Source organism: Strongylocentrotus purpuratus, unplaced genomic scaffold (assembly GCF_000002235.5).
Source record: "Strongylocentrotus purpuratus isolate Spur 01 unplaced genomic scaffold, Spur_5.0 spur5_scaffold_7, whole genome shotgun sequence".
NCBI lineage: Eukaryota > Metazoa > Echinodermata > Echinoidea > Camarodonta > Strongylocentrotidae > Strongylocentrotus > Strongylocentrotus purpuratus.
The window spans coordinates 11,751,610-11,823,698 of record NW_022145613.1 but is presented as its reverse complement, the minus strand read 5'-3'; the positions used below and the strand labels follow the sequence as shown (position 1 = coordinate 11,823,698).

General features: G+C 37.3%; 2 protein-coding genes across 5 annotated transcripts; both read left to right on the top strand.

Moving 5' to 3' along the window:
• The first annotated feature begins 30,821 nt into the window (after positions 1-30,821).
• Positions 30,822-60,303, top strand: LOC100894061 (probable threonine protease PRSS50). 3 transcript variants are annotated; one of them, XM_011663728.2, is made up of 14 exons: positions 30,822-31,832; positions 43,370-43,721; positions 44,649-44,928; positions 46,417-46,721; positions 48,463-48,647; positions 49,492-49,660; positions 50,352-50,450; positions 51,202-51,309; positions 51,670-51,765; positions 52,792-52,902; positions 53,583-53,687; positions 54,885-54,968; positions 55,707-55,830; positions 57,461-60,303. In XM_011663728.2, exons 2-14 carry the CDS (start codon positions 43,478-43,480, stop codon positions 57,471-57,473), a joined length of 1,923 nt encoding a protein of 640 aa, XP_011662030.2. In that variant the 5' UTR covers positions 30,822-31,832; positions 43,370-43,477; the 3' UTR covers positions 57,474-60,303. The 3 variants fall into 3 exon arrangements, with proteins under 3 accessions (XP_011662030.2, XP_030830645.1, XP_030830644.1); XM_030974785.1 differs by having other exon boundaries at positions 30,825-31,832; positions 44,652-44,928; XM_030974784.1 differs by lacking the exon at positions 30,822-31,832 and adding an exon at positions 32,363-32,719.
• A 5,522-nt stretch (positions 60,304-65,825) lies between these two features.
• Positions 65,826-69,501, top strand: LOC115917985. 2 transcript variants are annotated; one of them, XR_004062094.1, is made up of 4 exons: positions 65,826-66,043; positions 66,798-67,023; positions 68,615-68,627; positions 69,068-69,501. XR_004062094.1 is itself a non-coding variant. In XM_030974742.1 (3 exons), the coding sequence occupies exons 2-3, from the start codon at positions 66,960-66,962 to the stop codon at positions 69,460-69,462; spliced, it is 459 nt and encodes a 152-aa protein (XP_030830602.1). In that variant the 5' UTR covers positions 65,826-66,043; positions 66,798-66,959; the 3' UTR covers positions 69,463-69,501. The 2 variants fall into 2 exon arrangements, 1 of the variants encoding a protein (XP_030830602.1); XM_030974742.1 differs by lacking the exon at positions 68,615-68,627.
• Positions 69,502-72,089: the final 2,588 nt, after the last annotated feature.

The window sequence follows — 72,089 nt, the reverse complement described above, 5'->3', positions numbered from 1 at the left end:
AAAGGCAGCTATTAGCGCCAATCCAGGCTTTGAACCCATGACCTTTGCACTCTCGTGTTCTACCAAAATCCGAGACGTACGGGAAAACCTCTGAAATATAAATTCAATTCATTTGTCGATTTAATTGATATTCCATGCATGTGATGAATAATACAAATACGAATGGATCGAATAATGGCATAAGGAAGAGAATAGATGGAAGTATGCATTTTCACTTTAATATGAAATGGCATAAGTCCTCCACCCATCTCCGATCGAACGAGGTAGTAAGTCGGATGCGATTTTGTTTGGATAAATCGTTCGCTTCCTTCGCCAACTCACATTGATTAAACATCCTTTTCTCTTCGTGTTTCGAATGTTCTCTTCGTAATCCAACCGACCAGAAAAAAACATGTCAAAACAATGAGCGCTTGCTGTTTCATAACCATCACCACAATCAGCCAGAAGGGATGACATCTGGGGATAAAAAGCGCCGTAATCCAATACCGCAAAAGAGATCAAAATTATTATAGTCACCCCAAGCGTTCAGTGTGATAAGATTCATTTGGAATATATATATTTGGGTGCATGCGAAAATTGTTTTTGTAAACAGACATAAGACATGGATTAGGTAGCTAAAGACGGGATTTACATTATAAGCGCTTGATAATCATGAAATAAGTCAACCATCACGTGACATTCTTGTTTGCATACCTGCATGTATTTTTTTAACATTTTGTATGTCAACAAAAGAATACGGCATGTACTTTCTTTTTTAATGTGAATGCAAGAGAATTAAGCAATATTTAAGACAAAGTCGTCATAAAATGTCAATTTATAATTGAATAACAGAGTTTGCAATAGGTTTATATGTAGGCGCACCATTTCCAAAAGAGCCCTTTTAGGCGACGCCCCCGTTTCGGGAAAGGTCCACTGCCCCTGTTTTCGTTCGGAGTCATTATTCGTTTCTTACGTTATCATTCCTTCGGGGATGCTACAAAAGATTAAAATGATTGATTCAACCGTTCTATGAATCGAACATAATATATAATTGTTGTATCGTGACTGGCTCCACGTGGAATCTGCGAAATATAACCCACGTACATGTCAGCACTATACATGCAGTTTAATTTCAAACATGTTCATGGTTTCATAATTATAGGAGACCACTAGACCTAATTGAATTAAAGCTATATATCATCAACATTAATTTTGAGCGACATTCAGACTTTGGAGAGTACTTTGAATGTATGTTCGTGTCTTCATCCTTATCTATAATTATATCTCTCGTATTCTTTATTCTTTCCTCCTTCATTCTCTGCTCATGATGCGGTTCTCCTCATTACTAAATAATCTCTTTTCTTCATAGAAATGAACCGTGATTATGTTATGGAAACAATAATTATGATTCAACATTGAAAGAGAGAGAGAGAGAGAGAGAGAGAGAGAGAGAGAGAGAGAGAGGGGGGGGGGGGGGGGGGGGGAGAGAGAGAGGGGGTGAATTTAAAGAAACATGATTATATCCTTGCTTTTGGCTTCGTGTACAATACAGACCTTGTTCCTTGTCTCTAGAATCTTACGAATGTGAGCGTCTTTCATCGCGCAAGCACGTTCTACCAGGGCAGACAAAATGGAATGAAAAGTACATTAGCACAAGTTTACATCGTGCATGTCATGGTAGTTTTTTTGTTTTTGTTAACCCTTCTCATTACATAGACAGAGTACAAGGTCAAAGTCTTTCGAGGGGGGTCACGAGGGAGTTGTGTTAAAACACCAGTCTTTATTAGAGACGATCTAAACGTACTATACGGAGTTGCAAAATTCGTTACTGTTTCGAATGATGTTAGAATTAAATGCTGAATCTCTCTCTGTTTATGTCGTCGAAATCTATATCAGAGCTTTGCATTTGAGTGTTGGGATTGGGTTGGGTGGGTGAGGGGGAGGGGGGGGGGGGCACGTAAAGTTTATGTGAAGTGCCCCTCGGTATGTAATGTGTATGCTCATTTCATGTAAGATGAACAAAAAAGACATATGTTCCCATTTTACCCCACCAAAAACAAACCTCTCCCCCTACAAATCTTAACACGACACATTAAGAGGGACCACTGCACGGACGTAAGACTGTGTCAGACTAGCATTGTAGTTGACTCACTATATGATCGTGACATCATTAAAAAAAAAAAGCTAAATGAAAGAGGAAATTATGTTGAATCATTGGTGAATGAGTTCATTGCCTTCATTTAGGTTAATATCGTAGTTAAATATTGCAATGTCCATTACACACGAGGTGTAGTTTACTTGCGTCATAATAGGGACTTTTAGATTTGCGTGGGCTAATACGTGTGACGTCCATTCAAGACAGCGCATTAAAAGGACGTCGATCGTACCAAACCACGTTGTTGTTCGGCAAATCTAAAAGTCCCTAATACCTGCGTTATCAGCCCATGCGCCAGAAATAAAACGCAATGCAAGCAGTGACTTTTTTGGCGCGTGAAAGACTGCGTCAGTCACTGACGCACGCTACGTGTAACACGGTAACGGTAGTTATTCAAGGGCTTTAACGCGTATAGGTAAGGGGTTCAATCGACAGTTCCTCTTCACGCACTTGGCCCGAATTCACAAAGGAGGTTTGTAGACAAAACAAGGTTTATTATGTACGTCATATGACGCGAATTGACGCGTTTTAGACTAAGGTTTGTCTGAACCTTGGTCTGAAACGCATCGAAACGCGTCATAATTATGACGTACATAAACCTAGGTTTGTCTACAAACCTACTTTGTGAATTCGGGCCAATATGTCTAAAAAATATTATCCAGGTACTTAGTCTATTCAGACTGAATGGCGTAGGTGTTGTTCGATATGACGGTTGTAATGTGACGTCGTTACAACTATGCTGGCTATGCTCAACATCGTATTTTACTGCTTCTGCTACTGGTCTGATGGGGCGATGAATGACGTATCAGGAATTGAGTGAGTGACACGAAGAATGAGAAAGAGAAAAGGAGACAGAAACAGCTAGAGGGATGGAGAGTGAGAGATAGAGAGAGAGAGAGAGAGAGAGAGAGAGAGAGAGAGAGAGAGAGAGATGGAGATTGAAACGGGGAGGGGGATCGAGAGTAAGGGAGAGAGCGAGAGAGATTGGTATCGAAGGGGAGAGGATGTGAATAAAGGATATACGCTACTCTTCGATAATCTATACCTTTATATGCCAACCTACTGAGATAATGAAAGAAAGAAAGAGAGAGAGAGAGAGAGAGAGAGAGACAGATACAGAGACAGAGAGACACAGAGAGAGAGAGAGACAGAGGCAGGGTGAAAATGCGGAGAAATGGGAGAACGTAAGAAAAACGTGGATATGAATGATTTTGAAAGGATATAATAGATGCGTTGGATAAATAGATCTAAACTCGCAGCACGTCACAACTTCATTGCCATAATCACAATATTTCTTACTTTATGTTTTCATAATCGTGTGCTTTCGTCCATTTTTTCAATAAAAATAAGGAAAAAACCTTCATGTGAATGCCATCTTTTACGCATTATGGACAACCACCTGCCAGTATAAAAGCTCGAATGATGTAGATGACGTCATAACATCGCAACATCGGTAGAGAGTCGCCCTAAAATTAAATGTCAGCTCGGAAAGTCACTTCTTGATTCTATGCAAGAAAATACTTAGTTCAGCAACTGTGAAATACTTTAAAGGTTGTACGACCCATTTATGCAAAATACCATTAACCTTTTGGCTCTTTGGTAGAGAGAATACCACATTTAAAAGTAGATTAAACCCCTTTAAAAAAATCTTTGTATTTCATGGTTATTAACAATGTCATAACCTTTTCGGGAAGGCTTTTAATTTTTATACAGGTCAACCCCTCTTTAAAAAAAATCTCCGTATTTCGTGGTTATTAACAAAATGTCACAGCCTTTCCAGGAAGGCTTTTGAAGAAAAAAAAATCAAAATCGTATTTCACCCATTTTCGTATAAGTTCTTGATCAAGCCTTAAATCGATTTTCGAATCGATCGTATGGAGTGCGGTCTCAGAGATTTCCAATATTGATCGACAATCGGTCAGCTGCCCGCAAGAGGGTCGTAACTACCATCGACAAGTATATATCTCTTACGACCTTTTTGCGGGCAGCAGACGGGTTAGCCAATTACCTTCTGCACCCAGGGAAAAGTACTTTTAAATTCACAGGTTAGGAACAAGATTCTGTTTTAAATCGATTTTAAATTATTTCCTAAAACACTCCTCCGGGATTTATTAATTGTCATACTGCAGACAGCAAAGTGTAAGATTCGTATTCGTAGTGCGGTTTAAAGGGAGTGTAGCTTGGCAAATACTGGTTACTTGAGGAGGAGGGGTTAACAAGCCTGAAATCTGACCAAAATAAAAATCATAACAAACTTTTTCCAGGTGCCCTTTTCGTCTAAATATCACAAACAAAACAAAATAAAACAAGATTAAAAAAAATATAAAAAAATAGACATACATTAGATTGTAGATGTTAATTTATTCTACACATTCTAATTCTAACAAGCACAAGAATGAAAGAGCCTGAGAAAGGAAAATTAATCACATTTGCAGGTGACCTTTTGGTCTGAAAATAACACCCCCTGATCCACCTCTGAGAACATTCCACGAATTTGATATTAACGATAATGTGTCCGGCTGATTGCTTTAAAATGAATATGTCATGGATTAAATTGCTTCTGAGCATACAATTCCCAAGCAAGACACCATTACGAAAATAAATCTATGAACGGATTCATCCTAAAACCTGCACGGTTGAAATCGGATGCAACATTTCCCCTAAACGCATGTAGCACCAATTTTAGCAACAACCCTCGTCGGATGCGTTTTTATGGTACCCTTAAAAGCCAATATGAATCAATCTAAGTGCTGTGGAACGATAAAACTTTATTTTGGGCTTAAGGGGTGGCCCAGTCTCGATAGCCGGGAATAAATGACATATTAATGAGTAAAGGCGAGATAAATCACATTATTTACAGCATGGTTTCATGCTTGAGCCCTATTGAGCCAAAACGCCCGTAGTATTTAAGATAACAAATTTTTATCTTGGGGGGGGGGATGAATTGAGCATTAATTATTAAGTAAAGACCTTCATTTTCCGCAAATGCACGTCCCCTCACGCCTTCATCATCTTTTGTTTGCTGATTTCTAGCCGACAGTTTAGACATACAAGTGTACAAACTCTCAAAATTTGCCCAGCCATTGCTATGTCAGGCGTGTTCCATCAATGCCTAGAGAGAAAGTGTGTGTTGTAGGCTAGTGTGAAACCTGTGGTTCTACTTTTTCTGCACTTGTGCCTAGGTAATGTGAAATGCGTCATCATATGCAAATGTATGACGTCACAAGAGAAACAGATTTTTTTTTTTTTTTTTTTTTTTTTATATAGGCCTAGATTTTTTTTTTTTGCGGGTCGGGGCTTAACAGGCTGTAGAAAACTAGGGGGTGGTGTTCAAAATGCACCACGATTCACCATATACAGATCAAATAGATGAAAACTATTTTTAAATGTTTATTTATATATATCCATAATGAGTCTCGTCAATAATCTAAGTTTGTTCGTAACTTTCGCCTTTTTTTATAATACGGTTATAATTTGTTTAACCAAAACTCTTTACTATTACAAAATGAAGTTCAGGCTTGTACCATATCATAATTAAGTTCATGTTTGTACAAGCACTCTCCGTTTCAATGTATTTTTTAGGTAAACAATGTTCTGTTATAATTGTCAGTTCTTCAACTTTACTATTTTGACTTTATACCAACTTATTTCATGTTGATAATATTTATTTTGTAAATGCTTATAACGAAACGGAAATAAACAAAATTACACACAAAAAAAAATCATAAAAATAATTGCATGGGATGGGACCTTTAAATCATGTCGGCGGGGATTTTTATGATGAATAATCTCGGTTCATTGGTGATGTCGGGAATGGGCCATCTTTTAATGAAGACAGAGTGTGTATATTTCATGGTGAGCATACGGGATGAGGAATCGGTGTTAAAGGCACCATTTAACAACGTTAAATCTAAATGAACGGCCCTACGTGCTACTAGTGTCTATGATATGGTGTAATATTGAAGCCCTAAAAAAAAATCACCTTCACAATGATCAAAGAAGTGCCTCAAATAACTGAATAAAATATCTTTGAGTGACAGGTTTTACCATAATTTTTTCCCCAATAGACTGTAGTGTTAAGAAAACCGTTAGGAAAACGCAAAATTTGGTTTCGATTTCCAATCATAAATATCTTGATAATCAGACAGGTGATCGGCTTGTAAAAGTCATGGGGTTCCTGACTGACCTAAATAAAGGTTTAATATTATCATTGCAGCATGAGCTAAATCCAGGATTCTGTTTCAGAATCTGAGACAAAGTTACGGGATCCCTTTAAGAGCATGCAAGCATCACATGCTGTCGACAAATTACAGTCTCTTCATGTTCGCGACTATAAACACCGAAGAGCTGGGTTCTGATTGTTTATAGCAGACTGGCATTGATTTAAATGGGACAAACCAGGATTTGGTTTTAAAAAGGGGACGTTTAATCTCAATCTTGTCAATCTCAATACAGAATTGTAATGGTTTATAATCATTTCAATTTTTCAACGGATTTACTATTCAATCAAAATCTATAAATATTGTTATTGTGTGAGACAAGCATTTAGGTTTATGTTGGTGGGATCCTGCAAATACGCGTATACACATCATGCCATGTGCAAGTTCTTGCAAAAAGGAGCAATAGAAAATCTAAGTGTATTTTCCTTTGGAATGCTCAAGCTCCCCCCCCCCCCCCCACAAAATTCTTCAAGCCCCCCCCCCCCATTCTTTTCGTGAGACATATAGAAATAAGATACAACAATTCCTAAGCCCCCCCCAAAAAAAAGTTCCCCAAGCCACCCCCCCCCCCCAATCCTTGTCTGGAAGCGCTCCAACAGAGACTCTACGAAGGCTATAATAATGTGTTCTTCCTAGCTCGCAAACAGATAATTTCCCAACATACATGTAATTATGCCTGTAAGCATGGAAAGATACGTCCTGAATTCACTTCCATGGAGAATAAGAAAACGTATAGATAATAATGTAAGAGATACGATTAAACAAGACAAATCGTACCTGGGTTTCTTTTAATATTGTTGTACAATATAATTGGAATGTTTTTTTTTCGATGTGTCATTTACAGAATTCACGCCGAAGTTCACGCCTAGTTTGATGTGAACCACTTAGCCCATGTCTCTTTAAATGCCACTGGAGTACTGTGGTACCAAATTCATTTAATATTCACTTCAAGTCTTTCAAATTTCCTTTTTTAATGGCTACGAGAACATAAGGTTAGCCCTTACGAGATTCTTAAAGTGACTCGGTAACATTGCCTCAAATTCTGAAACAAAAATCCGGGATTTAGCTCACGCTTCAATCATAAAATTATAAACCTTAAGGTTAGCCAGGAGTCCCTTGACTTTTACAAGCTGGTGGCCTGTCTGATTATCAATATATTTATGATTGGAAATCGAAATTTGTAAAACCGTTTTCGCAAACTACAGTCTAATTGGGAATATGAGTATTGTAAAACCGGTCACTCAAAGATTTTCACTTTTTTGAAGCACTCCGTGGTGAAGACACGGCGGAAACCTAATAATGTTAACGGAGACAATTACATTCTGACGAGTGAAGAAAGTGGTCCAGAGTAAACATTCGTATTTATTTTAAGTCACACAGGCAGCAGTAGGCAGGAGGCAAAGGCTTAATTGAAATGTGTGATTGAGGGGTTAATATCAGTCTACTCCACGTCTATGTCCATGTTAAGATTGAAAAGGGAGGGAAATTCATAGGGAAATGTGAGGTTAACCGACGGTTAAACCCTCCCACGACAAATTTATTATCCTTCCCTAGGGGTGCTATTGATACTATCGTTCAGAAACGTGATTTTGACCGAGTTATGGATATTATAATGTACTTTTTTTTGTCGTCTGTGAGATTTTCGCCGGAACCCCCCCCCCCCCTCCCACAGTAAACGTTGCAAACAGTACAGTGGTGTCGCACAGGTTCAGCCATTGTGGATGAACTGGTGTCATGGGTTATGGGAGAGGGCGCAAGATATATTAGATGTGTGAAAGGGAAGAGATGTGAGGATGGTGTTAAGGTTATCGAATGAGCCCTTTCCCTTTTCTCAATTTCCCTTTTATCCCGATATTTTACAAGGGGGCAAGTGCCGCCGTGTCGAACCCCCCCCCCCCCCCCGTCGGCTACGCCACTGACAAGATAATCTTGTGAGTACCTGGACAAAAATGGTAAACACCAGATAACCTGACAACATGGCAACATCCAGGGCCTTGGCCCAGATGCGCTGAGGCGAAATCAAACCCATCTTACTACTGCAGATTTGTCATAGACGGATGACTCCCGGAAACTGAGTAGAAAACTGTCCATGATTTCAATAGCTAATTTACAGTAAAAACCAATGATACCTGATAGAAATATGCTGATCTTTGAGCCTGGGAAAGTTTTTGCCCGAGGCTTGTCCGACATAGTAGTAAGAGAAGACGAACTAATGTGTGTGTATGCTATAAAGCTATGTCAAAAAAACAATGGCTGTGATAAGCTTCGCCAGCGGCAGACAGCGTTGAAACATCCTTATTAAAAAAACACAGTCACACTGTCAAACTGACTCCTCACCGATACCAAACCGACCGAATCCTTTCCATTAGGGGTAATGCAATGTCTGTGCGGTCTGTTGTCGGTCTAGTGCCTGTCTATTGGGTGTGACTGAACCATAAATGTGACTGAATCTATCCTTTGACAACAATGATGGATATGTTACTGGTCGGAATAACCACCTTTTAAAACATTGTCTTAGAAAGATAATGGACAAGAGTTTCGCAGTTCACTGATCCCGAAAGAAATACATATTTTCATATTTTCGCGTTGGTATAAGTTATAGTTTCTATGCTCACTTCATGCAGAGGAGTGTAAATCTACTGTTTTAGGAGTCATAGTTATTAGGGATCACCTCGTTAATGAGTTGAATCTAATCCTAATCGTAGTATAATCCACTCTTAACTTAAGTAGCGGTTATAATTACTTTTGAGAGTAGATCATTTTGAGCATGGCTCCCGTACATCATAGAGTTTCATTCATTCTAATCGCGTTTCCCCTTTCATATTCCGTCTTTTTATGGCACCGTATTTCCTAAGATGACCCCCATTGAGATGCATAAAGATTTCTGAGCGATATTGATGTTGTGTTGCATTTATAACACAGAGGCAAACTTGATGGTGACACGACCGGCCCATGCCCCTTTTGAATCACAACTGGCATAAGTTAACGCACAACCTAAAAGAGACCAAAGTGCCCCCTTTACAAATGCTCGATCTTCCCTCGTAGGCCTATATTTCAATTTATATTCACTTTAAGTAAACACAATTTTGTTTATTTTGTACTTGATTTAATTTTCACCTCCATACGTATTGTAAAGTAATATGAAATTCCGTTTTGTACCGTCTTGGACAACATAATTATACAGTATAATACTTTCCGACACGTATTGCATTGACATACCTGACAACATGCAGGCCTGCAGAAACGGCGAGTGTGTGTAGAAATGTTCTAAACTTCTTTTGTTTTCTTCTTGCAGACGTCTCAGGTTGTGTTTGTTTATAGAAGAATGTTGGCCGTGACCTGTTTATGTCTTCTTCTTTTTCCTGGCTGAGTTCAGTGGCGATGTGTGGGAGGTAGGATGAATTATGGAGTTATATCGCACCTGTTATCGCAGTCTGCTTAGCAGGGGCGTATCCAGTGTACGCATTCCGCCCCAAATTATAGGCAAAAAAGGTTTTTGATAGTCACCCATCCCAACCAAAGGAAATTGTCTTGGAAGAGTGCAGTGACGTGCACAAGACCACTGTTGTGCCTTCAGCAGTACTACATTTTCTCCTTCCTAACCCGTTTATATATATGGGGATATCGATTATGTAGAGACATGCCCCAGTCCCCCTATTCACTGGTGAGCTTTCAGAGTTTCGATCGGGGCAGGTATATTTCGTCAGGTATTTGTTGAATGCTGGCTAACCGTCATATTGCCCATAGATAATTTGTACATTACCTTGCCCCAAAAAAGAAATATCTGGGAAGCGTGCCCTAAATTCTTATGACTGTTGTGCCTACACCCGTGACACATTTTTTTTAGGGTGGGGGGGGGGGGGTACTTTTCGCATAGTGTCTGTTTATCGCTACATGGATACATAAGCCATACATCATTTACATTCTTCGAGAAGATTAAGGTTGAACGGATAACCCTAAATATTCCCCTAGAGTGTTCTTATGATCTCTTGCAAGGCTGCAAACTGTTACCTGGATGTTTCTACGGATAAAAGGAGTCAAAGGTTAGCAAGCAAAAACGAACTTGAAGATGAGTGCCGCCGATTCGTCACGTGATCTGGGATTATATACATGTTCAAATCGAGTCAAAGCTTTTCGCAAGTATTAGAAGTTTCACGAAGAATATTTACTTGCTTGTCAAATAACTTTTGAACGAAAAAGTACCTTTACATTTTTTAAGGGGAACTCAATCGTGATGAGCGATTGTCTTTATTCACTTCAATCGCAAAACGGTAACGCTATTTCAAACCACAGGGTGGCCTCAAAGATTATCTTTCCCGTTGAGAAAAAATTATAAGGACAAATTATAAGCAAAAGCTAGCAGGGGTGGATCTAGCTTTTTGCCAAGGGGGTCGTTTGACCCAGTGGCGGATCCAAGATTTTCCCAAAATCGCGCCGGTTTTACTTTTTTCCCCTTCTTTTTCTCTTCATTTTTTCCCTTTTGTTTTTCTCACTTGGCCGCCTAAGGGAGTTTAAACCGCCGAAACACCCCCTAGACCCGCCCATTGCTAGATATATCCAATATTGATTCGTCAGTGACAGAAAAAGAAAAAGAAATTGTCTACCTGTGACTTTCATGAAATATGAAACACTGAATTGGGCATTAGCCTTGTTACCTGATTACCTAGTAACTTTCGCAGAGGGGTCAGGTAAGAGGTAATTTGGACCAAACTTACGGACTTTAAAAATGGATATCTGCTCTCAAAAGTAATATAATAATTGTTTATTTCTACAAAAAAAAATTTAAAGGTGGAAATATTCTTTTAAAACTAGGAAACACACAATGTGTTAGATGGCCATCAGTTGTTAACGTTTTTTTTTTGTCAATAGATCTTTTGCTATTTGCTAAACGTCGTTTGGGGAGATTTTTAATGCCAACTACATAACTAGACTTCGCGCGCATTTGACCAAAATCTCTGATTCCATTAAACCAATTAATAATTAATATGCAAACAGACAAGAAATTTGGTATGCAAAATAGGACCATATAGATGCTTTGTTTAATTTCAATACTTTTTGAATGAATAATCATGACTCACCTTAAAGTGAAGGCAGTTTGCGGCATGCAAATTGCATGTAGGCCTGTCCGTGCTTGCGCCAATACCTGCCGCATGATAGCATTTTAAAATTTTCATTACAAACGTCTAAATCAAAGGAAACATACAGTAATTTTTGCAATTACATGCATGCTCTCGGAATATGATTCATGACTTTAAATAATACCTTTAAAGGTACTATGTCCCAAAAAAATGAAAAGGTTAAATTCCAACGGCATTTAAAAGATAATGCTAATTTAGAACTTCCCTCACAGCAGGTGGGGCTTGAAAATGTCTTCAAGTGGGAAAATAACGACTATTAGTTGTCAAATCGACTTAGGAGCTATAGAGCCAATAACTAATAGTCTTGATTTTCAGATCATTGTACTAAATGATCATGGGTTTTATGCTGCGCGAAGATTCAATCAGTTTAATTTTAGCCATCACAAGAAGTGGGTTATTGATGTAGACAAATGCTCACGTACCCTTTACAGCTCATTTTATGTATGTTATTATCAAAGAAGAAAAAAAGCAAGTCAGTCACTCAATAGTGTCTGACAGTGAAGTCTAGCAAGTAAACAGGTTCCCTTGCATAATTTGAATATTAGGACACTGCTAAAATTTAAATTTCACAGATAGTTCATACATGACATATTCATAGTTCCTGCAAAGTTCTACAGAATTTGAGGTTGTCTGCAAAAGGGATATAATCCCTTTAATACCTTTGTCATTATCTTGTTCACGTTTCTCCTCAGAGATGATGGATTGGCAAGATTGGCTTTTTTTTTTGCAGACACCATAATTTTCAAGGCGTTCATGCATGTAGACGAATTCATCAGTGCATTATGAAGAGAGAAGGTGTGAGAAAAACGAATTAAGTCCATTCATCATTTTCGATTAGGAATGAGTCGAGATAGACGATTGTGGCAGTGTTAATATGCGGGATGTTATAAAGGACAGGTGACTCTTTGTAGGGTCGTTTTTAGCAGAAGAAAGGCGTTTTTCCTTCTTTTCTTCTATTTCTTCTTGTTGTTGTTGTTGTTGGTATTCGTGTCCTTGCTCTTGTTCTTGTTCTACAGCTATATCTTCACCTTCATCTTCTTCTTCGTCTACTTCATCATCATCATCATCATCATCATCATCATCATCATCGTATTCTCTATCTTTTTCTTTGCGTCTTCCTCTTCTCTTTGTACTACTACTACTACTACTACTACTACTACTACTACTACTACTACTACTACTACTACTACTACTATATACTACTACTACTTCTAGTTCACATCCTCATTATCATTACCATCATCATCATCATCATCATCATTATCATCATCATCATCATCATCATCATCATCATCATCATCACCATTATCATGTCCATTTAATCGTCATCATCTTTGTTTCTTTCTTTTCCCGACACAACACGAAATGAAAAGTCCATTCTTTTGGGGAGTGGTGAAGAAGGGGATCGTATCATATTCTTTTCACATTCCCTCTCCCCCTTTCTCTCCATCTCTGTCTTTTTCTCTCACCCACACACACACACACACACACACACACACACACACACACACGCAATTTTCTTTAATTTTTGTTGGCCATATGATAGGGGTTTAAATGCCCCCCTGTGCCCCTGTAGGTACTGCATCATTATACAAAGAAAGGGTTGGTGACAAAACGGGTCTTTAACCTGTCAACCTACAAACATCAAATAAACCCAATTCTATACAGATAGACCAAATTAAAAAAGAAAACTCAGAAGACCTTTTGTGTTTTTATTGATTTCTCTTCATGCGACGAAGCAATATCGTTTGTGAGATGTAGGCATCAAAGTCCATACTTCAATAAAACCAGAAAAATGGCAGGTCAAATACATTGGGCATTTTAAAGCCCCACTACACTACTTATAGCTACTTGCGCCCTCTATAGCAAACAATGCCCAAGCAGTGACCGTTGGTCCCCCATTGTCCCCCTTTTCTTATGTTAATTGAGAGCTGATTTGATGAGATAACCACCTATCAGTGACCATGCAGGGAGGTCTAATCCCTTCTGGTCACACTAGTGCAGATAGGCTTTAAAGGTATCCATAAACCTGTCAGAATAAATACAAATAACGTTTATTTGACTTAAGCGAAATGAAAAAGGAAAGGTCGGTGCGAAATATTGCATCAACCTTAATGCCCACCGATGACCGGTGATGCGACAAATATTATTTCATTGGTATCCTTTTATTGGTATTTGGAACCGGGTTTGGGAGACGCTGAGGCGTAATTTTCATGAAACTGTTTAGAGCCAGAAAGGTATGATCTCCGTGTCAAACGACATGAATTAACGCCCTTTTGGGCTCTAAACAAATACATTTTCGCAGATGTCCATTTGTGTTGATGGTGACTCTTGAATAGGAGCTTGTTCCGGTCGACATCGATAGGGAATAAAATAAGAACAGGATAATGGGCGTGTTGGGGTGGAAATATCAGTGTAAGGGGCTTTGCTTCCCCCATCGCCCACTGGTACAATGCTGAGCCAAACTCGTCTGTTAAGCGGCAGAAGGACTGTAAGTTGCTATGTGAAAGTATATGAGTCAATGCCCTTCTAGATCTAAGCAGACGCAATAACAGGTCTGTGACTTTTCATTGACATTTATTATCCGTCATCGATCTTGAATAATTAATCAGTAATTTGCGGAATATAGAAATCTGACTTGTAGACGGGAAGATAGGGGTTGGGAAATCGATTTGCACTTTTCACACAAAAGAAGAAGAAAGCAGAGAAAGATGCTCGCCTTATTTATGGTTTGAGTTTTCTTTGAACCATACTAGCTATATAGCTTGCTATAACGACCGAAACTCCTCTTCAATTTCTACATTGTTTCTCTCTCTCCCCCTCTCTCTCTCTATCTCTCCCTCTCTTTCAATTATATATATATATATATATATATATATATATATATATATATATATATATATATATATATAATTCTTACTATTGTACTCCAACTATTTATGTTCTTTCTGTGTTTTTGTCATGTTGTTTCACGTTAAGTCTTTTTCTGCCACCTCCCCCCCCCCCCATTTTCCCAATTTTTCTCTTATAACTAACATTACTGGGATTTTTTTCTAGATAAATATCCGCTCAAAAAACCGATATACTTCTAATCTAAAATTTTTATAAGCAAAGGCGTTGTGGGGGTCAAACCACGGAGGTGTATTGATGTCAGGAAGATGGGTTGGGGGGGGGGGGGGGGGCGCCGGAATATTGTTGGATGACTTGCGAAAGAACGAGGTCGAAAATGGGGTTAAGCGTGAGCGTGTCAAGTCATTTTACTTTATGTACGCTTCCTTCCCCCTCTCTTTTTTTCTTACTCTCTCTCTCTCTCTCTCTTACTATGTGCCCCTTCTTTTCTTTTTTCGCCATCGATTTGGGGAGGGGACGGGGCGCGTGCCCCCTTTACCCTATCGTGGAGTTGCTTCCTACACGCCCTTCAACGATATTAGTTTTTGGAAATGAAAAACGTCAAGGACATCTTGTTTTTGTAACCTTTTGGTAATATCCAATCGACTTCTTTTATCAACCGATATCCGATGCTCAAGCATCTGAAATAACACGCGGGAAAAATGATACGCCCTTTCGCACGCAGAAAGGTTTCAATGCAAAAAAAAAAAGAGGAAAAATTCGAAAAATATGATGCAGCTTCTGATTGAGTTGGTCCTTGAATTCAACACTGTTATGAGATGTTATGACAGGGATAAGATATTAAGCAACAGGTGTAAACAAAAGTCAACGACGATATGGAGAGAAATGCTGAAATAAAATATGAATATCATTGTTAAGTGCTTGTAATGCGATTTTATTTTCTTTCTTCTTCATAGGGTCATCGTCCGCCAATAATATTGCTATCTATTATGACGTCACAAAGAAAACTGAAAGTGGAAATTATTGTTAAAACAAAATTTTAGATCACATGCCATAACTGATTCTAGAGCTGACGGTGATTGATTCCTTGGCCGGTATATTCTTTATTTATTTTCTTTATGAAGTGGGCTGTCAAATCAAATTATGGCATTGTTATATACTTTAGAGTTAAAATGGATATCTTTTCATAGCTCTTGGAGGGAGCGTTGAATTTTGGAGACAGTAAACATTTTTAGTGAGCCTTTTCAAGAGGAAGAATGTCGCAGTAGCAATGGCACTTTGTGTCTTTTAAAATTTCCGTTACACCCTTTTGATGATTGGTGGAAATGATACTTATAAGATGCGCTAAAATGTTTTTGTTTTTCTTTCTTGAATGGAACATGAAAAAAACGAGACGATTTTTGTTCACTGAAAAGTCTGTAAACTCCCTATAGTGCAACCAGGAAATATGTGTGTGCAGTGTGCACAGAGGACCTCTGGGAGATTGCAGTGCGTTGCGCTTTAATAGACGCAGAATTGAGAGTTTCTGTCATAATCATACGCTAGGATTTATTGGAAATAATGGACTAAATACTATTCTACTACTGCTGCTACTACTGAATACTAGTCTATTATCACCGCCACTGCTATTAGTAAACATATATGTATAGCCTTTCATACTACGTTTCTAAGCGCTTAAAACATAAAATCTTCTGTAGTCATTCTTGACAAACCAATCCGCTCTTCTTTTCTTGACCGCGTATTCTCGAACTTGTGGTCATGTGGTCAATTGGGATGCTCCCGTGTGACACTGTGGTTAGCAAAGTGTCATCTCTATTACCACATTGTGGTGGAAGAGATGACAATCGGAGAGGAGAATCTTTTTTCTTCTTCTTCAAAGTCAAATAAAACGGCTGTAGTTTTGTTTCACATGTACAGCAATCCGTGAAATATGGACTTAGTGTGCTGAATAACGGAAGCAAATCGATTCGGGCAGGGACATGTAGAGCTAGCACTTGATAATCTAATAGTAGAATTTAAACACTTTTAAATGGAGAAACTAAGAGCAAACATAATACCATTCAACTACACTATACCTTAATCTAACGGAAGGCAGGACAAAAGAGAACAGTCTTTAATCTATCTCACTAGCCTAGGGGTAAAAACTAGAACGAGAGCGATAATGAGCGATTGTTGTGAAATAATAAACGTATTACGTTTATTATTTAAGTGAAATAAAATGATACAGCCTTTTCTTTCGGTATCCTTCTTTGTTCTTCGTCGTCTCCGTATTTTATTCAATTTTGTCCTTTTTATTTTTCATGGCTGTTCTTCTCCTTTTCTTTTCACAAATCTGTAATAATATTGTAAGTTGAAGGGAAGATATTGTTCTGATGTATTTATATCACTATTCACGACATTTGTACGGCTTCATCGTGACTTGTTAAAATGAAAACATAAAAGTAAATAGAACCGTCAAAATATATCAAAGGGAAAGGCAAACAAGTTCGTTAAGTCCGAATAATTTTCTTTTCACTGAAATGGCAATGGGTTCTAGGGAAGTTTAAATCGGTTAAACATCTTAATTTTGAATAGGGTGTGTCTATATTATAATAGTAATAATAGTACAGTTCTTATAAAGCGCATAATACATTTGTTAACATCTCTACGCGCTGTAGGAAAAATGAAAAAGAAAAAGTAAATACTAGTAAGGAAAAAGAAGAAAAAAACAAAAACACTGCATGGTAATATTCTACACAGAAGGACCTGTATGAAGGATTTGTTCACCTCTTATTAAAGAGATACGTTTTTAGAGAAGTCTTTATGTCCGTCTCGAAGGTCTGTTTCTCAGTCTTTTGCTTTGTCTGTCTCACCGTCTCTCCTTCTCTCTTACTCCCTGTCTGTCTCTGTCTCTCTGTCTATCTGTGCGTGTCTATCTGTGCGTGTGTCTCTGTGCGTGTGCGTGTGTGTGTGTGTGTGTCTACCTCTTATTCCCTGTCTGACTCTCTATCTCCCCTCTCTCTTGTACTCCCTGTCTGCCTTTATCTTTATGTCTCTCTCTCTCTCTCTCTTACCCTTTTATATTCTCCCCACCCCCATGGCTTCACTCTCACTACGATAGGCTCCCTCAGACACCAAATCAATTTGATAACGCCCCAGTATGAATCATGATGGTAGAGATAGGCTTGGGTGAACGAGCTCCAAACCGTTCATTTCTACAAACGTGTTACTCATTTCGCTCTTCATGATTGCTGTTGATAGACCATAGAAGAAACCAATTTTCTCCGGCATAGCGCGGCAATTTCGCCTCTCCTTTTCCCCGCATATCAAATTTCTGGACATCTGCTTAGCTTAACTGTAGGGCAGAAAGTTTTTTCTTTTTGTGCTGGAGAATGTGCGGGGAAAGTGAATGTTTAGGCGAGTCACAATGCTGTCACATCGTATTTTGAAGGCTATTGATAGATGTCAGACGACAGACCACGAATGACATGTGTGCTCCAGAAAAGAGGCATCTATTTTTCGCGCGTTATTTTTTCGTCAGTTCGAACCTTGCATTGCCGACACAGATTTTTTGTTGTTGAAAAGTCAAAAACAACAACCTAAGTCACTCATGAATACGTTCATAAAGACAAGGGATGAAAACCTCTACAGCATAATTTCGTTTCCATTTTTTCGCTATGCGATGCTCGAATAAGAAGAAGGGGGAAATTCCCTGACGATTTGTCATGTTAAATCGAAGGCCATTACATTAGGCTCTGCTGCATTCCGAGTGTCTGTCTATATTGTCTCTTTCTGTCTCTTTCTGTCTCTCTCTCTCTCTCTCTCTCTTTCTCTCTGTCTATCTGTCTCTCCGTCTCTATTGCCGTCTCTCTTTAACTGTCTGTTTTTCCCTGTCATGTCGCACTCTGTCTTTCAGTTTTCCTGTCTGTCCGTCTTTCTTAATCATTCTGTGTCGTTTCTGTGTCTCACTCTCCCATTAACCGTTTTTCTGTCTTTCTCCCTACTATGTTTCTTTCTTTTATCTCTCTGACCTCTCTCTCTCTCTCTCTCTCTCTCTCTCTCTCTCTCTCTCTATGTTCGTCTCTTACTGTCTTTAATTTATTTTCTCTCTTTTTCTCTCTCTCTCTCTCTTATTCTCGCCGTCTCCCTCTCTCTCTCTTTCTCTCTTTCTCTCTTTCACTGTCTGTATTTCCCTTATGCCTCACTCTGTGTGTATGTCTCTGCCTTTTAGTCCGTCTTTATCTCTGCCTTTCTCCCTCTCTCTGCCCTCTTATGCCTTCTCCATAAATGATCTGTCTCTTCCTCGCTCTCCCCCTCTTTCTCACACATCTCTCTCTCTCTCTCTCTCTCATTCTCTCTCTCTGTGTCTGTCTGTCTGTCTCTCTATCTCTCTCTCCCACACCGCCTCTCTCTCTCTCTCTCTCTCTCTCTCTGTCACTGTCACTCTCTACCTCTCTTTATACCTCCCTTTGCTTGTTAACCTTACCATACACTCTTCTACCTGGTGTCTATTTCACTCTCCCCCATCGATTGTCTGTAAATGTGATCAATGATAAATCTTTGGTATGAGATAAATGAGAAGGGACTTGAATAACCCCATCAGGTATCACACACGTCATTCATTTTCACCTTTCTGACGTCGTGCCCTTTAAAGCTGGAGTTCAGGAAAAAGGTGAAAAATCATTTGTGAGCTTACTCGTTTTTCGTTCCCGCAATACGGTATAGAAATTAGTGGCAATATCAGATGAAAGGGATCGCTTTCGTAATTCCCTCAATATTCTAAATGTAACTAGAAATACTGAATCAAATCACGAGACTCGATCGTTTACCCAGGGTAGCCACACCAGTATCAATCCTGTAAGCATCCGTTGTTACAATAATGTGGATTAATGTCCTGCCGAAGGATGTTAGTGTAAGACCCAATATCACCCTTTAAAAAAATACTTTACACGCAGTGTGAACTGCAGTCTTTATGTTGAATTCATGAATGTTTATGTTTTGTTCATGAATGTTGACCATTGCCAAATATGGTCTCAAATGTCTCATGTCAGACCATGGCTTGCACTCTCCAAAAAGTTTAAATAGTTTGTAAAATCACTCATGTGGGTTCTTCAAGTTCTCGTCCTCACCACCTTCAGGTGAGGATTGGACAGCGATTGCCCCCTGCCTATTGTAGGCGTACACAGAGGGGAGGCTACATATTATCTTCAATAAAATATTGAACTCTATATTAATATTTGTTCTCGAATATCTGTAATAATTATGTCTAGCTAACACTCAACATAACCACGCTACCAATATCCACAATTCGGAGTGTTACATTAGTACCTGGTTGCGATTCAAGCCCCCAAACCCTGGATTGAGAATCAACCGTGAACCTCTATTATTTACCACGACACCTCCATACTGCAAAATGATATGGATTAAAACTTAAGACCTAATTTCTGATGCGTCAGGTGTGTATTTCCAATAATACTCTTCTGTGTCACTGTATGTACCGTGGTCCTTGAAATTACAATGGTCTAGTGAATACGTCACCGAATCCTGGATAACATGGTTTGTGGTTCAAGTCCCATCGTTATAATGTCCTTTAGGAAGACATTAATCTACCATTGCCACTTTCCATCCAGGTATAGTGAGTTGGTATCTGCTATTAGGAGCCATATTCCTAGTATATTTCAATGAATTCTTTCCTCGCCTTATATTGTACCCTCTCCGCCCCCCCCCAAAAAAAAAAAAAAAAATTAGGTTTGGATTATGTAATGATTCGGTTGATTTATCGAGTGTCTTCGCCTAATGAGTGTGGTAATCTATCCTTTTCTCATCATTGCTTTCTCGAACCCCCCCCCTCCCCCGAATAATAAGATGAAGGTGCTGTCAAGGCATTCTATCAATTTGCTTGTCATTATCTTACCCGCGAAATGTCGGTTGCTCTCACACCCTTAACAGCTGCCTGCACCGGCCGGCCCGGGTCTGGAAACGTCCAGGTGACGCCCCTCGCACATGTCGTATCTGATTGCATCGAAATGATGGAGCAAAGCATTTGACATGGTTATATAAAGTGACTAAATAGCAATGAAATTGGTGGTCTATTTCCCGACTTTGCTCTGTCTACCGAAGAGACAGAGCTCAATTTGAAATGGTGTGAGATCTTGGAATCGAGCGCGCAGCAAGGAAATGGAAAGTCGTTCCATATTGTGTCCTGTCGCCATCTTAAAGGGATTGTGTATCTTTACCTCAGATTCTAAACAAAATCCTGGATTTAGCTCATAATGCAATCATAATTACAAACCATTAGGTCAGTCAGGAATCCCATGACTTTTACAAGCCGATCGCTTGTCTGATTATCAAGATATTTATGATAAGAATTCTAAATTTCAAAAATCGTTTTCCCAACGGTTTTTATAACACTACGGTCTATAGGGGAAAATGAGTAAGGTAAAACCGGTCACCCAAAGATTTCTACTTTCTTGAGGCACTTCATGATCATTTGAGACGCAAATTTTGTAGGGCTGCAATGTTACACCATATCACAGACACTGATAACACGTACGGCCTTGCATCTCAGATTTGTAAAACTGGAAACATTGTTAAACAATGCCTTTAAGCGGTTCACGGTGAAAGTGAAGTCTGCAGCTGGTAAAGTCATTGCGCGATGGATCTATATTACAAAGATGATTATAATGATATGCAAGTATCAAAGTTGCTCCTTACGGAATCCGTCAAAAGGAAACAAATCATAAAAGGCTCCCTTGGCTAAAAAAGAGTGATAGTATTATAATAATAGCTCTGCCATACGCTATACTTGCAAATACGTATTTTCCTCATATTGTTCATAAACTGAATGTGTAATAATTCCGAAGTGTTCATTAACGTATCCAGCGATTCATATTTGCTTGTTTGTTTAATTTGAGATCGAGCCAGACAAGAATCTATATTAAAAACAAAATCACATAGCTGAAGAAAAAATGAGAAACATTACAGGCTCTGTTGGACATTAATAACAAGTATTGAGAATGCAAATGCAAATACAAACATGCAGTTTGATAGAATATTAGATATATTGACTCTTTCACATTGTTATTAATAACATTTCAAGTATTCAACCTTTATTTGGAACCGCCTCTCGTCATGAACAATAATTAGGTTAATTAGGCCGATTATATAAAGGCAATCACTCCCACGCAAGATTGTGGTGATATGAGTGGTCTTATAGTGTAAGAGGAATGGATCTTGTAATAAAGGAGGCAGAATGTTCAAAATATGTCTGAAAGCCCCCCCCCCAACCCCCTGGGGCAAAACAAAGAGAAAGGCGTTATAAAAAATGCTATTGTTCATCTTTAACTCTTTGTATGTGTTTGTTTTATTTGAATCGTTTTTATTTTTTGCTATATTTTGTTTGTCCTATAATCAGGGCCATGATGAAAATAGCTTTGCAGATCATTTTTTAATCCGGTATGAATTTGTTTCAATAAATGAATAAATAAACAGAATGAAAAGGGAGTTACAAATCTAAACGGGGACACATTGATTTGGGGAATAGGGCGGGGGGGGGGGTGGTATTGAAGGAAGGTAGTTTGAGCTTCATTGGGGTTTGGGTCAGTTTCCTCCCCCTCCTCAATACCCGCCTATGTTGTATAAGGTTGTGTGACTGATAAATCCCGGACAAGTTTTGTGATTCAGGGGACAACGTTTGGGATGACAAAAGTGCAAGAATCTCGCCGATGCAGACCCCAAGTAGAGATGTCAACGGTTCGATGCCGTGCCTTTTATTATGAAAACATCTCCTTGCGTGGCGGGGACATGGATTCCAACCTATTACTAGGTCCCTGTCTCGGTTAACAATGCTGAAGACCTAAAAATAGAATGAAAGGCAGTCAAGGAGATTGGTTGATGAGAGAGATAGAGAGAGAGAGAGAGAGAGAGTGTGTGTGTGTGTGTGAGAGAGAGAGAGAGAGAGAGAGAGAGGGAAAGAAGTTCGATGCAGGCAAACAGATTCGATAGAATAGGTACAATAACTTTGGATAGTTTGACAGGGAGACAATGGAAAGGGTAAAACAGATAGACAGATAGACAGATAATTATCATGCCAGATGGTCATTTTTACACAGAACAGAACTACAGAAGTTCCCCCAGTGTCTCGACTTAAGGTCAAAGGTGATTTAAGTCATCTAAGGTAGATAGTAACACATTATTATGTCTGGTGAGATCTAGTAGCTAGGGCGTTGAATGACTAAGATTTGCATTGACACAGTGTCCTTGTGACTCTAAGCCGATGTCTTTGCGATAAGCAGTCTCCAAGAGGACTCAAAATTCAAGCTTTTGCTTACGATATTTCACTATCTTTTAGTTCAATGTCAGATATGACATGTGAAAAGCTAATGCGCATGAGATTAAATCAGACCAACCATAGCTCATAGCCATACGTAGCTCTGGACGTAGTTTATTTTTATCCTGAGATATTGTTTTAATGTTAAAAAGCGAAATGTTTTTTGTTTTTTTAATAAATCGTTTTTTTAAAAATAAATCAAGGTTAGAACCTTGCTAATGCAAGGTTGATCTTATCTAACATGCTTTGTATTTTCATTATTATTCCCCAGCTAGGCGTGTCAACAAGTTATCTTGATTTAAGAAACTTCAGAATGATGTTTCCATTTTTTAATTTGCAGTATCATGATATGGCATTCTTGAAATAGACTTGCATTTAAATGCATATAATAATAGCCAGCAAATGTCACCATTTTTGGCCGGGTAAATGTCAGTCGCCAATTCATTAGTAAAATTTCCATTTTGTTCCTCCTATTCTGGACACGAACGCGGGTCAAACTGGGTTAAAATGAAATACCTCGGTGAAAAGAAAATCGCCCACGATGTATACCCTTTACGGTACCCTTTATCTATTAATTGCGTGAGTTCACGACTGTACGCAAAAGGTTAAATGTGGAGTTACACAATATCTCCATTATTTTTTATTTTTTTATAAAGATAAAGATAAAACTGGTCGTGCTATTACATTGTGAAAGAAACTGTCTGAAAGTAATTTGGAAAGAGTGAGTGTGTATAGTATACCTTAAAGCGGGGCTGCACTACTTGTAGCTAATTGTACCCTATAATCCAACAATGCCTGTAAGCGGTGCCCGTTGATCCCCATGGTCCATGGTCCCCTCTTTCTTATGTTTATTGAGAGCTGAATTGATGAGATAACCCCCTGCCAGTGACCACGGAGGGAGGTCTAATACCTTCTGGCCAAACTAGTGCAGATAGGCTTTAAAACCGATGTAGACTACACTGTGAGGTTTTAGAATGATCCGGGTTTTCACTGTTATTATGCAAATGTGGAAGAACATCGGAGAAAAAAAAGTTTCCTGAAAAGCATGGCTCTTCAAATGCCTTCATATTCTAAATATGACATTGTTACAGCTTAAAAATCGTCGTGGGTTTTACGAACCGACGTAATACGTAATTTTGGTCCAATTTTTCGATATCGACTTTTTGTTATAAATTGAAAGTACTATGAAAACTCTACCAAATGGCAAAATTTGGGAATTAAAAAATATATATATTTCAAGAAATTCTCAGAACTACGCTTCGAGAATACCCGAAACATCGTGAAGTCGCGTTATTGGGTTTTACGAACCGATGCGCATACGATAAGCGTCAGTTCGTAATACCCAACATGCACTATAAAGGAAAACATGATGCGCGTACAGGGATGGGATTTACGAACCGACGCAGTAAAGATTACGTCAGTTCGGTATACCCACGCTTAATTACATACAACACACAATACCATGTGCGTGCAATAATATAACGTTGGGTCTTCCGAACCGGCGCAGTGTGCACTACGTACGATTCGTGATACACGTAACTCGCTTAGCTACATAGCGTATGAAAATGCATTAAACGATGGGTCTTACGAACCGCCGCAGTATGTTTCGAGTAAGAAATTTCACGTATTTCAAGAATGTACATCAAAATTTAAAAACGAAAAGCAAGGGCAACTTCCTCTTTCATTAATCTGTTAACATTTTCTTAATTGGATAAAGGTAAGACACAGAAAACGATGACTGAAAAGTTCAAACGCGGTTTTCTTGGATGTCCATTTTCGGTCTGCGCGTGCCATTACGTCGGTTCGTAAAAAAAACGTAACTCGCTTAGTGCGTAGCGTATGAAAATGCATTAAACGATGGGTTTTCCGAACCGACGCAGTAGGTTTCGAGTAAGAAATTTTATGTATTACAAGAATGTACATCAAAATTTAAAAACGAAAAGCAAGGGCAACTTCCACTTTCATTACTATATCAAAACGTCGCTGTTTTCACGAAGTGACGGTAGTGAAAAAAAAATTGCATTCACTTTGCGTTACGATTTTCCTCACTACCGTCACTTCGTGAAAACAAGGACGAAAATGTTAATAATTGGATAGACGTAAGACACTGAAAACGATGACTAAAAATATTAAAATCTTCAAACGCGATTTTCTTGGATTTCCATTTTCGGTCTGCGCGTGCCATTACGTCGGTTCGTAAAACCCGCGACGAAATGTGGCCCTCATTTTTTGTCACATGTTTGTGTAGTACTGTTAGTTCTAGTACCAAGGCTGGGCCAAATTTATTATCATTGTGGTGATTCCAGAACCTTGCAGTACACGCTAATACTTATTTGCTCCATGATCAACCTTTTCTGATCAATTCCACACCGTTTCTTTCACAACGCATGACCACAACTCAACTTTATCTTTAAATACGGCGTTATAATTTCATCTTTAAAGGGTGTACGGTTCTTCAGATATGGAAATGTCGGAGGGCATCAGCGTACAGCTGCGATGTAGCGGTCAAAAAGTAAAATGTCAAAAATTAGAAGAAGAAAAAAAAAAACACACATGTGCGATTGACAGTCATTCCGTAGGGCTTTGGGGGTTCTTGATTTCATTTTCTTTTAAAATGAAATTCTATCTCAGGAAATGGTCTTCCGTTTAAAAAAAATATTCAACATTGGGCGTTGTGTACGATGCGATTTTATCAGAATCATTATACCATACATAACAAATGGCCTTCTGCTTTTATGGATTCCTGTGAAAAGACAGCTCTTTCATCACAGTGAAGTTTAGTACGGTAAGGTTTAAATAAAACCTGAAATGTAATAACTCGTAGTTTATTGTAGCTGTTTCCTTCAATGCCCCCTTCACGTCGTGGTGTAGATTTTAAACGTGTCAGCCTGAGCAGAGAAGATGATCATATTTCGATATCTCCAATACATTGATAGGCCTTCATTCACTTGCGGATCTGGAATTTTAAAATGGAAGCTGACACAATAAGACATATTATTTATGGACGTGCAATAATCCTCTTTCGGTCATGTGTTTGGAGCTAACATAGAGAGAGAGAGAGAGAGGGGGGGGGGGGGGAGGGGAAGGGGTGAACTTATCCGCATGTATTATCCATCCACCTCAAAAAAGAAGGGCAAGCGACCTTCCTGGACTGGATTCACAAATTATTTTGTTTCTTAGTGTTTTCATCAATAAAATAGTCATCACAACTCATAGCTGGTATGCCCATTCTCTCTCACCAAACCCCACCCAGCATGCTAAATACCTATCATATCGCCCTTTAAACTATGAGGAAAACCTTCTTTAATTCCCGCGTGTTTTGTTGGCTTCCATATTCAATAGACATCCGTTCTACCGCATAATATCAGTTATTTTCAAACTTCCTGCGCATTTACAATTGCTTTCCTGATCTCTACTCTGCCGTGATGCTTTATACTACCCTAGATTTCCAGGTCAACTCAGTAACTTCTTCTCACCGGCGTCGAGACGCATGCACGACCTCCCTGCGAAAAAAAGAAAAGAAAATGGTAGTATTGTTTTACGGGGATTAAAAGCATTTTGTCGCATTCCCCTACCGCCGATCGCTCTTTTCCCTAGGTGACCGGAAGCGCTTCATAATAGTGGTTTCGTTTTCCGCTAGAAAAAACTAAGCAGATTTAATATCAACGTTTCCTATCAAGAATCTCTGTCAGGTGCTACAAGAAAGAGGACTCGGGTAGTGTCCTTTCTCGGAAATGGCCTCCCAAAAAGAGGTAATGATAAAGACAAAAATAATTTGGTAACTGAGTCGGGTCTGAGTCGGGTCATTTTGTCAAATTTTTCACATCAAGTTTATAATACGCAGTCGTGCGTATCCCTCTTGGCGTTCAAAAGCAATGTAAAGCTTTGAATTTGACTGGAAATCCATATAATAAGTATACATGTAGATATTTAATACTGTGATATCACAGTGCATGTGTATATGGTCACAGATATCCTCGATTTACTGTCACCGTCCTTGATTTCGTTTCATATTAAACATGTATAGCATGTGATACTCTTTCAATCTCTCCCTCTCTCTCTCTCTCTCTCTCTCTTTCTCTCTCTCTCTCTCTCTCTCTTTACTCTTCTTCTCTTTCTCTTTTTTTTTTCTCTCTCTCTCTCTTTCTGCTTGTTCTTTCATGGATGAATGACTTGAGGTAAAATTCGTGGCATCGGGTTTATGATTCTAAACCTGATGAGAGTATTTTGGAACTGTATCAATTCTGCAATCCCTGCTGATGACCAATCGACCACTAGATTTGTATCAACGCTAAATTTCAATTCACTTCTTTGTAGATCTAAAACGAAGAAGGTGTATACGTTTTGTCTTAAAGATAAAGGTGAGTTTTAGTAGTGCGATTGCATTGTGAAAGAAAAGGTGTGGATGGATCAGAAACAGTTGATCATGTAGCATGTAAGTATTGGTGTGCACTGCAAGGTTCTGGAGTCATCAAAATCATAATGAATTTGGACGAGTCTTGGTAAAGTAACAAGCACTGTACGAAGAAAGCTATGGGACAACACACATGGTGTCGGGGCTAGTACTACCTTGATGTCCTTGTCTTTCTATGCTCATTACTCAGCCAGTATACATTTTCTTCCAAAATTGTTGACACATGTCATTTATTTGTAATCTTGAACATTCAGTGTAAGTTTCGTTTGATTCTGTGAGAATTAATTTTCTTTTTTTTACCAGAACTGGAGTTTATCTTTAAACTATACACAAAATATGGTATACAGTATGAACCGTTTTCTTGTCAATCTCTCTCTTTTTATCTTATTTGAACGGATCTCTTTCTTAAAGGTAATACAAAGTTTTGGAAAATTTTGAAAATTGGATGGTGGTGATTCTTTTCAATTTTGATATATTTGGATGCCCCTGTGGATGTAATACAAGCACTAGAAAATTTAGCCCTAAAACACTTCTGCTTTCGGGAAAAATTGAATATACAAATTTACCGGTGCTCCCGGTAAATGCTGCTAAATTTCAAATGGCGCCGTACGGCCGTACAATGGTAGCTGCGACCATAAAAATTTCAGAATTATGTAGTTGTGATATATAATTTCCTAATAGCTAATAGGTCGATTTTAGTTAAGAAACATTGTTTTATAGCTTGATTAATATCTTGACCTTGAGAGGGAGCTATACAACATAAAGAGTTTATTATTTATAATTTCATAACTTTAGAATCGATTTCTACCGCGACAACGATCACTGAATATTGTAGGGTCGCATATGCTTCCAATATGTTCATTTAAACCAAATTCATGACACCATACCAAAACTTTGTATTACCTTTAAGTGAGCATCCGGCAAATGAGCGAGCACTGGTGTCATGCGGGGGGGGGGGGGTGACTGCAAGTGCCCAGTGCCCAGGGAGCTACGCCACTGCATTTTTGTTTTTAGCAACTTACAATGTCACCACGTCCTTCGAGTCGGAAGTACAATCGATGCGATCTCCATCTTCTTGAAAAGCAAACACAAGGACACTTGATTATTTATCTTTATGATATTGATCGGGGCCATGATTCCATTTGCAAAGCTGCCTGATTGAAAGACTTTCTTGATGTGTTTGATGGCTGATGAGATATTTGCCCTCGTCTTCCTCTGCCTTTAATTTATTTTCTGCTGTATTGTTAGTATCATGAATGAGAGGGTGCAATGAATGCAATAGCACAACTATATCTACCGCACTACCAATTCTACATCCGCTTTAGTATTGGGTGAACTACTGTCAACCACTAGTTCTATTTACCTTTAACTATTATTAAGTATTACTATTAGTTTCTTTCTTACTACTACTCCTGCTATTTAACTATTACTATCACTATCACTATTATTACTATTGCTGTCATGACTATTGCTACTACTATTACTCCTGCTACCACCACCGCCACCACCACCACCACCACCACTACTACTACCACTACTACTACTACTACTACTACTACTACTACTACTACTACTACTACTACTACTACTACTAGTACTACTACTACTACTACTACTACTACTACTACTACTACTACTACAACCAATACTACTTCTTCTTCTACTGCTACTACTACTACTACTACTACTACAACCAATTCTACTTCTTCTTCTACTGCTACTACTACTACTACTCCTACTACTTCCACTATTACTATTTCCACTACTACTATTTAACGCATGCAATCGTGCATCCCCCACGCACCCACACACAATACTATAATATACATGTATATGTATAACCAATTCATGGATACGCAATCTTTGCCTTTATACACCAAAATAAGCAATATAACATCAAACAGCGGGCATGTTTCTTCTCTTTTCAAGGTAAACAAAATGTCACTGATACGAAGCATCTTAGGGTCATGACCTAATTCCAATGATGGAGCTTTCCATCATGGTGCACTTTCTGGACATGGTCCTCAAATATTTGTTATTTTTTGGCCAACTATCTTGAAATCTTGGTGGGCGTGATGAAGTAGCCCTGCCGTATAGAATGATACAAAGATGGGTAGATCTATATTGATGGCGACTTCATCGAGAAAGAGATCAGACAAATGTTTGTTAGCTGTAGCCATTGTGATGGTAGATATAGCTCCTTGATTTTCAATACAATTCACCTTCGAGATCAATCGTATATCAAAATTGAATTTAAATCATTAATGATATTAGTTATCACTACATAATCCATCATTATTATCATCATCATCCTCGTTATCATCATCATCATAATTATTATTATCATTGTTATTACTAATATTGTATTATTAATATTGATATTATTATTGTAATTATAATGTTAGTATTATATTTACCATTGGTATTATTATTGTCATCATTATTACTATCATTGCTATCATTCTAATTACTGTTATACTATTACTAACATTTTATACTATTACTTATCTTCATCATCATCATCATCATCGATATTATCATCCTCATCATTTTCATCATCATTGTCTAAGATCAATTCCTAATTTTGTGAAAGTAATGGACGTGAAGCATAAAGGCCTATGTAATCGCCTTTCCTATCAATTACAATTTAGACCAGAAGAGTTCACTTAAAAATCATCCAATACTACCGAAGACGAAATGTTGTACAAAATATCTGTTCAAACACAAGCCTATCGATTTTCAAAAAGCCGGGCGAATTGGAGATAAGTCTCTCATCCATTTATTTATTTATATAAATATATCACTAGTCAGGGGCTGTATCAAGAATCGTTTTTCAATGTTAATGGATATAAATGATTAAAAGCCTAATGCCGCTCAGTAATATTTCGCGGCGTCGCCCTCTACCATAAGATTATTTTTCTTCGCCTGTAGAATACAAACTGACAAAGTCATGTCGATGCCGTGAACTTTGCTTCACAAAGATCACCGTGAAATATCATGAAGTTGATTGAGTCCTACATCATTACACGATAAAGCAAGTACTGTCTGAAAAAAAAACATTCATAATACCACATCCAAAATGACTCTTTCGTCAAATTAGAGGGATTCCTACCATTTTCAAAAGATTATTCTTTCATGGCAACCCTGAGTTTACCGGCTAGTATTTTTGCACGTGCTCATTCATCGCTAGTTTATTTCGAAGATTGATGGTTGTGATGATGGCGGGAGGGGGGGGGGGGGGTGAGGTTGTGAGAATGAGCAACAAATAAGCCAACATCGAGGGTCTACAGATGATCAAATGTTTCGAAATGGTTGAAGATATGTAACACAACAGAAATATTAAGGGGGTTTACAACCTCTATTTACCCCCTTAAAACGAGGACCATGTGTGCTAAACGAGTGTTTATCGTTTTCCTTCTGTTAACTTCGTTACCCCCTTTGGGTATCCCTTTTATTTTTGATGATTAAAGTCTGAACGATCTCTTTAATAATGTTTCACAACAAAGTATAAAGCTGCAACCCGTTGAAACGATACCTTACAATACAAAGTACAAGCTTATCGGGGTTAATGTCCCGTCAATACAATCTTCTGATGAAAGATGGATGAGAGGTAAATGGAAGGAAAGAAATTAAGAGGATGTCCATCAAGTCTTAATGAGTCTTTGGTAATGTCCTCAGGTATCACAGACAACAAAAGGCGTAGGTAATAGGACTGGATCAACAGGGGGTAATATAAGCATGCGGGAGCTCTCGTGTGTGCGTATAAAAGACCGGTTTATTTTTGGTATAAAAAATAGCGGATTTATCCTGGAATGAATGGAAAATGTTTTTCTTTCTTTCGGAGCAAAGGCAATTCGGGTAGCATGAATGTCATTTGTGTGACCCGCTCGCAGCCCTGGCTTTTGTGTCAGCAATGATTAGACGTGGAGAGAAAACACGGGGCGAACTGGGATTATGATGGTGTGGCACTGGGATCACAAGTCTGACTTACTGACAGTCATGAGTTCCGAAGCTATTCCCCATGTCTTGGCATTTTATATCAGCCGATCTTCAGACCAGGAATCCACCAGCCGTCAAGCCATAGTATACATGTACCTAAAACAAAAAAGCAGATCTGATCGAATCTGACGGTATGACACCAATGTTATGACTCTATTATTAACCGAACATGCTAGCTGAATGACCGAGGAACCAACGAAATACTTGTACCATCTGCGTAAAACAACCTTCAATACGTCTACGTCTTAAATGAGAAGTTTTCTTCGATTTTGAATGTTACTCAAAAATTAATTTCACCAATATTGTACTCTGAGGCAGCTACTAACCCAAGTACAATTGGTATTGTCATCAGAACTGGTAAATATTATCGCATTTTGGATTCAGAGAAACACATTTTGTGCCTTTTTTACACCAATTGTGGAGGTTAACATCGGTGTGTCTCTTCGGGAAAGTGCACCTCTTTTATTTTCTGATTGGAGCAACCTGGATATGCCACTGCTTAGTCACACTCCATAAACTCCCAAAGAAATTATTTTCCTGTCATTTACTCTTTTGTAAACGGAATGCTTCTGATAAAAGCTGAAGTTCGCATTTTTGTTCCTGTTATACCTTTCAAGTTCATTACGTGTTCACAATGTTACAGTCATGTTCATGACGGATTACATGGTGTATTGTGAAGTGTGCGTTTTATCATACCCAAAGTTGGAATTCCCACGGATAATGGTGTATACAGTCATAAGCTAAAGACGGACAATCATCTAGTACAAGGGTAAGATATCTAATTTGTCTCGGTGTGGGAGACGCTCATTTGTGGATAAAAGGTAATTGCCGGATCAGATCTATAATGTAATATACATGCAATTGATATACTATATGCCCATTAATAACACTGAGAAGCAAAATGATATCCTTTGCATTTGAATGTTTGAATTTGCATGTCATTTGCATGTTTCTTCTTCTTCTTTGGTGCACTTTGCTTCCTTCAATCTTGAAGATTCTTGCAGAACTTTAGAGTGTGTCACAAGAATAGGGTGCATGTGCCAATAATTAACAAGTTGCAAGTAACAGCAGCATTGGATCTAGCTGATGGAGCCTCTCGTTAATTGGAGACGAAAGACTTCAACAGATGGGTAGTTAGGAGAGATGATAGACTTTTTTTTAAGCTTTAGGTAGATTACACACACCTCTAGTTCTTTTATAAAGAGATAACAACTGTTGGACTTCATCAGCGGCTCATAACGTATATAATCCACCTTACAATGGCTTCTATAGGCCCTGTTTATAGATTGTCGTCGGGTAGTTAGGAGAGGTGATAGACTTTTTTTTAAAAGCTTTAGGTAGGTTACACACACCTCTAGTTCTTTTATTAAGAGATAACAACTGTTGGACTTCATCAGCGGCTCATAACGTATATAATCCACCTTACAATGGCTTCTATAGGCCCTGTTTATAGATTGTATGGTTTTGTTGCTTCTAAAGCGCTATTAGAGCTTGGAACACATCTAGCAGTGCGGCAATCGTAGCCGAGTTCCTTGGGAGCGGCAGTTGTGATAGACCTTCCTGTAGGCTTCACCGACGGCTAGTTTCACCAAGATGGAGTAGTAACTGCGGTATACGTGTTTCTTTGTCTTTGGACAAGTTGTAAGGGAAAGTGAGGTAAGTTGAGCCAGTGGTTAAGTTCCACAAATCTCGTATTTAGGGAACTCGGTGGAGTAAAAAGGTTTGTTTCACTCTCCCGCTATTCCTTGCACCGATTGAGGAATTTGCATCTACTGTTATGTTTCTTAATTGTGTTTTATGTTTTCCATGAGTTCGCCAACTATCATTTCAATTTATGGTTATACGCATTATACAGACTGTGTTATACGCATAATCATACACTGCACTGCTAAACCGACTCCAGACCGATCAAAGCCTGACAAAATCTCGGGCATTAAGGTTAAAGGCCAAGTCCACTCCAAAAATAACTTACTTTCAATAGAAGCAGAAAAATCCGACAAACCAATCAAAAAAAGTTTGAGAAAAATCGGATAACTAATAAGAAAGTTTTGAATTTTAATGACATGAAAAACTTTAAAAGTCACTAGACAAATTGGCAACTCACTCATTAGACTGTGACGTCATGTCATCACTATCCACTAATTATTTTCTTTATATTGATAATATAAATGTGCTATTCTTCCCCTAAGAATCTTATTTCTGCACTCCAGCATCCAAGTTAGATTGATAGTAATATGTTTTCGTGTGGATGCACTAATATAGAGTAAATTTTTCCAGTTAAATCATGAAAAATGTGAATTTTGATAAACTATTTATATAAAAATCAATAATTATGAAATTATGATTATCCAAAATATAGTATCAATTCTCCAAAGTTTATAAAAGATTTTGTGAAATGTCATTCACGCAATATGATACAAATCATATAACCTGGGCAAAGGCATGGAGAAATCAAGTTTTGGGGGATAAAAAAGGAAATTAATGGGATTAAACTATATAAAGCAACTGATAATTAGTTAGGACATGACGTCACAAACTAATAACCAAAATGGCGATTTGTGTAGTAATTTTCATTGTTCCATAGTTTTACATACTTTTTCAAAAATTCATAACTTTCTTATTAGTTATCCGATTTCGCTCAAACTTTTTTCGATTAGTTTATCTGATTTTTCTGCTTCTATTGAACGTAAGTTATTTTTTTAAATGGACTTGCACTTTAACTTATTATTCTGTCCTGGTATTGGTCTCACCTGTGTCTGCAGAGTATTAATCGAAGGTGTTTCTTCTATGAATAAGTGACGTAACAAAATGAGTGACATAATTCTACTAGCATATAAAACGTGCAGATTATGCTCAATATGCTGCATGTAAGGTGTAAGGACAAATACTTTGGATTAAAGACAATTTCTTTATAATCGGAAATCTTGTGAAGCCATCCATGTGAACAGAAAGGACAAATTATGCTGCGTGCCAAGTCGATAAGATAGAAAACAAGAGAGACTACTTTGGATGAAGGCCTCTGACTTAATATTAGTAAACTTGATTAATACAAGTCATTTATTCGAGAGAGAAAAAGGAAATAGTATGTAAATGAAAAGGTACTAGGATGTTGTACTAGACGGAATTATTGTCGATGATTATTTGACTTTTAACAACCGAATAAACAACCATCTTAAGAGGACCTACGGCTTTAGGTCCTGACCAAGCGACTTGAAATATGAAATTAGTGCCCCAACCAAAGGGCACTACTGCACCGACTTGGTTCGAAACCATGCACCACTAACTTCTGGAAACTCTGTTTTATCTACTAACCCTCTCACATCGCATTAGTTGGCCATTTTCGCAATGTAACCAAATTTATACTTAAGTGCCTTTATACGAATTATTCCATATACCTGTTCCGAATAATTGACAATTCAAAAGTCAGAATTCAAATTGCATTGCGGGTTGCTAGGTAGGGCAAGCCACAATGTTTTCGTACCTAGCAACAACTAATAACTATAAACATATAGAGATACATTTATTCGTTTAATACAGGTGAATGAAATAAATCGTATCGAAGCGCTTCACAAAAGGCATAAGCATAAATTACTTTAAATAAAATGGAATATTGCTTCATCGTCTATATACAGTTTAGGTTTTTCTTTGGCATGTTGGGAGGGAATGGGTTATATCGGACCCTTATTTAAACAAAAAAAACGCACTTTAAACTCTTTGTTTGCCAGATGATAGCCTTGCATAGTTTGAAAGTGGTTTGATTTGCTACTAAATTATGTACATGCAATATTTTGAAGACATTTTGAAAAGTTATCATGAATCTTCTTCCAAATTCAGTTTGATAACCTTCTAATTTGCAATTTGAAAACTCCTATCTAACATGAGTGTTAACTTTATGTGATCACAAGAGCATAGGTGTAGGAAACTGCATTTCTATTTCATTACCCTCACCAGCGTGTGTGTGTGTGTGTGTGCGCGCGCGCGCGTGCGTGTATACGTTAGTGTGTGTGCGTATATTTTCTGTGTGTTGTGTGTTTATTCAATTGTTTTATTCAATTGTATGTTCTTGTTTGCATTACAAATTTGGAGGAATAAAACAAAATTACAAAAAAGTGTGTGTGCGTGAGCGTGCACGCGTGTGTGGCATAATATGGGTTAACATTTCTTAACCATCTTGCAAGCGTTCCGATCCATATTTTAGTGTCTCTCCCCGGGCTTCTTCCCTCGGCTCCGACCCCGGGAGATGGGTCTAGCTGACATGACTAAGCCGCAGATAAAATCATTGCTCCCTCCACCATTGAAAGCTTGTTAGTCGGCTTAAAGATTACTTTAAAGGATTATGGGGGTTCGAGGGTTCCCCTTGGCTTTTCGTCCGAGTTCTACCGGAAATGGGACGGGGGTACTTACCGAATGGGTGAACATTACCCCGTTATTCGACAGGATAATTTGATGCGTGGATGATCGTGGTTGTCTCAGTTATCTCCAATGCAGGTACTTTCATTTAGCGTTCAAGTCCTTCCTATAGCTGGTATAAGATGTTATACTTTACTACCATTCCTACTAGGGCCTAGGGCACTTCAATTATCACTACCCCCAACAATAATGTACAGGTACCCAGTTACACCTGGGTGGAGAGTGGCCAATGTGGATTAATATATTGTCAAAAGGTGTTAGTGCCGAGCCAGGGTTCGAATCCTAAACCCTTGGATTAAGAGTCAAGTGAATGAGCCACTATACCACGGCACCTCCACACGCATATAAACTGAATTAAGTGTCTGCTTTATATGCGATTGTGAGATTAGTATCTGAAATAATGTTTCATGGTATGGTGTTGTGACCATAGTTCACGCATGACCTTAATTTGCTCACAGTTCCATATCTTTAAACAAATCAGCAAGATTTTGAAAATCTGATACCATCAATGGAAAGGGAAACATAACGTTACCTAGTGACGTAATTCTCTTTGAAATTGAGTGCCAAAGTATGGATATAATGAAAAAAATCGGCAAATTTGTGCAGCCTCTAGCGTCCGTTCCGAAAAATATGAATGGTTTTCTTTGAATTCGAATTTAATTACCACTTTGGACACTTTGAAAAACGTCATCACATGTACTGTTCAAAATAAATTTAGTATCTGTAGACTAAGCCCAATCCCAATACCTTCGTAAGGAGGAAAGGGACAGTCATAACCTTTTTTTCCCTCTCGATTGTATTAAATAGATTGGGCATCTTTGTCTCAGTTCCCAAACAAACTCCAAACAAAATCAAATTTTGTGTTTTCCTAATAGTTTTCATAAAACTACAGTCTATTAGGTAAAACGAGGATAGGAAAAACCGGTCACTCAAAGATTTTTACTCTTTTGCGGCACTGACACCATATCACAGACACTGATAACACGTGAGGCCTTGCATCTCAGATTCAACATTGTTAAACGATGCCTTTAAAGTCCCTGAGTTCTGTAGTACACTCATCCTCCCACGTCCCTGGTAGATATGCTTTGTTCTCCATCTCTCACCCTGGGAAAGATGAGATTAATATTGTCTCCCTATTAGTCTGTTTACACTAGAGGGAATTCATACGGAACTCGTGGCTAGAAACGCCGTATAAAGAATTACTTACGTAAATCGAGACTACGGTGTTGGTTTGAACGGAGCAAATAATAGTTTTATTTCGCGGATACCGAAAATTATATTGCTTTTTGTAGTTTTTTCCCATTCGAGAAAATAAATTATCGAACATCCTATGGGTTAAACAAACAATTATCCGATAATTACTTTGTGTTAAATAATTTGCAGTTTACAATATGTAAAACAGGGTAGAAAAGGTTTTTAATTTACTTAATCAGAATATAAATCTGTATAGCTTGTTTTGTGTTTGTAAACGCATGTATTTTCAAATACGTGTGTAAATCTACCTCTCTCCCCCCTGTTCAATACAACTTTTGAAGATGCCTTGTAATTATTGATTGGCCGTGAAGGTGGGGTTTTCGACACCTTGCTCAAACACCACCTGTCTGTATGGTGTTCTACTGCCAAGGCCGTCTCCAGGAGCAAAAAGTGATCAATATTTCTCAAAATTAGTCTTTTAAACAAATTTAGACCTTACTTATTAAATACGTTATTTCAAAGAAACCAACATAAGAGTGTGTGCTTTGAGGATAGTTGAGCAAAAACTTGATCCAGTTATACTTTTCTGGAAGGCTTCGGTGAATAAATTGTGCTCGAATTCAGATCTATCTTAGCGGTCTCATAGATAAGGCATCGTTTAACAATGTTAAACCTGAGATGCATGGCCCTACATGTTATCAGTGTCTGTGATATGGTGTAATTTTGAAACTCTAAAAAAATGCGCTTCAATATGATCATGAGGTGCCTCAAAAAAGTAAAATCTTTGAGAGACCGGTTTTTACCATACTCATTTTCCCCAATAGACTGTAGTGTCATAAAAACCGTTAGGAACACGAAAAATTAAGTTTCGATTTCAAATCATAAATATCTTGATTATCAGACAGGTGATCGGCTTGTAAAAGTCATGGGGTTCCTGATTGACCTAATGGTTTATAATTATCATTAGAGCATGAGCTAAATCCAGGATTTTGTTTCAGAATCTTAGACAAAGTTACCCAATCACTTTAAAATTCGCTCTCAAAACACCTTGATTTTTGTCAAATCACATGTCCATAATGTTTAAAATCAAATATTCAGCCTAATAATATTGCAAAAGTCAGATGCTTATAATGTTGAAAATCAGTAATGTATATTATGATAGGTGATAGCATGTTTTTATATAAATCAACAGATCTGCCTCTGAAAATACAGAATTATTCAAGTTTATAAATCTTAGAAAATAGAAGTATCAGGAATTTGCAAAGGATAAGTGATATTAAAGGGGATACTTTTTTCCGACCGGACAGAAAACCCCGATATAAGTAATTGTCCTCTGAGGATTTAAAATCATATAGAAGGAAACTTGGTATTGATTCGATCTTACACGTACTAAGGGTAGCAATATTAATTTTCATCAATAAATTGCATGACCTTGTATGTTTGGCAGTTGGTAACTGATATAATAATAGTAGAAAGAACTCTAGTTTTGCCCCTGTAGAAATATAGCCTTCGGGAAGAAAAAATTTAATTAAGAAAATTAAAACAATCTTCCTCGAAGGACTTGCTTATCTTCCTGTATGAGATTCCGAGAAAAACTCTCATGGGAATAATAAAGAAGTATAAACATTTCCCAGGTCAAAAGAATGCCGCTTAAAGGCTCTAATTATAAGTATCGTGCACTTGAAATCCGCATACTATTATCCATAACAAAAGGCTATTCTGATTATGGTCAATGCAAAGCCTTACTGTATGAGAAAGTTCTAGAGAACTCTCATTAAAAATAAAAAGTATGTTACAGATATGTAATACAAATCTACAAATTAATTGTATGATAGATAAACTTATACAAAATTTTGTGTTCGTACCTTATAGTTAAAGGAATAGTTGAGTTCTGTTGCAGGGGGCGCTATACAAAATAAGTTTGTGTGAGATAATGAAAAACTGAGTGTCAAATTTGAAAGAACATACAATTTAAATGACAAAATCATCTTTTTTTTGTTCAAAATCGGTTTAGAGACGGCTGAAATATCCATAAATATAACGATTTATAATATTGTGTACCACCACAAATATTCGATAATTTGAAAAAGCCGTTCAAAAAACGAATTTTACGTCGTATTTCAGCCAATGCCCATGTTGGCTTTTTTGTTGGCATTTTCGTGTTGGTTATTTTACGCACAACCAGCAGGCCCATGTATTGTTATTTTTAATTAAATAATTGATTAACCATCACCGTATTTTTTTTTTAAAGTGGAGCTGAATTGGTATGATCGCATTGGCTAAATTTCACACATTTTGGGGTCTAAAATTACCTTCATAGCAATTATAGGTTCTAAAAGGGCACTAGAAATGTCATAGACAAGAATAAGAGCAATAACCATGCACTTTGAAGGCATTTGAGGTCTGAAAACAAAACTCAACTATCCCTTTAATATATCATGTCATTAATTTGAAGATGTCTATAAAATATTCATAATATTCTTTATCAAAAAATATTAAAAAATTCCTTGGAAATTTCATTTTTGAATGCTCGGATTGACCAGTGGCGCATCCAGACATGGAGACTGGGAGGGGAGGGGGGGGGGGGGGGGGCAAAGTATCTACAGGCGATCCACATATTTCAGCAATGAAAAGACTTTTGGCAGGCCCTGGTTTGATAAGTTCTTATATATTAAATGGCTAATTAGGGGAGGAAACGAAGAAAGTTCGAAGGGATGGATTAAAACCTACTATGCCAGTCAACACAAATTTATAACCTACGGAATATGGACCATTGGGTGTTTTTTATTCGGTCTATCAATATTTCTGGTCGGTCTGGTGTTGGTCTCGTTTGCTATATACGATGGTTCTTTACAGGACGTTTCTTTATACGAGTATCGTGTAATTTTCCTTCAGGGCATGTTAGAGGGTTAGTACAGTAGAATGAATATTATAAGTAAAATGTCATTAAGTTGTCTTTTCATTAACCTTAAACAATGCTACCGGTTCACATTAATGCTATTTAATTCTCATCTCGACCCTTCGTGCATTGTCATTAATTTAATATTTGACCTACGAAATAATTTACTTTGTCACAAAATAAGTTGTATATTCTTGCCTAGTCCGGAATTTGTAATTACCCCAATACGCTCATTATTAATAGCTAGTGGATATAACAGTGAGAGAATATCCCATATCCGTAAGATAATTTCGTCAAACATAATATACAGTCTACATTTTTCATAATCCTGAAGCGGAAATCTCTTTTATTTTTATCGAATGGGTCACCCTAGTAACGAAGTTGTAAACGATTATATTTTTGTTCTGTGCGTGCTAATTTTTCGTGATCTTATGTGCTTAATCGTTAAAATAAATCAATTTCTAGGCCGTAATGCTGACAGCTCGAAATCCACCCGATCCATTTTCAAACGTTCGCAAGTTTCTTTTTGATTGATTTGTGAACTCATCTAGTGATATCAATACTTCTCTTTAAACATGATTATACGAGGTTTACAAGAAGTGAGGCAAGATGAATATAGAGAGAAAACTAGTTTTATTTGAAGGGAAATATATGGCGTCCTTTTGTAAGAGTAGTGATACCTTATTCAGTCACACTGCCAAGTCGAGTCAAGACAGACTCAAAACCGACTGATCTTTGGCCATAGGGGGCAATGTAATTGTTTGTTCGGTCTATTGGCGGTCTCGTGTCGGTCTCGTTGGCTCGACTGAGGAATCAGTGTGTTAAAGCTAAAGACCAGTTATGGTCATGCGATTGCATTGTGAAAGAAACATTGTGAAATCGATCAGAAAAGGTTGATCATCTAGCATAGATGTACTGCAAGGTTCTGGAATCATCAAAATGATAAGAAATTTGGCCAAGTCTTCATAAAGTTAGAATCACTGTACACAGGAAGATGTATATGGGACTACACACACGTGCGCGACACATGCATTTGTATCTCTCAACAGGCAAGAGATACACTAATTTACCAAATATATCAATTAGTAGGCGGCTTCCCGTCAACATTTTTATCATCATGTATTATTCAAAACATATTCTTTCACATGATTGGTAATAAGAGCTTCCATTTCAAATTTTGAAATTGGGGCGTTTCCAATACTGGTCTTTACCTTTAAAAGACCTTTTCGATGTTCCCCATATTAAGTGACAATTGGCAAAGGAGGAACAGTGTTGCGATATTCAATTAAAATCCTCTTGTCGTCTCAATAGCTATATCGCTCGGCACAAACAAAAAGTAATCCACTTAACAAACGGGAAAATGTTTCTGGGATAAAGAGTTGTCGTGGTCTAGTGAATAGGTCACTGGACATTAAACCGTATGGTATGGGGTTCGAATACCCTGATACCAACGGTGCTAATGCCCTTTAGAAAGACTCGTTATCCCTCTATCTCCCCTCCCCCTCTACTCCTCTCTCTTTCCCCTCCTTCCCTCTGATCTGAATTTCTATTCATTTCATCAACGTTAACCCATTGTTTCTCTGTCTCAGATGTACCCCCCCTCTCTCTCTCTCTCTCTCTCTCTGTCTCTGTCTCTTCGCGCACTTACATAGCACGATCCAGACAAAGTGGCAAAGAAAACATCTATTCTTTTTGCACATCATTCTAAACTATCAAGTACGGTGTTTACTTTTATTCAAGGATATGTGCCAAATCTTCATAAAGTAAAAGACATCTGCATGTTTTGTCCACTCGACGAACTCTTTGAGATGTTTGATACAGAGTGTCATTATCTAATAATGAGGGAAGTGATAGGTGTAGTGATAGGATCTTATCCCGGCTATCTTCCTCCTCGTCCTCTTGAAGGGCTCTTTGTATTCGAGGTGAAGTTGAGTGTTTTGTCTTTGTACATCGATGGTGCGGAGAGAAATTGATTTTAATCTTTCTCCTGTTAGTTTAATAAAAACTAGGAGATTTCGAGGGCATTTGCAACATATTCGTGACCTCGCAGTAAGTATCACTAGCCTATGTGTTTACTGAACAAGCCTAATGATATGGATTTGAGAGGGGTTTGAGGGTTTTCTATGGAGATTTCTACGTTTGGTCTTGATGCTTCCTTGCATAATATCAAGCCTCGAGTGTTTCCGAAGCCAATTACTTATCTTTCATTCTATTCATTGTTAAAGCGAAACATTAAAACGAACTAGTTGCAATTTTTCTTGAAAGTGGCTTTGTAAATTAAAAATTGATTATGGCATTTACATAACAATTTGAAGAGAAAGTTGAGTTTTGGTCATGCGATTGCATGGGAGTGATTGGCAAACGATGAGCATGTAGGATATAGACATTGGTGTATGCTGTGAGGTTTTTGAATCCTCGAAATGATAATAAATTGGCCCAGTATTGTTCAAAGTCCAATACACTGTACACATAAATGTGCATGTGGGACTTCACAGACGTGTGGCATCAAAGCGTGGTCCACAAAACTTCTTGTAGTAATGTGAATATAAGGGCATTTTAAGAGTCATCCTTTAATTGCAGGGACACTTTTTCTAAAATACTCTTCCTCACTAACATAAAGAGAATTAAAAGATTCTTTAATTATTTGTTCACCTTTCCCAGAACGCAATCTCATCTTTAAAAGACAAACCACTCATTAGTCCATGTCTGCAGTGTTGTTTAAAATAATGATGAAATATAATAACATTCTCCAATCCTCAAATGACATTAAGGAGAGGAATACCGAGTTTAAGGATCTCTTAAAGATCCTTGTAATTGTTATTTTCCTGTTGTCTCTTGCACGCTTCCCTTTTCCGTCTTTTCTTTTTCTCTGCCATCTTCAAGTTCTATTTCTTTTATTGTTCCATCTTCCTCTATGTTGATAATATACTTATAATAACATTCAGTAATACAAAGTAGTTCATGATATTTACTAATCTCCAGGGGCACCATTGACGAACAGTCAGAACGAAGAGTCCGAAGTTTGCTTGTAACAAAGGGCTTGCTTTTGATGACCAGTTGCCAGATTGAAGAATTGATGTAGGGATATCACTCATTTAATAAATTCTGCCCTTTAAAAAAAAATAACATTGGATATTTGTATAGCGCACAGATCTACAACGCAAGGTGCTCAGTATAACCCCGGTTTTAGCTAGGTTACCGTTTTCGGTCCATCATGCCGGTACCCATTTAGCACCTGGATGGGGAGTGGTAAATGTAGATTAATGTCTTGTCAAAGACACTATAGTGCCGCGCCGGGGCTCGAACCACGATCTTTGCATCTCCAGCCAAGAGTTTCAACCATTCGACTACGACAACTCTACAATGATTACCATGTATCCTTAACAATGAAACAAAGAACAAATGACTGTTTGATTCCAACCAATTTCATCTGACAACGACCAGGGTTTGGTGAAACATACACTGTATATTAAAGATGTACAGACACTGACAGGTAATCTCTGTAGTTTTGGTTCTATGAAATTTCCGACGACGATCTACCATCTATGATTGATATGACATGATCACAAGGACTTTCAAGAAGTCAACTTTAGTAGCCTCGTCTGTTACCTCTTGAAATATGTGAATATTACCTATTAAAATAATAATACGAACATGATGATTACAAGCCATACGAAGGAGCTTTCAAAATGCCCGAAGCTTGATTCATTGAAAGTCTTTGCGATCATGCTTCTTGAATATTGAATTTCAAAGCCTTGTTTTTTTTAATGTGAAGTACGGTATTTTGCTTTATTCCTTAACAGGTTGCGCCTTCTGGCAGCCGAGAAATAAAGAGAGAGATATACAAGTCCGCCGAAGACCGTGTGAGTGAGTGACGTCATCTTCGGGAGCATTCATACCAGCCTATCACCATGATAAACTTGACGGTGAACTACCATCGACCACCCTCCACCGTCGACTCTCAGACCGTGGATGGCGCCTATCTGGTTGAGGATCAGGTGGTCCCCAATGGCGTCAACGGAATCGCTAAGCGTCACGTGGTCGTATTCAGACAACGCCGGTTCAAGAAGAACAAGTACATGGCCATGGCCGCCATTTTCTTTGTGGTTGTCGTGTTGCTGATAGCGGGATTGATCGCCGGTGTTTACCACCCCGGTGAGTCCTACCATGAAGTACGCGTTGGGACTTGGGAACCACCAAATCAATCGATGATCGTTGCATTTGAGCGATGATTTGCTGACGGAGAACTGAGTCAGCGACAGGCAATACCTTTAATTGAAACGCCATGTAAAAGTGAATACTTAATTCGTACACTACAGTGCGTCCCAGAAAAAACGAAAGCGAGAATTATCAAGATTTTTTCATAACTAAATCACAATTAAAATTAATAAATGACACATATTTGTAAAGCTCCTCCTCTTTCATTTGATACAACTCATATAATGCATGAGTGATTACAAATAATTTGAAGAGAGGGTACCAAAGAATCACACAGTTCATTTCCTGCCCTTTCATATTACACCTCAATCAGGAAAAATGAGCCAGGAATAACAAAGTCCTGCTTGTTTAAAGTAATGCTTGCATTTCCATAATTTGATTAGACGAATTCGTTTTCACTGTCTGCCTGCCGTAGCAACAAACAGAGTTGACAAAAGACTTAACTCCGTTTCGTTGACAACTTCAGCCATGCGTCTTTTTTGTGTGATTTGGAAGCATTTAGCGAATGCGCAAGTAATTCAACGCAATGTGTGCGCTTTTATTTGTGTACGAGGTCACTCACAGCCACATTTGATATAAGGGAACATGGTATCATCCGCTGTGGTCATCTTCTTTTATTAGACAAATCCAAGCAAACATTTGCATATGAGAACGCGCTTTAGTCGATGACAGGTGTAAGTAAAGGCCCGGTCACACGCAGGTCACAGTGCCTTAAAAGGACACCACATGTACATGTAGAAGTCCACTATGTCGATCGATGTGCAAATCTAAAAGTCCCTATTAACAGGCATTAATGACGCACACGGTTGCCAGGTGTAACTCATTCATGAATCCTAATCGTTCCTCTTCTAAATTTTTCCCTAGCAGGGTTCGAAACAGACACAGACTCTACGTCACTACCCTCCTCATCTCCGACGTCGACACCGGATCTTAGCGGGCAGGTACCGCCGTCGATTACCCTACCGAACCAGCTGAACTGCGGGACTCGGCCGGGCTACACCACGAGGCACAAGAGAGTGATACACGGACGGGCCTCAGAGACAGGCCAGTGGCCTTGGCAAGTTTTCATCCGTGAACGAAACATCTACGTGTGTGGGGGTGCTATCGTGGATCCACAGTGGATCTTCACGGCTGCGCATTGTGTGTAAGTACGGAATATGAAAATATAAGAGTTCCCCGTGGGCTTATCACCGTGCGTGGCGTGACAAATGCTGATATTTCTAAAATGCTGTGCACACACTATATTGTGTAACACAGACACAGTGTCACATTTTGGTCACAGTGGTCGTTACTTTGTGTGGATCACAGTGTGGGAACAGAAAGGATTTAGAAATATTTGAAGAGCACCTAAAATTAAAAAAAAAATGTTTACACTGACGTTGCTATGACAGGGTAACATTACAGCCGCAGTGATCGTTACTATGTCTGTAACACAGTTTGAATACAGTGATTATTTGACACATTTACAGAGTGCTATAATATGTTTAAATATTGTATCCACACTGATTGTATTGTTTGGCACGTGGCCATATGAAAATATGCTGTGTCTGCGTGAATTACAGTGTGAATACAGATATACTTTAGAGTTTAGAATGCTTTCAAAATTGCTGGTACGTTGAAAACAGTGTGTTCACAAAGGTTGTTCAACACAAACACGACGTAACAATGTGCGTGCAGCGAAATCAACCATGTATGTATCACATTTCTACTTGCGTACAGATCGAGTGCTGACAATTTGGAACACTTTCACACTGATTGTATCATTTACCACATTGTGTGCCACAGTTATCATTAGTGCGTACATGCGGTAGAGTGTGAACTCAGAGAGGATTGAAAGTGCCAACAGAGTTCTGACAATTCCAGGGATCGTTACTGTGTTTGCATCACAGTGTGAACACAGAGAATATTTATAATGTTTAAACATAATGTTGGCAATTTTAGAAAAACCATGTTCTGACTGATTCAACTGTGTTCTACACAGACTCAGTGTGAGCAGACTGTTTTCACACTGATATTTGACTTTGGACACGATTCTTTTAGTAGAGTTTCTCCACTCTGATGCAATGTAGGACTAAAAGCAAATAGACTTTTTTTTAGAAAGTCCAACAAAGATAAATAAAATGAATATTTGATCATATATCAAATCTATGATATGAATGACAGACAGTGTACCATTGCCAGTTATTTCTCGAACACATATTTGAAACCCTTCATGCAACACGATCAAAAAGATAAATCCGAAGGCAATTTCAATACTCTATTGTATACCCATAGAAATCATGTTTGGATTACATACTTCTCAATTGAACTGCCTTGTTGTTATTATGTTATGTATTTTATTTTAAAATATTATAACGATTGTTTATTCATTCGAAAATATGCATTTGATCTTTAGAAAAGTATTTTACGACATGGTCTTTTCCTAGACCATAGCAAGTTGCAATTATCAACTGCAAATTAATTTGAATGAATCAGAATGGCGTATTTAGGACTGGCGTTTCTTATTTTATATTGTGTTTAAACGTAAATTTTCATTCAAGCCATTTAGAGAACGATACCCCGTCCATAAATACAGTTACAAACATGATGAATAACAGAAATATCTGTTTTAACTTTTATTGTTCGTTTCCAGGAATCTTTTTGACAAATCAAGGAGATCACAACCTTCTAATATCACAGTAGTAGCTGGTTCGCTTCATCGAGAAAATTACGACGAAGGGACCCAGGTGCGGACCGCAGTTCGACACATTGTGCATCCAAACTATTCAAAAGAATATATGTTATTCAATTACGATATGGTATTGCTGAAGTTAGACAGACCATTTGAAATCAATGAACATGTGAGGACTGTTTGTTTGGAATCCCTTTTAAATTCGGACCTGTATGCACCGGGAAAGAAATGCATAGTTGCCGGTTGGGGCTTCACTGCCAGGAGAGGTAAGTCTCATATTCCATCGCCAAGAATGTCAATATTTTGGTCCAAGATCTATGAAATCAAATTATATCCCAGTGCTGACACCAATATTTATACCATCGATGAAATCAAATGACATCATACTCTACTGCTGACATCAATATTCACACTATCGATGAAATCAAATGACATGCCATTGCTGACATCAAAATTTCCACCATCGATGAAATCAAATGACATCCTACCGAGGGCCGTAGCCAGAGTTTGATGTTTTTTTTTTGTTTTTTTTTTTTGTTGTTGTTGGGGGGGGGGGGCACATACATGTAATTGATCGACGTCCTTGGGAGGGGTCAACAAAAGTTCAACCGATCTTGGAATTTGTTTGGGGGGCACGTGCCCCCCCCCCCCCCCCCCCCCGTGGCTACGTGCCTGATCATACCCTACTGCTAACATCAATATTCACACCATCGATGAAATCAAATCATATTCCAGTGCTGACATCAATATTTATACTTTCGAAATAAAAAAAATACATCCAACTACTCACACCAATATTTGCAACGTCGATGAAATGAAATGACATCAAACCCTACTGCTGACACAAATATTCACACCATCGATGAAACCAAATAATATCCCAGTGCTGACATCAATATTCACACCATCGATGAAATCAAATGAAATAATACCCTACTGCTGACATCAATATTCACACCATAGATATATCAAATCCTATCTATATACCATCGAAATTAAAAAGACATCCAACTACTGACATCAATATTCATACCATCGATGAAATCAATTATATGCAGTTGCTGACATCAATATTTTCACCATCGATGAAATCAAATCACATCTCAGTGCTGACATCAATATTCACACCATCGATGAAATCAAATGAATCATACCCTACTGCTGACATCAATATTCACACCATCGATGAAATCAAATGAAATCATACCCTACTGCTGACATCAATATTCACACCATCGATGAAATCAAATCACATCTCAGTGCTGACATCAATATTTATACTATCGAAATAAAAAAGACATCTAACTACTGACATCAATATTCACACCATCGATGTAATCAAATCATATTCCAGTGCTGACATCAATATTTCCACCATCGATGAAATCTAATCATATCCCATTGCTGCCATCAATATTTATACCATCGAAATAAAAAAGACATCCAACTACTGACATCAATATATGCACCATCGATGAAATCAAATCATATTCAAGTGCCAACATCAACATCAATACCATCGATGAAAAAAAAAATTCACCCCGCTGCTGACATCAATATTTACACCGTCGATGAAATCAAATCATAGAATTATGCAATTGCTAACATCAATACAGTAGTATATTACACGGCTGGCAGCGATATTTTGCACTCTCAATTTCATCAATTAAATTTATACATATACCTGTACATAAAGCCTTACGAAAATGATGGAAATGGACGTAATTGTTTTCTTTAAAATATGTTGTGGTGTACTTAGTTAAAGATGTGATCCATTTTTTTAACTTTGTGCCCCAATTAAACAGAAAAACGGGGAGATATTATAAACACACATCCACACACAGGGTGCTCCGTATAATTCTTTTAGAAATTAATTCGTTCGTTCAGTGACCCGTTCTGTTTTTTCCTCATAATTACATTCAAATAACACTAGTCTGTAAGCATGATAATGGTAAAAAGACCATACAAGATAACCCATTCTATCTTTCTTTTTGTTAAACTCTGCAGAATCTCAATCTGACAGTGGTGTTGAATTAGTCTACGCGGAGATTCCGTTGATTGAAACTAACGAATGCATGAGATGGGCATCAATGATCAGTCGAAGGCAAGAGCTTCAGATAACACCGCAACGGCTGTGTGCAGGGTACGAGGACAACAGACAGCTCTTGGCACACATAAGCGTCCCATGTAGGGTAGGATATAATAATAGTAATTATGGTCTTATTTTCTCCCAGGGTAGCATCGCCAGCATAACCTTGTTCTTCACTTCTTCTGCTTGCATTTCCATAATTTAATTTTAAAAGTTCGTTTGATCTGGCCCCCTGCCGTAGCAACAAGCAGAATTGACAAAAGACTTAACTCCGTTTCGTTGAAAATCAGCCATAGACGAAAGACTTCATGCATGGCTGATTTTCAACGAAACGGAGCTAAGTCTTTTGTTAATTCTGTTTGTTGCTACGGCAGGCAGCCAGATCAAACGAACTTGTAAAATCAAATTATGGAAATGCAAGCATAACTTTTAAACAAACAGAACTTTGTTATTCCTTGCTCATTTTTCCTGATTGAGGTGTCATATGAAAGGGCAGAAACTGAACTTTCCAGAAATGCGATCTTCTCTTTGAAATTCAGATACCGTTCCTCTTTTCAAATTAATTTTAATCACTCATGCGTGAAATATGCATCATATAAGTTGCATCAAAATAAAGAGAAGCTTTACAAATATGTGACATTTATTAAGTATATTAATTGTGATTAAGTTATGATAAAACATCGATAATTCTCGGTTTCGTTTTTTCTGGGACGAACTGTATATCAATAGAACCGGTCGCTTCAAATAAAATCAAAAATAAGAGGGCTAATTGTAAGTATGCCTACAAGTTAAGTAAAATATGCCTTAAGTTTTTTTTTCTTTCGTTTTTTTATTTTTTTTAATAAAAAATATATATAAGAGCCGTGATATAGAGTAATCAAGTATATCGCCAAATTCGACTTTCGGTAGTAAGTGCCTGCATTTTATTTGTTGTTGTAAACCAACAGGGGGACAGCGGAAGTCCATTAGTATGTGAGGATCCATCATCAGAAACATGGCATCTGGTGGGTCTGGTGTCTTCTGGTCCAAAGTGCGGGGAGGTCAGTTATTTCACCAATGTGTCGGCAGTCTCGGACTTCTGGCACCTCATATACAATGAATCCGCCTTACCACCCGGTGAGTATAGACCGTTCCGTTTGCGGTTAAAGCCCCGATGTACTACTTACAGCTACTTGCGCCCTCTATATAGCGATTGATGGATTGCTTTGCACAAAAATGCCGGAAGAAATGTCGTGGTCGAGTGGATATGTCACCGGACTGTGGATCACAAGGTCCGCGGTTCAAGTCCCGCCGCGGCAAGACATTGATCTACATTTGCCACTCTCTCCACCCAGGTGTTAAATGGGTACCCGGTAGGATGCGAAAGTTAATATGGTTGGATTAGCAGGTGGCGCTTGTAAAATGGCGACTGGCTGGAATGCTCCCGAGGGAGTGGAAAATGTGCATACATTGTGTTGCAGGTAAGCCTGAATCCGATGACCGGGGTAATTGTATGTGCTGCGCCTGGAAACAAAGTATCAAGCGCATTATAAATGTGAGCTATTGTTATTATTATTATTATTATTATTATTAAGAAGTGAAGTTATAGCTCTCTCGTTTTTCTTGATAATGAAAGGAAATGAAATATTAACAGTAACGTTCTTACATTCAAGTGAATCATTGATTGCTTTAAGATAATACTATTTGGGTTTTATACCGAGCCAACAATACGATGAGTGTTGCCTATAGTTTTATCTAAGTTCCAATGTAGCTACAGAGCATAATACCTTTTAATAAATAATATATCTCACTTTCTTAACTGCTATAGCTGATTTTGAATGCAAAAACGGCAATGGAACTATCCCGCGGGAATGGATGTGCGACGGAGCCCTGGATTGTTTAGACATGTCGGATGAAACAGAATGCGGTAAGAATTATTTAATGTGAGAATACATCTGGGGGTGTTTCACAAAGACCTTAAATCGAACTTAACTCTAAGTTAGACTTAAACATTATGGAGAGCCATTTGTAGTTTTAAAATGAAATATAATCGAAAGCGAAAATTAAAGTATTTTAGACGTTGGATAAATTCCACATCAAGAACATCAAATCTCCCTGATAATAGAAAATATGAATGATTTGAATCAAATGTTATGCCTTTTAAATTAACTTTTATAAAATATATGCTAACGGCTTTCCATAATTTATAAGTTCAACTTAGGATCTTTGTGAAACACCCCCAGGTAGTTTATTTGAGTATAATAGGGCCAACTGTTACTTCCTGGACATGTTGTTGTTTTTACTTCAATAAATCAACTTATTGATGAGACACCCCGAAAAAGAACAAATGATAGACCTGAATCATATTGTGATTGGTTATAGTTCCATACAGTTGATTTCCCAAATTACGGACTTTATTAGAGTGAAACTGAACATAGCATAATAATATTATCTGTATGACAATGCTTACAAAGCATGTGCTTGTAGGCAAGTGACCAAGGGACCTACGTCTATCGGAGGGACTTAAAAATGAGGATAAATGGCATCATCGCCTTTTGGCCTGGTTTTGAACCAGAAACCTCGCGGTTCGGAGATCACTGCTTTATCACTGTACCATAACCCCCTCCCTCATCCTTTCAGAAATGTCACCGATCTTGTTGTTGTTGTTTTTTAACTAGAATGTACGGATCGTCAGTTTCAGTGTGACAACGGGCGATGTATCTTGGATATATTTCACTGTGATAACGTTGACACATGCGGTGATGGCAGCGATGAAAGATATTGTTGTGAGTATAGATTTCTATTTTTCTTAATTCTCCTGGTATCATTTGAAGTTATGATTTGGACCGTTCTTTATCGATGCCATAGTCACCAATCTGGAATCATATCAAATCAAATCATTATTATTATTATTACTGTTATTGTTATTATTATGTGATAGCAATAACATTAATACTAATTATAATAATGATAATGATATTAACAACACAATGATAATATTAATGATAGTCATAATAATAAAAATAATGATAATAATAATAATTTTTATAATACATGATAATAATTATAATTTGATAATTAGTATAATTACAACAATTAATATCAATTAATCTGTTGATAATTTTCTCACCTTTTTTTACCATCAGCGTATTTTAATTGCTCTGACGGTCAGCTAGTATCCAACTCGGTTGTGTGTGACGGTGTTCGCGATTGCATCAATGATGAGAGCAACGAAATATGTGGTAGGTCATGAAGTACTTGAACACTGTAACACAATTAAGTAGGGCCAATGCTCCGTTCACATATGGCGATACATAAGGACTCCAAGGCTATTTTTAAGAGCTAATTTTAAAGATAAATTTTATCGTTTTAGTGATTTATGGATGTTATCAATATGTTGGGAAATACCCATTATTTGAGATCTTTTCGCTCTATACAGTATGTAAAACAAACAAAACACACAATCATTCTGCATCAATGTTTACCACTGCATGTTACTATACCTAATCTGATTATAATGTTAAACCTTAAACTAATACTATTATTTATGACACAGATTATCAAGAAAAAATATTGGGGTATTTTTCGGAGGACTGCTTATTCGATTCTAGGATGGTCTTATAAAATTAGTTGACACCGACATTTTTCACTGTTATTCACTGTTTTATAAGGGGTTACGTTCCATCATTTTTATTCCTCGCAAATTACTTTGATCCTGTAACAAAATGACGTATCGAAACTAATCAAGTCATGAAGTGCAACAAGAGAATGATTGATTTCATGTTGACATGATTTTGGTTGTTCATACATGACTTACGTAGTTGCGGCCATTTTAACAGAGCTATATTAAAGAGATTGACCGTCTTGGCTCTCCATACATCAATGGACTAAGTTGATGAATCTTTTCTTTTAGTTGAGGCTTACACATAAAGTTGAGAACTGTATGGTTATGAACTACATACACAAATACTGATATGGGACTGATGGGACTACTTACACACGCATATGGCATGAAAGTTTGGTTCGAACTTTTCAGCTATTTAATGTCATAGTAAAAAACCGGGCATCTGTAGAGCAGTATCCTTTCCAGGGGATGTATGTTCTTCTATGACACACTTCGAACCTGACATTAAAAAATGTGAAAAGCTTCCACCTAGCTTTACCAAAACTCAACCTGCTCTTTAAACATGGACAAAATGGCGTACGCTCTTTATGAACACAATGCAGGTCTTTGCGATTACTTCTGTTTCTTCCTTACATTGCTATAGCCTATGATCCCGAGACCCACTACGCATGTGCAGGAGGAATAAGGATACCCCACTCCTGGCTTTGCGATGGTTCTGAAGATTGTCACGATGGAGAAGATGAACGAGGATGCAGTAAGTTTGATTTCAAAACAATTATTATTGTCATTATTATTTATATTTCTTATTTCATTTCTTTTGTATTTATTTATTTATTTATTAATGTTTTAACTTATATAGCTACGATGCTGTCTAGTCTTGACGAAATTAACCGTATATTTACAAATATAATATCTTTTCAATGTAATGGAGACCAGAAAAAGCATGAAAACAAGTCAATATGCAGTGTCAATTAGTAAAAAAAAAGTTTGGCGATTTTTAAATTTATTCTTTTAAGCATATATTACTGAAACATTTTCATGTAGCTGAGTGGTTTCTTTATATCAAACGCAGTAAGTTTTTTTTTAAGTAAATGGGGAGGGGTTACTCTTTTTCTCCGAAGATTCGTTATTTAAAAAAAAAAAAAAAGGGTCCTTTATTCCGAAAGTTGGTAATTCCGAAAACGATATAGGTTTCTACATCGTTTTTCGGAATGATGTACGTTCAAAACTGCGAATCTTCGGAACTATGAACCTTCGGAATAAACGGCATGTAAATCGCTGGAGACTTCTACAACAGTACTGTTTTAACCATCATGACTTTGTATTTCTTCGAATTGAGTGTACTCTTGTTCATTAATGATTCAATAAAATACGTCATGGAAAGAAAGAAAAAGACATTAAAACTTTTTATTTCTTTTATATTTTTTTCTTCAGATTGTACATCTTCCCAGTTCCAGTGTGACAACCGATGTATACATACTGACTACGTCTGTGATGAAATATTCGACTGTGAGGATCAAAAAGATGAACAAAATTGCAGTAAGACCAAAACTGTATCTTGCACCAGTATGGCCAATCAAGTCCGAATTATTTTGTCCCGTGTTCTATACTTTATTAATGCAGATAACCCTAGGGATAACCTCGGTTGAGTAAGTTGAATCCATTTTCATTAATGTGGAATTCACTCTTTGCGGAGTGGATTCCACCCCCCCCCAACTCAGTGTTATTTAGGGTACGCATATGCATGTTCCCTCCTTTTGAAAACACCCCCCTAAGTCCGGTGTGTAAAGTCAATACGGGCCGGATTTGTGTGTACTACGAGCCGGACTTTGGTGCGTGAAAAGTACCCCTTTACCAGACATTTTGGAAACACGCATGGTATCCCTCCGTTCACGGAGTGGAGGGGGGGGGGGGGGGGGGGGATTCAACACTCTTGGGCGTGGATTCATTTCCACTCCTGTACATTCAGAGAGTACCAACTACCAAGGGAATTGTATTTTAAAGTTATTCTGCCCTATTAGAACTAGAATCGGACCAAATTATTAAATAACTTTCGTTACCAAATCCAGTATGCCCGACATTGTTTTTCTATAAACTATCTGTAGCAAATCTATGAAATCTCTTGTCTCGACCCGACACTTTTTAATACAAGAAGATTAATAACAATAGTTTGTAAAAAGGCTAGCCGTTGACACTTTGTTATTGTGTGATTATGTTATAAAATGGGCATGTTTTTACATTATGTAAAGAGATTAGCTTCAACTCGAGGACTACCTTTGAAAAAGATTTGTATTTTATTTTATTTCATAGAAGTGTCACTTCAATCATTTTACCAGCTGAATTTTGAAATAGTTTCATTGTTATGAACAGACAAATTTCGAGACATTTAAAAAAAAATAGATTTATGATTCTACCAATATTGAATATAAAAAGCGCAAAAAAACATTATGTTTTGGTCAATTTGTCTGTTTGCCCGTAAGTCCTATCAAAACATTTGTTGTATTTACTGAACAGCCTTCTACCTGCAGTATTTTGAAATTAACAAAACAGGGTGTAAATCGCGGATTTAGTCGATAATTATTATAAGGATTCCTTTATCTATCAATTCAAATCTCTTGACCGTTATCATTTTTTGGAGACCACCGGATGACAAAAATTGGCTGAAAATATGTATTATTATTACTTATGATCAATTAATCACTATTGCTATTTCTTTCATTTGATCTATTTCACTAGCATGCACCGGAGACAAATTCTTTTGCAGAGCAGCCGGTCTGTGTTGGGATATTAAAATGAGAGAGTATTGCGATCAGAGAAGGAGTAAGTCAACCCCAAATGTTATTGTAATATTTAAAGGGGGATGAAGGGGGCATAATTCTTGTTTATTCTCCAAACCAATTGGCGTAGCCAGGGGGCAATATGTTTAACTGTCAAGTGACTCATTCTCTCGCAATCTGAACCTATTTTCTCTTAATTATTTTGGCTGCTCCTAAAAATGAACAGTCGAACTAAAGTAGTAATCGTGCCCTATCTTAACCGTGAATGCCACATTTTAGATACGACTAATGGTGCTGTGTGCATAGGGGAATGTGAGCGAGAATATTCGTTTTTATAAGATTCAGTATGCTTTTTTTAATAAAGACCTATAGTACAATACGAAACCGTAAAGAAAACCATAAATATCTATGTGGTTTGAGAATTTTGTTCAGGATTTTGTGGATGTTAGAGGGGTAGTACGGTTGAAGGAATATAGTAAGTAACATTTAATACAAACATTACGCAGTTTTTTCATCAACCTTACAATGTTACCGGTTCACTTTAACATTATTGTAAATATTATCACTATCATTTTTTTATCATTGATATTGTTATTAATAATGATGTAATTATTGTTTTTGTTATTATTACTATTAAATGACAATAAGCATTACTGGACATTATCAATGAAATAAATAATTCTTCTTATTATTGTTGTCATTATTGTTATCATTATTATTATTATTTGCATAAGTGTTATCATATCATTATGTTTTGTTTATATTTCCTTCTTCCATTTAGCTTGTAATCCAGATACCCTAATACAAGGAGTAACGTGTGAAATATTGGACTTTTGTGCGAGTGAAGATCAAATAACGCATTGTCCTGACTTACTCAATAATTTCCGTAATGATACCGATGTAGGGTAAGTTGAACTGCATTGTCATCATCATCACCATCATCACCACTCTAGAATCACCACCACGTAGTAACGTCATCACAACCACCATCACCACCATCAACACCACCATCACCATCATCACCATCACCATCATCACCATCAGCACCACCACCAACATCATCATTATCACAACCACCACCATCATCACAACCATCACCACCACCATCACCACCACCATCATCATCACCACTACCACAACCACCACCATCATCATCATAACCATCACCACCACCACCACCATCATCAAAATCATCATCATCACCATCATCACCATCATCATCATCATCATCACCATCATCATCACCATCATCACCACCACCATCACCACCACCATCATCATCACCACCATCATCACAACCATCATCACAACCATCACCACCACCATCACCACCACCATCATCATCACCACTACCACAACCACCACCATCATCATCATAACCACCACCACCACCACCATCATCAAAATCATCATCACCATCATCATCACCATCATCACCACCACCATCACCACCACCATCATCATCACCACCATCATCACAACCATCATCACAAACATCACCACCACCATCACCACCACCATCATCATCACCACTACCACAACCACCACCATCATCATCATAACTACCACCACCACCACCATCATCAAAATCATCATCACCATCATCATCATCATCATCATCATCATTGGCAATGGAATAGCTACAGGGGCGGGGGTTCATAGGCATATGCCTTCAATCAAATGACAGAAAATGACTTTTTAAAGCTAAAAGAGAACATGAAAAAAGAAGGGGGAAAGGAGGAGAACGAATATGATAGAATTCCCCACTCCTACCCTCTAACTGTTGACCTTGTTTATTCACAATCATTTACAGAGTTAGACCGGTAGATCGAGATCAGTCACATTCATATAAGAGTGATAACACAAGGTTCAACACTGCTGAAAACTGGAAATTTAAAAAGCTTCAACTAGAAAAATATTGGGAGACGGGGACAGGTAGCAGGGACTTATGTGGCCCCCTCCCCCATCGTGGTCCCTCCATCTTTTAATAATAATACAAATATTATTATTATTATTAAAATGTATTATTATTATCTTTTTGGAAGGTGAAAAGAATATTAATTGCGACCACATTATCACTTTTCATAACTGGCAGCTAAAAAGGCTTATCAAACTTTTGCTAATATCGTCAGTAATGTTTTTTTTTATTTATTTATTCATGCTTATTTATTTATTTATTTATCTCATCATTATTCTCTTTTCTTTTTTTTTTTTTTTTTTTTTTTTTTTGGGGGGGGGGGGGGTGGCCATTCCATAACGAGCCATTATCTTGTCTGTCAATAGAAATGGGAATGATATGCTACTTTTTTTTAAGTAGAAGACACAAAATGAAGGGGGAAAAATCGTCTGTTCGGTGTCATCCGGACATCCAGAATGTCCTTAATGATAAGAGTTAACGCCCTTCTACATCTCAGCTGGCTAATTGATGCCGAGGCACCTCTCCCGACTTGCCATAGGTCCTATACCCATCGCAATGTCCTTTCAATTGACTCATTCATTAAAATTACATCTGTTTTTTTACCGTTAACTTCACAGGAATGGGGGCTGATCTAAAGCTGGACTTGGGTCTTGTCGTGTGCTGTAGTCTGTATTTCGCTGAAGCCTCTAGCCCGGTACATTACCAGGAGCTTCTAAAAACAACCTCTAGTCATATCAGGAGCATAGGCTCTTAGCTATAGCATGTACTTTATCTGATTTGAATTGGTTTGCCAAGCTCAAATCTAAATAGACTGGTAAAAAAGACAAGACAAAAAGTAAAGAACGCAAGAAAATAATTATTAACTTCACGGGATGGACGGTGAAAGCTCGAGAGCTTAATTACAATGAGGTCGAGCCTAGTATTCGAGCTCTAGTGTCCTCTTTTTAGTTTTGATCTACATTTGCCACCCTCAACCCAGGTTTAGTAATTGGGAACGTGCATGGTAGGGTTATTGTTTGAAATGCACGGTACGCTAGTAGTAGATGCCGGAGCTAAAGCCAGGGTAGTCATTTCCAGCACGCCCCAGGCTATTTAGAAGCGCATACCTTAATTTCATATGCTTTATACATGTCTGAATGGAATATTATCATGACACTTGTGAACTAGAGGCAGTATATTCAACATTTCTTTCTTTCTCTCACCGAGATGAAAGGTTCAAGTCGGGATTAGATGTTGTTATATACCACAACAATTCACTAGTACGGTACATTATTATACTGAGGGTAATTCCGTTCCGTGTAGTGTATATAACCATCTGTAGTTATGTGATGGTATAGGCATGGACCTATGGTATAGGCTCATTAAGTCAATTTTTTCCCATCGCCGTGACACATTTTAGAAAAAGGTGTCAATATTTTTCCCCCATTTATTTCTTGCAAGAAAGAGACAACTTTATTATCAATATGTAGACGAACTCATTTCTAATTAATTTATTATCTTAAGTACTATTTCATTTAGCAAAGTTCATTTATGATGGTAGTACTAGTAATGTACACTGTATGTATCGCTCGAGATATTAAAATACCGTGTTTGTCTATTTTATTTACAGTAGTATATACGTTGAAACAATTTACGATGACAAATAAGTTTTCATTAAATGTGCTCCTTCTGTTTTATTGTAAATATGATTAATTTGGCTAAAACGGATTCTATTTATTTATTAATGTTTCTTTAAAATGTGTATTCCTATTTATTTTTCTTGAAAATGAATGACAGTGTAATTACTGCCGCTGTGATTATTTATTGACGTAAATACTAATAGTTATACAGTTGAGATGTTTTGAACATAATGATTGCAATTATTCTCAATTATTAATTAATTCATGTATTTATTTTCCCGCACAAGGTTGGAATCCCAAAAGCTTGTTACCATGGTGGATCATCAAATTTCTTTTACATAAACTACATAAACTAGAATGATATACTAGTACTATAAAACAAATTTAGAATATTATGTATTGATATTGAAATGAAGTGAAATCATGTACATAGTCTATTTTTTCTTTTCTTTTTTCTTTACATTCATTTTGAAACGATAAAATACAAATTGGCGTTTAGATTTTTCGTATACCTTCTGATTTTGCTCAGTATGACAACTTTTTATACAAATATTAAATTGATGAGCAAATCATTTTGACGCGCTAAACGCGATATTTTGTTATTTTGTTTACGTCAAGAGGAAGTTTTATGCAGTAGTATTGGACAATGACGATGTCTAGGCTCGATATAACATTCTTCAAGTTTGCAGCAATGTAAGTTGAATGTACTAAATACGGCGGGGTAAGGGGGTGTCGCCAAACAATGTTAGCACGAGGGGTATGGGGACATTATGCCAATACAGGTCAGAAAATGTATCCATTTAGATCTACCGATAATATGTTATAAATGAACGTTCTTCATTTGCTTTCTTTATTCAAAAAAGTTAAAAACTTTGACAAACTGTCGACGAATGCTTCACCAACACACGCTATTATTTGTGTGGACTCTTGAACATTAGCACAACCATAGTTGAATTACATAAAGTACAAAGCTGTACTCTGAAACACATTTCAGCATTTTCATATGAATTGAAAGGAGGGAAATAAAACGAATATCGTGTCATTTGCCACAGTTTGTTAGTTTGAAGGCCCGTATCCTTTTCGGACTGCCAGTAACTTCAAATTTGATTTATTTTCTGTTATTTATTTATTCATCTATTTATTGATTGATTGATTTGTTCATTCATTTATTTGTTCATTTTTATTATTTTTTGCAAATTTATTAACTCCCCCTCATAGTAAAAAGCTCTGGGGATGCTGAGTTTATCAATAATCGTTTTTAATTATTAATAATTGTAAATGGAAAAATAAAATGAATACACATACTGAATTTCTGTACGCTTGTGCGCAGGGATATCATCTAGAAAATAGTCTACGCAAGTATATATTTAGATTGTTTAAGATGCTTTTTTTGCCCTTATTTTCCCACTAATCCAGCGTCGTTTGATATCGAGATATATTAATAATTTTGCATGCAATCACTGTACATACTTAGGGAAATGTGATATAATATATTTTTATTATATGATTAAACAGCTGTACATGAAAATGCTAAAAATGAAAGGATGAGTTCCAATGAACTACATTGTAATGAAGATGAACGTAAAAGGCACATTTTCTACTTCAAGTTTTTATTTTTGTATAGATTTTTACATTTAGTACATTTTATATACGAGTATTTCAAAGTGTACTAGAGCGTTCTTCGATTTTTGTTTACATTACAATTAAATGGACATTCATGTTGTGCAACGTAGTTGTAAAATTTAAATGGAATACATGTACAAAAATCATTTATCACACTCATTGTCACATATGAATGCGTAAAATGTAATAAACTGTACCTATGAATTGTACATAAAGAATATCTTGTTTAAGTCGTGATGATGTCTTAGATACATGTGCAAATTAATGATGAAAGTTTCAATGTGCAGAGGGTTCTAAATTCATCAGGGGGGGGGGGGGGTGTTTCACAAGGATTTTAAGTTGAACTTATCTCTAAGTTGGACTTAACAACTATGGAAAGCCGTTAGCATCTTTGAAGATTTTTTTTTTTTTTTTTTTTAAAGGCATAAAATGTTGATTCAAATCATTCATATTTTCTATCATCAAGGAGATTTCATGTTCTTGGTGTGGAATTTTTGAAAAGTCTAAAATACTTGAATTTTTGCTTTTGAATATATTTATTTTAAGGCTACAAATGGCTTTCCAAAATGTTTAAGTCCAACTTAGAGTTAAGTCCGATTTAAGATCTTTGTGAAACATTTCCCTGATGCCGTCCCATGCCGGGTGCGTTATTTTTTTCTGCGACACAGATTGGGGTTAGGTGCGTGTTGAGCCTATGGGAAAGTTTAGGGTTAAATCAAGACCTCTTTTTTTTTTTAAAAAGCACCAATCAGTGCCGCAGAAGAAAATAACGCTGCCGGGGTTGGCATTCATCGTCTTCGATCATGAGAGCTCGCTAAAATCTCTTCATAACAAAGTCCAGTTCTGAATCACTGCTTGATGTAGTCAAACCAATCGATTCGTTATTATCTTTCGCGTTTCCCTTCCATCATTGCTTCAAGTGATATCTCCTGTAGTTCTCCTTCTCCTATCAAATATCTGGCCTATAAAAGTTTACTATTTTGTACCGCTTTCATCAGCTACCCCTCTTTACGTACTTTTTTTGCTAAACTAAATCTGCAGATTTAAAAAGACCCATTTACTACTTTATTTCAATTTATGCATGCAATTTTTTTTTTTACAAAACCCCTGGTTGCTTTTAAAATCACCTGCTATTCATAATGGAATCTCTATAAATTTCGCATACATTTATCGTTGCTATGTCTGGCAATACTATAGCTTTGGCAAGCAATTGAGCTGTCCTGGGAAACCTTCTGCAAGAATTATGCATAAAAAGTACGGGTGTTTTGCTATGCTGTCACTAAATTTTTGTTAAGTGCCATGTTACAAATTATTTCGTTCACCTTTTACAAATAATTGTATTTCAAAAGTCAGAGTGTGAATTGTATACAGTGGCGGATCCAGGGGGGGCCGAAACGGCCGCGGCCCCCCCCCCCCTATTGGCGGCGCAAAAAAAGAAAAAAGAGAAAGAAAAGAAGAGAAAAAAGAAAGAAGAGAAGAAAAAAAGGAGAAGAGAAAAGAAAGAAGAGAAAAGAAAAGAAAAGAGAAAAGAAAGAAGAGAAAAGAAGCAGAAAGAGAGAAAAAAAAAGGAGAAAAGAAAAAGAAGAAAGCCCCCCCCCCCCTCCTCCCTCCCTCCCACTCCGGGAATCTCCGATAAAGGGTAACTTTTCACGCAACAAAGTCCGGCCCGTAATACACAAAATCCGGCCCGTACTGACTTTACACACAGCTCTCATTTAACATAAGAAAAAGAGGATCATGGGGGACCAGCAGACGCCGATTGAGGAAGTTTTCTACATAGAGGGAGCAAGTAGCTACAAGTAGGACAGTGTGCCTTTAAGAGTCGAGAATGGAACAACCAATCATCTTCTTCCTCTAACAATATCATTAAACTATGAAAAGTCAAAGCTGCCGCGCTTCGCGCGGGAAGGGGAAAGACTGAATTCAAACAAGGATTAAGAGTCGAGAATGGTACAACGAATGGTCTTCTTTCTCTCATAATTTAATGAAGCGTCCGAAAATTACGCGCTACGCGCGAGCGGGGGAAAACTGAATTCAGACAAGGATTATTTTAGAGTCGAGAATATAACAACGAATCATCTTCTTTCTCTAATAATTTAATGAAACTTTTGTCATGAAAGAGGCTTTAACCCCCCCCCCCCCCCGATGAAAATGTCAAAAATTGTACCGGTATGGTGCTTCTAATATGACCTTGTCAGTATTGGTATGTTGAGTTGAAAAAATGGTCTGCACACTTTCCAAATTTCCGGCTCCCCTATTGGAAAATCCTAGATCCGCGCCTGCCTTAGGTACTGGTCGTACAATCAAGCTTTGTTTTAAATTGCCGTATAGTTTGGAAATTAAGAGGCAAACATCCGCCTGCAAGATTGTGTCATATTGCCAGGAGAAAAAGACATGATAGATAAGAGTGCGAGAGAGAAAGAGACATACAGAAAGAAAGAGTCAGAGGGGAGGGTAAGGGCAGGGGAGTGGGATGGGAGTGGGATGGGGAGGGGGAGCTTAAGAAAGATAAAGAGAGAGGGAGAGGGCGAGAAGGCGAGAGGGCGAGAAGAAGAAAGATCGCGGAGACTATTAAAAAAAAAATCAATTTAAGGCACTTTCAAAAGCTTAAAGCATCACAAATTGAAATATAGAAACATTACAATTGCATGATGACCTTCAATACCCCCCTCCCCCTTTGGATGTTCCATCGAGCTAGGTTCTTACGCCGGATCATCTCTATACTAGATAATCCACTGTTTAGAACGGATACATACAGTGTGAGTCAAAAAAAAAGTTTACACCTAGATAGTTGCTAATTATTTCAAAAATCATCTATGAACAGTATATTATCATACATCTTATGAAAGATTGTTTTATCCCATATCATTTAGTATCATTTTTGTGTGGTATGTGTTCACGCTTGGATGAACAGGAGGCATTGTTTGCGAGAGTGCAAAAATCGACTTAAATGCGCCAAAGTTTCTTATGGGATGTTTGAATAAAACAATTGGGATTTGGGTATTAATTCGTTCTTTGCAGATCCAAATAACACCCGTAACAAAATAAATCATGCCACACAATATCAAATATCAAATGTATGTGTGTGTGACTTTGCTTCTGCAAAAAGCCTATGCAATGCATCTTATTTGATACATTTAATTCATCCTCTATTACTCTAATACATCACATAAGCAACTTTGGCGCAAGTCGATTTTTGCACCCTTGCAAACAATGCCTCCTGTGAACACATACCACACAAAAAGATACCAAATGATTTGGGATATAACACTCTTTCATAAGATGTATAATAATTTACTGTCCATAGATGATCTTTAAAATAATTAGCCATTTTCTAGGTGTAAACTTTTTTTTTACTCACACGGTTTAGAGCTAAGGTGCTGTGGTCTAGTGGATAAATCACCGGACTATAGATCACAAGCTACAGGGTTCAGGATCGACAAGTGGACATGAATTTTCCTCGCCCTTCCCTCTTTGGTTTTCTGCACTTTTTCTCGTAAAGCTGGAATAAGTTTGTCCTTCGCCTTTTCATGAAATGGTTCCGCCAATATGGTTTGTATAAAGTTAATATCTTCTCCGAACTTTATTGATCAATCTAAAAAGGTAAAATATTGATCTATAAGGTTATGAGAAGTCACAAACTTATAAATCATATTGTCGGAGGTTTATTCAGGATGAGAGGTAAGAACATGTATTCCAACTTCATATGCAACTGTATATTGTCAATACTACGGATAAAAATAAAACGTACCAAAAAATTATTCTTGCTGGCTGTATGTCGTTCAAACAATATTGAGTGATTGATTTAAAAAATGAAACGGATTTCATATTTTCTTTGTTTGTCATGAGAATTCATAGTATCACGTGGCACTTATTGATGTATTTTCTTTTAACGTCCTGTTGCATGCATCACATCTACAAAAGGTATTAGAAATGGTACCCTGCATGTCTGCAAATGATGAATTTGATTTTAAAAGTACAGGTACACTCATATCCTGTTTACAGATATTCGTTTGATTTCGTCGATAGATTTACCATATGTCTTACATTAAAAGAGGATTATGAATGGGCCTTGGCCTTGGCCTTGGCGGGGGAGACCCGAGGATCTGGCGCGGGCGGGTGGGTTCGCGCGTCTCTGGTTTCTCTGGGAGCGGACATGTGCAGATTTTGATGCACTTTGTTGATGGTCCATTATTTGATTTATACTGGGAATCTCGCTCAACAAACCTAGCTTTTCTGAGGTTCCCCTTTTCCCCCTCTCAGTTAAGTCAAGCAATATAAAATATTTTCTCTTATTCTCAAACTTGAATGTACTCTGTAAACTTATTTGATTACGAACATACTTGTCAGTATTTCGTTACTTCTATAATTCATTTGTTCTATTATATATTGTATTATTGTATGGTTTATATATGTCATTTAATTTGTGGATATTTGAGTGAAAAATAAATCAAATCAAATCCAAAAAAAAAAAAAAAAAAAATGATGAAACTTGTAAAACAATCTTCCAACTTGAATCTGTAGATATTTATGTCTTCAACCATATTCAATAACTGTCATTAGAAATTGCCGTCATTACTATTTCGTCTCGTCATTTACACTTTAATAGACGGTGGCTGCAACCTTGTGTAAAATAAACTAATATAGATGGAGACTATGTAGTTTGATTATTGGATAAATAAACGCACTATTAACAAAGAGTTAAATATTAGGGTTCGAACCCCTGCCACAGCGCGAATGTCCTTCGGCAAAACATCAATCTACATTTGCCATCCTTCACCCAGGTGAAATAAATGGGTACCCGGTAGGAAGAGATAGATTGCTTCAATGCTTATCATGGCCGCAGGGCTAAAAGCCGGTGTTATAATGTGATCGAGAGTAGTATACATATTATTGAAAATATCCTGCGTATAAACCTCTTCAAACAAAAACTATTATAGACATCTATCTCATTCGTTTTATTTGTATACGTAAGAAAGATGTGCGTGAAGCCAAGCTCAGACAATATGAGTTGGACAATACATGGGTATGTGGAAATACCCGTACCATTAAGCAGCATATAATAATAATAATAATAATAATAATAATAATAATAATAATAATAATAATAATAATAATAATAATAATAATAATAATAATAATAATAATAATAATAATAATAATAATAATAATAATAATAATAATAATAATAATAATAATAATAATAATAATAATAATAATAATAATAATAATAATAATAATAATAATAATAATAATAATAATAATAATAATAATAATAATAATAATAATAATAATAATAATAATAATAATAATAATAATAATAATCTTTTATAGTCCATATTTTGTAATCTTTTATTAAGTTAAACCGAAAATGGAAATTCTTTTTGCCCAATTGATCGTGAGCCCGGCAGCCACTGAGCAGCGCCAGATCGACATTGCTCTATCCCTTATTGTTGAACGCCAAACAAGGTCTTTTAACGTCTTTTGATATGACGCGGCCGGGTTCGAACCCTCGACCTCCCGGTTGTGATGCGGACGCTCTACTGACTTAGCCAACACAGGTACATGGACAGGGGCAGGGGCGGCGATCCTGGGCCCGATAGGGGGACACGTCGCCCTGGAAATTTAAAAATACAGCTAGAAAGACATATAGCGGAAAGAATTATTGGGCTTAGGGATTTTCTAGAATGCATAATTTCAGCATTCAACATTGCAAAATCTCGCTTGGTCGCTACGCCCCGGTCGCGACTTTACGTTTTACACTGTAGTTCCGTCATTTTCACGATAAGTGAGTAAAACCGGGCTGCAGCAAAGACTAGTACTTCATGAACAGCGCGCCTGATCTGAACTTGCCAGGTTATTCTCGCATTCTTGACGTTATATTTCATTAATGGTTGATTTATGTCATAATCTGCCATGGAAGACATTACGCAAACAACGCTTCCTGATCCATTGCAGGTATGTAAATGAAAAATTTAAAATAAAAAAACGTTTTATCATACGTCTCACAGATAGTAGATAGATGTAGGTCTAGACTAGTCCCACATGTGGATTTTTTTGTAGTGTAACTGTACTATAGTGTAAGACGATGAAATCACCCAAGAAATCTCCAAAGAAAGTGGAGGGATCAACCAAGAGAGCGAGAGAGAGAGAGATGATGATGTCAAAGGTTATCAAGGGGTCAAAAGGTCATATTCCTTGTTTTATTGATCGCAAAATCAGGCGAGACCTGTGGTTCGCGAACCACCTTGGTTTTTTTTTTTCATATTCAGAGAGTATTGGGTGAACAAGATGTATTTACAGGGTTGAAAAGAACCAGAAAGAGATCTACCATGTCATGCAGGGAATAATTTTCCTCAAATTTTTTGATTAGCAATGTCAGCCGATGGATAAATATTTCAAATGAAATTCTGTACATTTCTATGGAAGAAAACTGCTACACAAAAGATATTTTGTATAGCAGTCATGCAAAAATGCATAGCAAATTGCGATGCGATACCAGGAAAATTATTCCTGTCATGTCTTACATTTGGTTAACAATGAACATAGAAAAAACCAAGCCTGAGCAAATAATCAAATAATAACTTCCTGAATTGTAGATGTTGTTCTCTCCTGTGAAGAATACTGTACTTTAAAGACAGTATGCAGTGCATTTGTTGTCCAATGTAATGTTTTCTAAATTGGGTAGTGATATATAATTATTGAATTTCAGCAACAAGCAATGTGCCATCAGGATGGCTTGGCCCTCTCCAGTCATCTGAGCCCTCAGCTGAGGATGTGCCCGAGCCTGATGTAGATGAGCCAATGTCTAGTAGCCATCTTGATGACCATGCTTCAATCGAAGATCCTCAACTAGTCAGGCTAGAAAGCCTGCATGCCCAGAGAGATCTACACAACCAGTTTGCCCAACGTAATGCATAGACATTACTCCACCAAATGTAAGCAATGACTTTCATTTTTTACTGCATGCATTATAAGATCGTTCTATTTTTCCATTTACGCTTAACCCTCATCCCATTTTTTTTTTGTTCACTTGAGTCCATGGAGGGGGGGGAGGGGGCATTTTTTGCCCCCCTTCAGATCTCAACCGCCAATCGCGCAATCTCCACGAAAATTTGCATGATAGTAGTGTGCGATGTGATCTACAAGAATGTAAAGTTAGTCTTTCCGAACTAATGTCTTTTTATTTTATGTTAATTATGTTAATTTATGCACAAAATCATACTTTTTGCTCTAAATCACTAAATAAAGCTCATAGAATTCTAATTTTTGGTGTAAATATTCTTTGTAGCATTCCAAAAAATTATACTTGAAGAAAATTCCTGGTATCAAACTTAATTTCTTATGTATTTCTTCTTTCGCGACCTTTTGTTTTTGTTTGTTTTGGGGCAAAATTTATTGCAGAAACTTTTCGAAGCATAATTATGCTGAAGAAAAAAAATAATTTTAGCCAATGAGCTGTTTTTGGTTTGACGGATATTTGTTTAAATCGTGCAACGTCGTAACGGTACAGGGTGTATGCCCGTTTTCGTGAAAATGTTTTTTTGAAAGTAAAAAGTCAGCGAGCGCCACGTTCAAAAATTTCGCGCATCAGAATGGTCATGAAAAATGTTGATGGGCCCCCCCCCCCCCCCCCCCCTCCATGTGGTTAGAGTTATTGGAATAAATCAAATTTGTTTACATAATAATGGCTATCATTTGCATGCTACAGAAAATTTGCATATTACATCCATGCGGATGGATACACAGGTGCGGATGCAGTAGGGAGCCAATTGTGCCTCCCCCCCCCCCCCAGTCCTTGTTCAACCCTGTGTCCGCACCTGATTTCCTGAGAATTTACATTATTGTTTATCCCTGATGATACGTGTTGCATTTTATTGTTAATTATTAATATTCTGAATGATAACAGTTGTTGAATCTAATTTGCATGTTATAGTTATTAATATTCATGATGATGTATGTTGCAGAGAATCTATATGTTACTGTTAATTATTACTATTAATGATAAAATATATTGAATAGAAGTTGCATTTTATAAATTATTATGTTCATGGTACATGTTTCAGAAAATTTGCATGTTGCATGTCAGACCAACCACCCCCCCCCCCCCCCCCAAAAAAAAAAAAAAAAAAAATTGTATTGGCATAACAGCCAACTGAAAAATATGGTTGACAATTACAATCTTTTTTTTTCACTCGGGGAGTAATTCCATATTTGCTGCTTGCCCTACCTTAACAAGTGCATGATAAAAATAGATAAGCCAAAATGAGGACCATACTTCTTTTGGTTTTTATTTTTTCCAGAGATTCTTGTATATATTTTGGAATAAAAAACAAATCCAGGGTATGTGGTACTATTATGTTAGGTCACGTTATGCCAATTCAACATCTTTCCTTGAGGGGGGGGGGGGGGGGGGGGGGTCTTATCTTGATTATTAATGTTCATGACATAACAAATTCTTCTGTTTTTTTTTGTTTTTTTTTCTTCCATCTGTTAACTCACACCTTGTCTATTAATGACTGGATACAGATGTAGCAAACAAGTAAGTATAATACAGTTTTATTTCATTTTCAGCATATTCCATTTTATATCTAGTTTGTAAATGAATGTCGCCAAGGCGCACATTTCAGCACTCCCTGCTTACAGTAGTAAACAAGTGGATACTGCCATCAACAAAAGTTGACGATGTGTGCTCCTCTTATGTTATATGTTTTTGGACATATTTCTTACCATTGTTATTATAACATTTAAGGGCTAACATGTTTACAGAGAAAAATTATAATTGAAACAAAACTCAAGCAAAATAGAATTGAGTTGTATTTACATGTTGTTTGTAGATACTTCTTTGACAGTGGCCAGTCACTTTAAATTAATGAAGGAAAGTGTAAAATGCTAGTTAACTGATAGTGAGTATGTAACCAAATAGAACTGTTATGTGAGATTTTGTCTTACTAGGTAATTTTTCTTGCTTTTTGTTTTCAGCTCCACAGAGAGACAACAGGATTTTGGAGGATGTCCATCATATGTTTGTGGACATGGAGGAAAAACTAAAACAAGATCCAACCACCTACGTAGAATCGTACAAGGCTATGCTCAGAGCATATGGTCGTTTAAAAACAGACAGTGCCCTTGTATCAGCAATCCGAATGTTTGGCAGGTATAGCGGAGTAAATCTTGCTAAAAGGAAGGTGAAGTCGAAGGCAGGAGTCTCGGGTGGACTGCTACAGTCATCTGGCCCCAGCATCCCTGTTCAGCCCTCAGCCATATCACGCCGTCGACTGAAACTCGGAGGGAGGAGGAAACTAAATAAGGGACGTCCAACCAAACAGTCTGCCATGAAGAGCAAGCCTTTTCTAGACCATCTTCATCAGCCATAATTCCATCCAAGAAAAAGCGTGTTGCTGCACCACATTCCCTTGGACTTGCAGTGACTATGTGCCAATCTTTAGGGAAGACACATAGTGCAAAATAATTGAGTATGCTCAACCAAACACCTTCATCTTCAGGCGAATTACCAGAAGATTATATACCAGAAGCCGTGGCCCGCTGCATGAATAAGGCACAGCGGGATTATATGCCAGATATACCGATCCTCTATAATTCTTCCAAAGACTTAGGAGGGGATTAGTACATCCGGTATAAAATGCTGTTTTGCGGTTTTCCCGCAGTGGGCCGCAGCTTTATCTTTTGGTAAGTCACCTAAGCTGTCATTATGCACTGGATGTGTCCCAAAAAAGTATTATTTGGACTATATTTGGGATAGTTATGACTTTTGTTTTTTAATTCTGCTGATGTCATATCTTTGCAAACAAATTACCACCTTGAAAGCTATTTCTTATTTGCTAACAATTGCCTGATTTTGTGATACTTTTTCCCTTTTTAGTCTCACTTTCATGATAATCAACATCCATAAAAAAATAAAAATAAAAAGGTTTAAATGCTAATGAACCTTACCTAATAACAAGGCATTAGCGATGTTGTGTCTCGACCACTTGTGAAAATGACTAGAAATATCGCGATCTCCCTTGCCATCCATGAGAATTGTATATGAGAGTCATACAGGTAAACTTTAAACGTTTTACCTGAAATGACCTATGACTTCACCATGTGACCTCTGAAGGCACGAATATATCCTAAATTTTGTTTGCCATTGCAGCAACATGTGCAGAGTTATTTATTTTGATTTATTTATTTATTCATATATTCATATTCCACAAATCATCAAAGTACATTTCATAATAAAACATTTCCATTGAAAAAAAATACATCAACTGCATAACATATGCAGATTTGAAACGTACCAATAAAATGAAAAAATGTGGAGGGGCCTACTGAAAAGCATAGCTTGTAAGATGTAGACCCCCTATCGAGATTTATACAAGGGTAATATGATATAAATTTAGCAAAATAATCAGCAAAATTCTATAAATTTATATAGATATAAACATTGTAACATGAATGTATATAAACTATATACAAAATTATGTAGATATTGACTTTAAAATAATCAACACTACCGTGGATAAGTATAAAGTTCACGAGATATTTGATTAAATCAATAAGAATTCAGAAGAAATTTTTTGATGAGTATTCTAAATCGGTTCAGATTTTGGGTCCTGTGAAAAATACAGTTTTGCTAGAAAATACTGTTCTGCTTTTAGGTATTAAGTGATAGTCATTTGATTGTCTAGTATTATAGGAATGCAAAGTATTATTTCTCATAAATTTTATTTTGTAGGACATAAGGTATACTATCTGTATCTAGCTGATAAATGAATGGAATAGTTGTAAAGGTCACTGACTTTAAGGATACGTTTCTGACGAAACTATTCATCCGTATGAGCTCTAAAGGGCTTATTGCATATCATTCTCAGTACTTTTTTCTGAAGTAGAATGACTTTGTTGAGTCTCGTGTGAGAGGCATTTCCCATGCCAGAATCTCATAATTAAGATATGGTAAATTTATTGCACAATACCACATGGATAGTGCCTGTGCTGGAAGAAAGCTTTTAAGCTTGTTGATGACTCCAATATTTCTTGCCACAAGAGAGTCTTGCAGATAAATTTTAACATATGACCTCAAACGACCTTTGAACTCACCATGTGACCTCTGACAGCACTGCAACAGTGCAACATGGTGTTATCCCTATTACAGGGAAACTGAAACATTGTGAGAAAATAAGTACTTCTTTTGCTACTTAGTAACATAATAATTACGGTATGCATGCATTGAGTAGTGAATTAGTGGGCCTATATCATAAGACTACACTGCTCAGAATGTTGCATTATGGATTAGTAACCGGGCCAGATTTGAGTAGTTGAGGAATTGAGGTGGTGCTATACAAGGCTGCTGGTTCATATTGGGTTTAAAAGGTGACGTACAGAAATTAGAGCCAATCCTAGATGAGATCTGTAATCTCGAAGATTAGATAATCAGATTTGTGTTAAATGTTATGTTTATATTATTCAGTTGAGCTACTCACCGTTCATGGGCATGTGCATTGGGGTTAATTCATTAATTGATGTAACTTGATTGTTATGCCATGCTACTGTACTTTGTGCAGAAAATGGACTCAGTAACTCAGCTTGCAAGCATCCTAAAATATATATATATTGATTGCTCTTGCATGAAACTGCCAGTAGCCATGATCAACTGAAGTATTCCATCTTCACAGGATATATATATATATATATATATATATATATATATATATATATTTAAAATCTAAATCACTTAAAGGTACTATGTCCCTTTTGCAGCCAACCTCAAATGCTGTAGAACTTTGCAGGAATTATGAATATGTCATGTATGTCCTATCTGTGAAATTGAAACGTTAGCAGTGTCCTCATATCCAAATTATGTAAGGAAACACATTTACCTGCTAGACTTCACTGTCAGACACTATTGAGTGACTGACTGGCTTTTTTTTTTTCTTTGGTATAACATACTTGAAAAGAGCTGTAAAGGTACATGAGCATTTGTCTACACCAGTAACCCACTTCT

What these genes read in the sequence shown, in the direction of transcription:
- LOC100894061 (XM_011663728.2), top strand. Translation starts at nt 43,478, where the DNA reads ATGATAAACTTGACGGTGAACTACCATCGACCACCCTCCACCGTCGAC. An exon ending in TGAGAGCAACGAAATATGTG is followed by an intron (nt 51,766 to 52,791) that starts GTAGGTCATGAA and finishes ACATTGCTATAG; the next exon opens with CCTATGATCCCGAGACCCAC. An exon ending in AGAAGATGAACGAGGATGCA is followed by an intron (nt 52,903 to 53,582) that starts GTAAGTTTGATT and finishes TTTTTTCTTCAG; the next exon opens with ATTGTACATCTTCCCAGTTC.
- LOC115917985 (XM_030974742.1), top strand. Translation starts at nt 66,960, where the DNA reads ATGCCCAGAGAGATCTACACAACCAGTTTGCCCAACGTAATGCATAGA. An exon ending in TAGACATTACTCCACCAAAT is followed by an intron (nt 67,024 to 69,067) that starts GTAAGCAATGAC and finishes TTTTGTTTTCAG; the next exon opens with CTCCACAGAGAGACAACAGG.